This window comes from Lathyrus oleraceus, chromosome 6, assembly GCF_024323335.1.
Source record: "Lathyrus oleraceus cultivar Zhongwan6 chromosome 6, CAAS_Psat_ZW6_1.0, whole genome shotgun sequence".
NCBI classification, from domain to species: Eukaryota; Viridiplantae; Streptophyta; class Magnoliopsida; order Fabales; family Fabaceae; genus Lathyrus; species Lathyrus oleraceus.
The window spans coordinates 324,200,129-324,262,783 of record NC_066584.1 but is presented as its reverse complement, the minus strand read 5'-3'; the positions used below and the strand labels follow the sequence as shown (position 1 = coordinate 324,262,783).

At 32.7% G+C, this 62,655-nt stretch overlaps 3 protein-coding genes across 3 annotated transcripts; all 3 read right to left on the bottom strand.

Moving 5' to 3' along the window:
- Nucleotides 1-2,713: 2,713 nt before the first annotated feature.
- LOC127091277 (heavy metal-associated isoprenylated plant protein 34) lies at nt 2,714-5,254 on the bottom strand. Its single transcript, XM_051029870.1, has 3 exons — nt 4,983-5,254; nt 4,771-4,846; nt 2,714-4,539 (listed from the first exon to the last, which is right to left on the bottom strand). Exons 1-3 carry the CDS (start codon nt 5,013-5,015, stop codon nt 2,948-2,950), a joined length of 1,701 nt encoding a protein of 566 aa, XP_050885827.1. The 5' UTR covers nt 5,016-5,254; the 3' UTR covers nt 2,714-2,947.
- A 1,352-nt stretch (nt 5,255-6,606) lies between these two features.
- Nucleotides 6,607-7,590, bottom strand: LOC127095459 (uncharacterized mitochondrial protein AtMg00810-like). Its single transcript, XM_051034144.1, has one exon. The coding sequence runs from the start codon at nt 7,588-7,590 to the stop codon at nt 6,607-6,609; it is 984 nt and encodes a 327-aa protein (XP_050890101.1).
- A 9,525-nt stretch (nt 7,591-17,115) lies between these two features.
- Nucleotides 17,116-44,482, bottom strand: LOC127095457 (uncharacterized). Its single transcript, XM_051034143.1, has 3 exons — nt 44,342-44,482; nt 44,002-44,253; nt 17,116-17,463 (listed from the first exon to the last, which is right to left on the bottom strand). The coding sequence occupies exons 1-3, from the start codon at nt 44,480-44,482 to the stop codon at nt 17,116-17,118; spliced, it is 741 nt and encodes a 246-aa protein (XP_050890100.1).
- Nucleotides 44,483-62,655: the final 18,173 nt, after the last annotated feature.

Below are 62,655 nucleotides of genomic sequence, written 5' to 3'. Positions count from 1 at the left end.
CAAAATATATCATATTAATCTAATTATGATATATTCTGAAAAGTTAAAAATCAATATGAACATGAAGAATCAAAATGTTTTGTATATGAAATTAAAAAAAATATTAAAGCCATTTTTAAAGTAGTTTACGAGACAATCAATAAATTGCAGCTCTAATCCTTTTATTTTGATTGAAATCATTATTACTCTCTTTTAACTTTAAATTTTAAATACATATCTTTATTTATTTGTAATTTTGTATAAATATACCATAAAAATACATGATATAAAAAAGAATTCAATGTTCCAACCCAATTCTAAAACATTTGAAGGTTAGCCACAAATTTGTGCATTTTGTTGGTGAGGATAATACATTTCACCAGCTGATGAGGAGGTTGCTATCGTGAATTTTGATAGACAATTGAGGCTAAATGAAGTGATGAGGTTTAGGAAAGTTGTGGAGCTTTTTGCGGATTTTGATTAGAATAATCAATTTCAGCCATGAAAATTTTGAGAAGAAGAACTTGATGTGGAGAGGATGAATATGAAGCTACTGAGAATTATTAATTTTGTTGAAGTTTCTCTCAAGATTTGCGAAAAAGAACTGAGAAAGCATCTCCGAAGCTGTTGAAAATGATAAAGCTTTATTTTAGAGTGAAATTCAAAAGATAAAATACTTAGGCAATTGATACCATACTAAAATTGAATGTGTATAATTTTATTTTATTTCTTACCATGATCTGATTTATTAAAAAAAACTATAATTTTTATGTTTATTAAGAATAAATGCATTTAGTTTTTTTAGTTCATTTAAAAATAGTAAGATTATTTCACTATTTTTTATTATAAATTATTTTGATTTTTCACACGTATTAAAAAAAAAGTAATAATTGTGGTATAAAAAAAAAATTATAAAAGATTTTACAAAATTGTTCATTCATTAATGGTATTGAAAAGAGAAATTGACATAATTGAAAGAAGATAGAATAATAAATATTTAAGAATATAATAGAAAATATAACATTAATGATTAATTTGTATTATAAAACGACTTATACTTTGATACAAATTATTTTTCCAAAACAATTTATAATAAAAAAATCGGAGGATATCTTTAATTAAATTATTATATTAAATGTATGGATAATTTTGTGTTAAGTGTGTCTAAATTGATTGATATATAAAGTTAAAAAATTTAAAAGACTTTTGTTTATAAATAAGATCGAGAAAGTATAAGACACATTTTATTTATTATTCGTTCAATTAATTATAAATATTTTCTCTAGTAAGTAACTCATAATTACATCTAATAAACACATGCTAACTCCTAACTACTAACAATTTTTTTTAACAAACTATTTATTATATATCTTTATCAGAGATTAATTTTTAACGTGTTTAATATTATTTTTTATGAAATTAATTATTATACACTGTCAGTATAAAAAGATTTACATTATCGATTCATCACCATCATCCGTTTGCATTATTTTATAGATTTTTAATATAAAAGTCAAATTTATTTTAATATTCAACGTTTAAAATTTACTGATTGTGTAAAATCCTTTTACACTATCAGTGTATTTTAATTAAATCCATTTTTTATCCTACTAATTTTGAAATTCATCTTGATTTTTTAATTTTTAAAAAAATTATAGTAAATCATTAACTATTAAAATATGGGTAATGCTAACTTGTATTCTTGGGACACAAGTTAAGAGATAAATAAAGTAAAAAAAATTTGGAAGTTGTGCGGACAATTTAATATAAATTTATAATTAATGATTCTATTTTTTTTTTTTAATAAAAAAATTCTATTTGTGGTTTTTTTAACTTGTACAGTATTACCCTTGAAATATTACTCACCTTTATCAATTAAAATAAAACGGATTTTTGAATTGTTTTGATGTTAATTAGATAAAAATAACTAACATGTTAGATTTTAAAAATTTAAAGACCAATATAAATTATTTTTAAATTAAAAAATTAGAATGAATCCAAAATTATCATTCGAAATTAAAAAATATATTAAATTATTTTTTAAAGTAGTTTAGGGGCGATAATAAATTGTAGGTCTCACCCTCTTATTTTGATTGAAATCATTATTATTCTCTTTTAACTTTAAATTTAAAATATATTATTTTTATTCATTTGTAATTTTTGTATAAATGTACCATAAAAATACATGATATAAAAAGAAAAAAAGTCTCTCTCTTATGCATGAATTGGAGGGGAGAGATAAAGCTCAAGGGATGGTAGGGATGATAGGTAGATTGCTCAAGTTTTATTTCTTCCATAAGTCGTTTCCCCTCACTTCTTTTGAGGCGTTTGGACACTCTAGCATAGTTCAAAGGTGCATTTTAATGCAAGGGTCAAACCATGTGGTAAGTGCTGCTACCAATTTGTTGTTCATAGGAATATCTACCATATGATGTTTCTTACCTTCCCACAAGAACTCAAATTGACAACCTGAGACTTTAAGTACATGTCTACCATCTTTGTATTTCATCACTTGAGCTAGACTAGATAAAAGAGAAGACAGAAGGAAGAGAGCATGTTATATAGAACATAGAGTATCACACCCCTACTCCATTTTCCTCAATAATGTTAATTTTTTAATATTTTCTGTTTATTGTTTTTGTTATGAAATGTCTCTGGAAGAGAAGTGAAATAAAGAAATAATAACTTGGTCAAGCCATAGTTAGTAGGTATTAAGATAAGGTTTGAGGATTGATTGGTCACCAAATGCCATGTGAGACTGTCATTCATTGACTTACATTACAATGGCACCATGTTCTGCTCATAACACAGGACACAGCAGAAATAAAACAAACCGCATATGATAAATCCCTTAAACCTTGCACATTTTCCTAACACTGCAACAAAAATTTAATGGACCCGAAAAGACAAAATAATAGAACCTGAAAACCAAACTAGTCACTAGTAAATAATGGAGTAACTAATTATTTTACATGATGCTGCAACTCTCAGTGTTCTCATCACTGAAAACATGAGTTATAGGATCTGCCATAGGGTGTGATGGCATTGGTGGTGGTGGCATGTAGTTCATTGATGGATGTGGCCTTCCTCCTCCATACATCATGTGCGGTGGATACATGCTGTTCATATTCGCTTGCTGCTGTTGTTGCTGCATCATCATAGCCGCCATGTATTGCTGTTGCTGCTGTTGTTGCTGCTGTTGCTGCTGCTGGTGATAAGGATTCGGTTGCATCTGCATCTGCTGCATTCCTGGATAATAACCACCGTTCATCGCGGCCGCCGCCCCAGCCGGTAGCCCTTGCACCGCCGGCCTCATGTGGTCCATTGGACCCATTTGGCCCATCGGAGCCATCCGCGCACCCATCTGATTCATTCCACCCATTGGACCCATTTGGCCCACATTCCCATTATTGTTACCATGACCATTATTATTAACCTTGGCAGGATTACCTTTCCCATTTCCATTTCCAGATTTACCATTTTTACCATGAGGAGTACTGATATCAAAATCTTGGAAATCAAAATCAAGTTTATCCAATTTTGATCCACCTTTCTTGCCTTCTTTCCCTTTGTTTCCACCTCCTCCTCCATTGTTTTTGTTCTTGTTTGTTGCTTCACTTGCACTTCCCTTCTTGCTTTTTTTTCCAAGGCCTAGAAACTTTACTAGAAAACCACCACCACTATTTTTGGTTTTACCATTCTTCTTCTTCTTGCTACTATTTTTATCATCTTCCCAATCACTTTCCCCTTTTTGCTTTCCGCCTCCTTTGTTCTTTTTACCACCATCTTCACCACCGCCACCACCTTTTTTCCCATTTTTCACCTCGCCGTAATTTCCACCTTTACCCTTCATCTGCATAGGTAGATCTAAAACATCACCTTTTTTGGCAGATGCATAATTACCAACTCCACCTCCACCCCCACCACCAAAACCATTACCTTTATGGTTGTTCATACCACCAGGCCCATTCATCATACCACCAGGCCCTAGCTGTGGCCCACGGCCATTACCCATCATAGCCATCATCTTGTTATTTTGCATAGGATGCCCAAATCCATTGCCATTAGCTTGACCATGACCATGACCATGTCCATGGCCAAAATCATCATCTTCATCATCATCATCAAAATCATCTTCATCATCATAGTCATCAAAATCACCATCACTCTCATCAAACTCATCCTCAGACAAGTCAAAATTGACATGTTTCTGAGATTTGTTCGCCCCTTTCAGATCTTTTCCCCCTTTAGGATTCTGAAACTGCGCAACTTGAACACCACCACCACCACCACCACCACCACCTTTCTGACCCTTTTGATTCTGAGGCTTACTATTCTTACCTCCTTTGTTGTTTTCCATTTGCACGTTCTTAAACTGAGGTTGCTGTTGTTGCTGTTGCTGAAAGTTTTGATTTTGATTAAACACCATGCTTCTCTGGCCACCCCATAGTTCAGCATATTTCCCTGAACTTTTCAGCTTCTTTATGAGCTTTGCCGGATCTACATGACCTGACACCAAAACTTTCCCTTGTTCTGCATCTATATTCACAGAATACACCCCTGCAAGAAACCACAACAAAAAAACAACACAAAATGTGTTAATAACACAAAAACATAACAAAGTCGAAAACTTTGAATGTATAAAACAAGTCAACATGTAATTAAAAAAGAGTCAAGAAACATAGGAAAATGTTAAACCGACATAGTAAAGTTTATGTTTTTGTTTTAAACAAAACCAACATAATAAAGTTAAGATGTGAGACAAGAACAAGAGACATGTTTCAAATGTACCTTCAATTTTCTGAAGAAGTTTCTTTACTTTCTGCTCACAACCTTCACAGTGGATATTAACCTTGAGAAGACAATTCTACAAAAAGAAACAAAAAAAGCAAAAAACCAGTTAGCACATAAGAACACAACTCTAGTCAGATTTAAGGTTAAGTTACCTTCATATAACACAAGACTAAAAGAAAGAGCAAGTAAGAAGAAGAAGAAGTGTGTACCTGAATTTTCATCATGTCTTGTTTGTTACTCATGTTTGCAGATTTGAAACAAGTACGAGAGAGATATTATGAGTATGAAGAAGTGTTGAGAAGAGAGTGGAGAGATATTTTTTTTTCTAAAGGTTGAAAAGGGTATTGTTGGAATGCATTGGAGAGTGGTATATTTGTTAGTTTGCTGAAAAAATATCCGTACTACTATTTAGACACATTGGGAGTACTAAGAAAACAGCTAGAAACTGGGTTAAGCTTCTCTTTTATGAGTTGGCTTTATCACTAGTGGTTTGTTTATATATAAAAAATACTAGGGGTTTCTTTTTAATTATATCAATAATTATTATTTAAGTGTTTAAAATAAGTATTTGAATTGACGCCTTTCCAAATAGTATCGGTGACAGGTGATACTGCCATTGTTGCTCCCTTAATAATTCAAAGCAAGTATTTTTATATGTTTTTTATTGATTTTTAAATAAATAATGACAGTACTGTTTGTTTGACTTACTTTTGATATTATTTCATTCTATAGCTGCTCAAGTTTTTGGAGATAGGGGTAAATTAACCTTAGTTTAATTATTATTATAAAATAAAGGTTTGTTTATTGTTGGAGGAGTTTTTTATTATTAAGCGTCGAATATTGTGAGATTTTTTTTATTTAGAATAATACATTTGTTTTGTCCGTCCTTGTATAAGTTTTTTCTAATATCTCTCGAGCCTGCTTCGACAAATCACAATCACCAACATTTTTAAAGTTGTCACCATCAACATATTGATGAATTAAGAATAACGTTTTCTAATCCTTCTTCTTCTCTTTTTTATGTGTTGCTTGTTACGCTTCAGTAGCATTCTGAACAACAGAAGTAACATCATTCTTGATCACCTCAAGAATATCTTGGTAGCCAAACAACACATCCATTTACTTGCACCACTTGTCATAGTTCTTCGCATCAAGAATGGGTAAATTTGCAGGAATTCTTTCATTGAAAACTGAATTCATGTTACACAAGGTGTTTGTGGATCTGAACCAGACTCTTGATGTCAAATGTTAAAAACAAGCAACCACAAAGTTGGTCAAACTTAGAATGGGTAAATTTGATGTGTGGAGAGTGAAATAGGAGTATATATATATATATATATATATATATATATATATATATATATATATATATATATATATATTATATATATATATATATATATATATATATTATATATATATTATATATATATATATATATATATATATATACTCCCTTCGTCCCATATTATAAGCAAATTTTACCTTTCTAGATTCATTAAATAATTAAGGTATCTGGTCTATTATATAGACCAGATACATTAATTATTTAATGAATCTAAAAAGATAAAATTGCTTATAATATGGGACGGAGAGTATATATATATATATATATATATATATATATATATATATATATATATATATATATATATATATATATATATATATATATATATATATATATATATATATTGTAAGATAATGGAAATCGTGTCCTTCTCGTTGATCTAAATATAATATATATACATCAATGTGTAACATTTGGTCAACTATCTAATTATGATACAACATAATTATAGAAAACTAATTATAACAAAATTTTATATTCTATTACACCCCCGCAATTGAAGCGGGAAGTTCACGGACGCTTAGACTGGTCCAAAAATCATCAAAGAGAATGCGAGAAAGTCCTTTAGTGAAGATGTCTCCGATCTGATGTCTTGAGGGAACATGAAGGACGTAAGTCTGACCACGAGCTACATTTTTCCGAACAAAGTGAATGTGCATCTCAATATGCTTAGTGCGCTGATGCTGCACAGGATTACCAGATAGATAGATGGCACTTACATTGTCACAATACACCAAAGTGACCTGAGTAATAGGAAAATGGAGTTCTAGGAGAAGATTGTGAATCCAACACGATTCGGAGACAACATTGGCAACCCCTTTATATTCGACTTCAGCACTGGAACGGGATAGAGTTGACTGCCTTTTGAAAGACCAGGAAATAAGGTTGTCACCTAGAAAAAAACAATAACCAGATGTAGAACGTCTTGTGTAAGGACATCCACCCCAATCAGCGTCAGTGTAGGAGATAAGCTTTGTAATGAGAGATGGGGATAAATGTAGTCCAAAATGTAAGGTGCCCTGAACATAGTGCAAAATGCGCTTAAGAGCAAGCATGTGTTTTGCACGAGGGGCATGCATGTGAAGACAAACTTGTTGAACATCATATGATATATCAGGTCGAGTGAACGTGGGATACTGTAGGGCCCCTGCAAGACTCCGATGCAAGGAGGGATCCTCATAAGAAGTGTCGGAGGAGGTGCTGAGTTTCTGCTTGGTGTCAATAAGAGTGGCTGATGGTTTACAAGACGTCATGCCAACACGTTCAATGATCTCTGAAGCATAAGTGCTTTGACTGAAAAATATGCCATCAGGATGACGAGATACTGCAATACCCAGAAAGTAACTCATAGGGCCCAAATCCTTCATTGCAAACCCAGATGCTAAGAGTGACATAATTGATTGGCGGAGGACCTGGGTGGAGGTGATAAGGATGATGTCGTCTACATACAGCAAAATGTAGGTCATGTCTAAACCTTGTCGATATATGAATAAGGAGTGGTTTGATATGCTATGGCGAAAGCCAATGGTGGCAACATAGTCAGCAAAACATTGGTACCATGCCCTAGGCGCTTGCTTGATACCATACAATGACTTCTTTAACCGACATACATAATCTGGATGACGGAGGTCGCGGAAAGCCAATGGCTGATGCATGTAAACAATCTCGTGAAGATCACCATGTAAAAAGGTATTCTGGACATCCAGTTGATGAATGGGCCAGGATTTGGAGAGAGCAATGGTAAACACTGTTCGAATGGTAGCGGGTTTCACCAAAGGCTCTGAGATGTGTGTAGGTGGGATCACAATGATACATGAGTTATGTTGGTGACTGGTTATGAAGCGTTTTACAGGGAATAATATTTAACAGGTAAGTTTCCATGTGAAGAGCATGATGCCAAAACGAGGGCGGAACAGAAGAATGAGCTAGCATAATGTGTATCATATTATTAATGGTTCTTATTTTGCGTTTCGCTTTCCTATTTTATGAGGATGTGTGGGGACAAGAGAAATGAAAAACTAGATAATGATCAGTGCAATAGTTTTGAAAAAGCTCATTATTATATTCACCGCCATTGTCACATTGAAATGTTTTGACTTTTTGCAAAAATTGAGTTTGAATGAGTTAAGTAAGTGAATTGAACGTTTCAAACACATGAGATTTTATGCTAATATGAAAAGTCCACAAGAAGTTTGTAAAATCATCTAAAATTAAGATATAATATTTATGACCAGCATAACTTAAAATTGGAGACGTCCATAAATCACTATGTAAAATGTCAAATGGCATCAAAGTCGTAGTTTGAGAATAAAAAAATGGCAATTTAACCTGTTTGCCTAAAACACAATAGTCACAAACGACAAAAGAATTAAAAGGTCCACAACATATGAACTTATTTTTGCAAAGGGAATTCAAAATAGACACGCCAGGATGACCAAGACGACTATGCCAAACACTGGATGTGAGACCGACAAAACTGGGAGGAGTGGTAACTGGATAAAGATCTCCACGTCTGTCACATCTGAGAAGGGTGATCCCCGTCTGAAATCAGAGACAGTAAAACCAAAATGTTTAAAGGAAACATAAACATTATTGTCAGTGGTGAGTCGTCTCACATAAATTAAATTTTTAATAATTTTCGGGGCATGCAGGACATGGTTAAGGTGAAGTGGTTGGTGAGATGTGGTTATTTGTGTGTGTCCAGTGCCGTGAATTGGAATTCCATGGCCACTGCCAATAATGACTTTCTGATTTGAATTACTTACTGGAAAATAAGACGAGATATTACCTTGTGATGCAGCTGTGTGAGATGTTGCACCCATGTCCATTTACCATCGATTGTCATGAGTGTGGAGTGACATGGTGTCCATTGCGGTCTTAATTTCTATCGGTATCTGAGATGAGGTAGAGGTTGCATACACCTAAGGACGTTGTCCTAGAATGCATGGCTTCTTAGGAGGACCGGCAAGGCGTGTTCACTGAGAGGTGGGATATGGACACAGTGGCATAGTTCATGGTGGTGGAGTCTAACCCTATGGTTGCCAGGTTAGGTACTGTTGTTGCTGTTGCCAAGGAGGAGCGGACCAAGGTGAGGGATCGTTGAGAGCTCCATATTGAGGTGCAATGTGGTTACCATGTCCCCCTCCGCGACCCTGGTTGCCACATGAGCGAGAACGGTTGCCACGCTGAGAGGTGTCTTCAGTAGATTTCGGCTAAGTGGTGTGAATAGCAGCATGAGAGCCTGTGTTTGCCATCTTAGTCATACCGGCTTCTTCCAAAGTGAGTATGGAACGAGCATGATAGAATTCCGGAAGAGGGTTGCTATGGCGAATCAAAGTAGCAACATTGCGGTAAACTTCTGGGAGACCAGAGATCAGCTGAAGGACCAGGCGATGATTGTTGACAGGGGAGTCGACATTTCTCAACTGATCATAAAGCATCTTAAGACGCTGACAGTAAGCAGAGATATTGGAAAAGTCCTCCATACGAGTGTTAGAAAACTCTTGCTCAAGAGTGACAGCTCGAGCATTTTGGTTGTCCTGAAAAAATATCTTCCAAGCGATTCCATGCTTCCATTGCAGTGGAGTTGGGTTCCAGAATAGTGGTCAGCAAATAGGTAGAAATAGTGGAATAAATCCGCTGAAGAATGGTGTCATCAAGAGTGGACCATTGTTCATGGTTGGCGTCGGTAACGACTGGTGGCTCTTTTTCGATAAATGGAATGATGTGATATAGGACTCGATGTGAGCGAGCATGGATGCGGAAAAGCTCAGCCCAGGTACTATATTGATCTTTTTCCATCTCAAGAATAATAGGAATGTGGTTCCTAATATTGGAGACGGCAAGAGAGGGATGAAACTCCGATTTGGAACCTCGAAACATGATGTTCTTAGGCTGGTCGAAATCACCAGTATCAGCCGATTTGTGGGTATCGGCGTCACTGTGTTCTGAATGGTCTGATTCAGACATGGCTGCAGGTGCGACGACGGCGGCACGAATAGAGGCAGAAGGTGAGAGAATAGGGTGGTTCTCGTGTTCGGCGGCGGCGGTACAGGGGACGGTAGTCCTGTTGCGGCGACAGACTTCAAGGAGGGAGAAGAAGCATGCGGCGACTGACTGTAATAAGGGAGAAGAAGAAACACGTTTCTGCATTTGCTTTTTCTTTTTTAGAGAGAGAGATCGGTTAGGATTGATATCATGTAAGATAATGGAAATCATGTCCTTCTCATTGATCTGAATAGAATATATAGACATCAATGTCTAACATTTGGTCAACTATCTAATTATGATACAACATAATTATAGGAAACTAATTATGACTAATTATAACAAAATATTATATTCTATTATATATATATATATATATATATATATATTATATATATATATATATATATATATATATATATATATATAGAGAGAGAGAGAGAGAGAGAGAGAGAGAGAGAGAGAGAGAGAATGAGAATGAGATATTGCATTAACTACGGTGAAAGTGCATCATACACATTTATATACATGTTACACAATAATGGGAATGTAAAATGACCAGGTACAATAGTACAAAAGACAAAAACTCTGTGTTATAATCGGTTACGCCAAAACAGATAACCGATTACACCATTTTTGGTAACTGGTTACCCCTACGAAAATTTTACTTCTCTACTACTGGAATGCATGTTAGCTTCAGATGTAATTGGTTACACACCCGATGGTAACCGGTTACAGCATATGAAATACATCAAACAACTTCAACATTAGTCACAAGTTTTTAAATTTAATTTAATATTTTAATTTAAAAATGTTACATAGTACTATTGTGTTAGTTAACTTGGTTTTTTCCGCTAAATTAAAAAAACGTTAACTTTACTTACGTGGCATGACAGTCAAACATTTGTTAATAAGTTGAGTCAGTATATGTATTAAAAAATGAGTATTTTGTTTAAAGCTGAGAGGTTTTGTTTCCAAAGGTTAAAAAATTCCGCAAATTGTTAATAATGTGTAAAAAATATAACACCACATTATTACCACAATAATCAACAAGCCTTCCCAAAATAGAGTAGTTTGTGATTCACATTATACAAACTAGGAATTAAGAAGTTTGTCCCTTATGTGTATAAAGGATGGCTTTGAACTCCTCATAACAAACAAGAAAACAATCTAGAAGCTTCACAATCCATTTGCGTGAAAGCAAATCATCGTGATGAATAGAAGGTAGATTAAGGAAACAATCAGTAACATGCTCTTGAAAAGAATCGAGTCCAACCTCTAAGATTGACCATTCCATTTGCGATGAAAGCTTTGAATTGAACCACCAAATAGGTTAACGATGAAGGAGACGATGAAAGTAAGTACAAAAATCAAAGGTTCACCTGACTCATACATTTTTTTCAAACTATCGGACAATACAAGATAATATTAAACCACTAGCAAAGAAATCCATACAGTGTAACGGGATCACAAGAAATAAAATCCATGACAGATTAAAAACAAATGTATTATAAATCAAGTCATTGAAGTAACAAAACTCATCACGCGAAGGGTTCAAATGACAACAAAAATCAACAATTTGACATCCAAATTCCATTTTTCATCCATAAAATGAGTCGTTAGAGTGAAAAAACTACGAGAAGAAGTTGAGCATGTCCAACAACGAAAGCTCTGACACACACTACCTTTATTCTCAACCATCTATTTTTTCAATTTCTCTTTTTCAAGCAAGTAAACTTTCATCACGTCATTAGAAAGTAAAAGTCTCCTACAACTCATACATTCACACATTTCTTTTTCATTTTTATCAATTTTAACAAAACTGTTTCAAACATTAAACCTAAGCTTCTTTTTTGGAGGTTCAAAATCATCATCATAAGTTTGGAATACCTTAAACATGGTACAAGCTTGATGTAATCGAATGCAATCCTGATGTAGTCGAATACCTTAAACCCGATACAATATAGACAATGTTTGAAGAACCAAAATTAGAAACATAAGAGTCTAAGAGGAAGAAATTGTGAGGAGATCAATAAGGCAAAAAAGCATGTTTGTTAGACTATACACTACTACATAAAATACATATAATGACGGTTGCGAAACACATATAATGACAGTTTCATGTCCGTTGTTAGGTAGCGTATGATTGTACGTATGTTGGTTTCCATAACGGACGGGTGACCGTAATGGTATGTTAGGTAGCGCACTAATTATAACAATGGTTAAAGAAAACAACAGTTGTGAAATATTTTAAAGGTCTTAGGTTCGAATCCTTACAAAGTCATTCTTGCGTTAACATTTCACCACGGCTATTTGTTCCAACCGTGGTAGTATGTATAAGAGTTTATTATAAAATATGGTATTGCTTATTTTTCCCAGTCCCTCATTAACCGTATACAACCATTCAAATCAATTTTTTAGATACTAATCAGAAAAATTAAATTATTCTTGAAAAATAACTCAGACAATCTATTGTTTTTAGAATTGCATGCATCTTCTATTTCATGATTTCCTCATTAACCCATATAATTTGATTCAATCCAAAATTATTCAAAGTAATGATAATGAATGGATGTCTTCTAAGTCTTTCACTCAAAATTTAATTTTCTCTTTTTTTTTCTAGTTTATTTTATAAACATCAAATTTTGTATGAAAGACTCAGACTGACATCCATTTATCATAATTGTTTTGAAGAACTTGTGGCATTGAATCCAATTCTATGGGCTAAAGAGGAAATCATGAATGCATGTAATTCAAAAAATATTGGGTCATGTAAGTTGTTTTTCAAGAATAATTTAGTTGTTCTGATTATTATCTCAAAAATCTATTTAAATGAATGCAAGTTCAATTATGGGTTAGTGAAACAAACAATCACATATGATATAACAAACTCACTAACAAAATTTATCAACAAAAATATCAATTAATTAACATAGATTGTGAGAACTTCATGACTAATTATTCTTGAAAAATTAAGACAAAATTGTAAAATGAAAGGAGGATGAAACTGAGGAGAAAGCTGCAAACTTGTATTAAATTTGAATGAATGTCATTGTAGGTCTATCACACAAGTTTACATCTTTCACTTCAGCTTCATCCTCTCTTGTATTTTTTCTTCATAGCAACACAAATCAATTGTAATCCTACAAAAACCATGAAAAAAAAAGCATGTTAACATAAACTACACTACGCCAAATAAGGGAAAAGAGGGCGCTTTTTTTGGCCTATAACAGCGCTTTAAAGCGCCCTCTAATCTGGCGCTGGCATAGGTAAAGACAGCGCTTTTTTTCCTGGTGAAAGCGCTCTCTAAAGTGGCTCTTTAAGCCCTTTAAGGACCACTTTAGAGGGCGCTTTTTAAAGAAAGCGCCCTCTAAAGTGGAAACTTTTAAGGGTTTAGAGGGCGCTTTTACTGGAAAGCGCCCTCTAAAGTGGAAACTTTTAAGGGTTTAGAGGGCGCTTTTACTGGAAAGCGCCCTCTAAAATGGAAATTTAAAGGGTTTAGAGGGCGCTTATTTTGGAAAGCGCCCTCTAAATTGGGTGGTTATTTAAATTTTTTTTTTAAAAAGCGCTATATTTTTTTATTTATTTTAGACAACCTGTATATTGAAGCAGTACACCTAAAACTGTATAATTTAAAGCCCTTTTTCACACATTGCATTTAACAAGCCTTATATACAACAATCCATACATATACAACAATCCACTGATATATAATCGTTTAACTTCTAAAGATTCTAAATATACAACCAATTCATAACTTAAAAAGAAATAAAACTAAGTAGCAAAAGCATCTCTGAGATGCATGTTTTTTTTGCTAGCCGCAGTCTTCTTAGCAACAACCTCTTTTTGTTCAATATCAATAGCATGAACCTAAAATATCATAAAATTAGTTAGGTGAAGTATAAGATCAAGAATTAACATTTTCTATGCATAAATATCATATAATTGTGTTTATACCTTTTTTTTTATGCAACTGACTCGATTTGCTGTAATAAAAGTCATTTTACCTGTAATAAAGAAAACAATTAAAATCATTTGACATGTACCTTTTTCACTAAGTTCTCTTTCTTTTCTTGGTTGGAATATGTTCTACATGTCTCTTAACAACACGGACGGTTGGATTGATCCAAATACCCTCATTATGATCATTTCTAATATATGAATCATTTGATATAATATTCTCATCTTGATCATTTCTGGTAAACGATTCAATCTCAACATCAATATCACCTTGATCTCCAGTGTTTTCATCAATTACTTTGTTGGAAAAAAGAACTATAGACCATTTCGTACTTTTCGGATCATTGACATAGAACACTTGTCTAGCTTGAGAGGCTAGAATAAAAGACTCATCTTTGTATCCCACCCTATTAAGATCCACTTGCAAAAATCCTGACTTATCCATTCGAATGCCGTTATTATTTTCAACCCACTTGCAACCAAATATAGGAATCTGAAACTTCTTATAATCAAACACCCAAATGCGCTCGATAACACCAAAATACGACAGATTTGCAAATTTGGGGTTTAAGTCCTTCACACTTGATATGTGCATTGCTTCAGCTACCACAGTGACACCACTATTCTGCATAGTACTTTTATCATCTTGTTCTTTGGTATAAAATGTGTATCCATTAATCGCGTATCGCTATAAGAAAAAACATGGAAACTTGGACCATATGCTAAGCATCTCAACCTTTCTGTTATTGAAGCGGGATCTGAATAATACTTTTAATAAATATGATCCTTAAACCAAGGTATAAAACATCGATTGTGCTCTCGTACTATCCAATTTTCATTTCTATTGGGATTTAAACCTCGGAGAACATCCTTGTGAATTTCAACATACGGCTCAACCTCATTCTCATTGTGCAGAACATACAAATGCACTTGATCCCGTTCGACCCTTGATACTGCCACGATTTTATTTCCAATTAGATTTTTTCCTTCTTTCTTTTCGACAAGCTGAGACTTGGGGAGTCCGATTGACTGAACATTAGACAAATATTCAGTACAAAACTCAATCGCTTCTTCAACAATGTATCTTTCAACCATACAACCTTCTGGTCGACAACATCTTTTTGGTCTCATATGTTCGATTGGGAAGAACATTATCCTCAGGAAGCATATCTTTCAAAAGGGCTAATAACTCTGTGAAACTTTTATCCGACCATCCATTGCCCGCCTTTAAGTTGTACAACTTTAATACCGCAGACAATCTTGTGAATTTAGTGCAACCATCATACAAAGGTTTCTCTGCATCACTTACCAACCTCTCAAACATTTCAGGACAATCCTTAAGATCTCCTTCAAGTGCTTCTGCAATCTCTTCAACTCGATCACAATCGTATGTATCTGCGCCACTATAGTTTGAGGCATAGGTCGTACTATCCCCCGGTTCAACATTCTCGTTACTTTTCTCACCATGCAAATTCCAACATGTATAACTTCGATCAATTCCATGCCTCATTAGATGCTATGTCAACTGAACTGCGTCAACCCGTTTCCCATAACAACAACCCAAGCAAGGACATATCATTCTACTGGGGTCTTCGGCGTGCGCAACGGCAAACTTAACGAATTCTGATACCCCATTCTCGTACTCTCTCGACAATCCATTGGAAGACATCCATGTATTATCCATTACTAATTAGAATAAACAAAAAACAATTTCAGAAGAGAAACCAAAACAATTTTGGTTTATTGAGTTAGTTTCTCAACATTTTCAGATATCTCTGACTTCAATAGCATGAGAATGTATGAACCATGCATTAAGCATTAGTGGTATGCACTAATTTGTAGCATAGTTATATATCATCATATAGTTTTTACAAAAGATAAACATTGACTAGAAAATATATATGTAGAATTGTATAATGGTCTAACTGAAAGCTAACAGAAGAATAGTCGACTCTAATTTACTCTATCAAATAACATCCATACCTAAACTTCTTAAGTTACTAGCTACGCTATGTATGCTAGAATAAATACACTCATAAGCTGCATAGTGTACCTTTGATTGGTAGAAGGTGTTTTAGATATTGCTGCCTCCTTTTTCTACATCGAGAAACAAATGGAACAGTTGGTGAAATTTAACCCATAATGCCTAGTCTCCATTGCTAGCATTGCAACACAATAATTATTGTTGAGAATACTCAATAAATGTATGAACCAAGAAAAATGAAACCAAAAAATGAACAATAGCGAACGTCAGAAGAGAAACCAAGTAATATGAAGATTAGAAAAATACCTATGGTGTCAAAATCGAACAGCTAACAACGAATTAATAGAAGGAGGAAACGTCGTAGATCTAACAGAGGTGGAAGGAGAACGCCTTAGAAGTAGCAAAAATCGTAGCAGTGAGAACCCTAACGTGAAAAAGAACAAAAATAACAGAGAGTGAAATAACAAAACGCGCATTATGTTATAATTTTAATGTTTACAAAAGGGGACCTTAGAGGGCGCTTGTGGAAAAAAAGCGCCCTCTAAAGGGGGCCTAAGAGGGCGCTTATGAAAGCGCTCTCTAAGGCTTTCCAAAAGCGCTTTATAAATTGGAAATGCACATGGACTTATAGAGCGTTTTTTTAAAAGCGCCCTCTAAGGGTAACCTTAGAGGGCGCTTTCTAAAAAGCGCCCTCTAAGGGTAACCTTAGAGGGCGCTTTCTAAAAAGCGCCCTGTATTGTTGTCCCTCTATCTCCTCCTTATTTTTTCGCTTCACCTTAGAGGGTGCTTTATTACAAAAGCGCCCTCTAAAGTGCGCTGTCTATTCCAGTTGTTCGCTCCTTATTTTTTCGCTTCACTTTAGAGTGCGCTTTTGTAATAAAGCACCCTCTAAGGTGCGCTGTCTATTCCAGTTTTTGGCGTAGTGCTAGCAGTACATTATAATCCAATAAAAGCTTATCAACATACATAACAACAACAACATACACGAATAAGAGAGAATATGGAAAAAATATTTGTCAATGACAACCAAAACCAAATCATGTGAAACATAACAAAGTCTTTAATCTTCATGCATAGTTGAATTCATGCAGTTCTCATGGTCTTCATTCTCAAGGTCCTCGTAGTTCTCAAGGTCTTCATCTGATTCGAAATCAGTTACATCCAGATTCCTTAGGTACTTCACAATAGTCTCTACCTTCCTTATCTTTTCAGGGTTAAGATTCTTGAAAAGAATCTTTTTATAGCATGTTCCACTAGGCGGTTCAACAACAATAATATGATTCCTAACAGCTTCAGCTTCCTTGACTTTGTTCAACCATAACTCCACCATATCAATAACCTCCTTTAAAGCCTCAATCGCGTGAATAAGTTTGTTTCCACTATTCATGTTGAGATAAGGATATGAAATCTAAGAGAAGGATCTGAAATCCGAAAAAGAAAAAGAACCATGTTTCAAAATATCATTCAACAACAAAAAACCCATAAAATCTTGTACAAGAAGAAACTCGTATGAAAATCACGTGAAACATAACAATAACATACACGAAAATGAGAGAATAAAGACGAAGAAGAATATCTTAATGTACGAAGAACAATATTGAGGCTATATTATAGAATATGAAAGCTAATGGCGAAGAAGAAGAGAGAAAATATGTGCTAGGATTTTGTTGTGAGAAACACAGTGATACTGTCAAGAAGCGAGAGTTAATTCACTTATATATGTGTAAGCAATTTCATCACGGTCATATTCAAAAACCAAGAAGAAATATAATGAATTTCACAATTTTTGACATTAACAACTGTGATGATAGGTATTTTAATTTATATATATATATATATATATATATATATATATATATATATATATATATATATAATATATATATATATATATATATATATATATATATATATATATATATATATATATATATATATATATATATATATATATATATATATATATTAAGGACATCACTCATTATAACGAAAAAGTAGAAAATTGTTGGAGCTGAGATTCAAACCTTGTCACTCCATGAATGTATAATTACGGTTAATTAGTTTGACCGTAGTAAAATATTTTTTCATAAATATTAAAAAATAAATCTTGTCCAAAAATGAGGTATTACTACGGTTAACAGCCAAACCTTTGTAATTTAGTTTTTACGAAAGGTCTATTTTATAGTAGTGACAAGATTGTGAAATATTCATTGATAATATGATAACTAATAATGATGACCTTGTCAAATTTGCACATATTGCTTAATCTGAGCCTGTGAATACAAAGGAAGCAATAAGTAATCCAAAATAGATATATGCAATGAAAGAATAGTTGAAGTCAATTAAGAAGAACAAGGCATGAGAGCTAGTTGATATGTCTCAAAGAAAGAAGACAATTGATTTGAAATGGGTATTCAAGCACAAGGCTAGATTAGTGACAAAGAGTTTTCTGCAAAGAGAAGGCATAAACCTTGAGGAAGTGTTTGCACTTGTGAAAATAATTCAGACCATTAGACTAGTTGTTACAATTGCAAATAACAACAACTTGGTCCATCTATCAAATGTGTGTCGAATCGTCATTTTTGAATGGTGTGTTAGAAGAAGAAGAAGAAATGTATGTAGCACAAGCTCCTAGTTTTGTTGTTAGAAATCAAAAATTAAAAGTCTACAAACTAAGGAAAGCATTGTATGGGCTCAAGCAGACAACCCAGGGCTTGGAAAAGGAGTATTGATGACTTTCTGAAAGAGTTAGGATTCAACAAGTTTGTATCTGAATATAAAGTGTCGGTCAAGAAAGATACAAGCAAATGAGTGATCATCCTATGTCTTTATGTTAATGACCTGCTTATCACATGAAGTAATGAAGACTACAGTGGAGAATTTGTGAGTTACTTAATAAAGGAGTTTGAAATGTCAGATCTTGGTCATATTACATACTTCATTGGCATTGAATTTCAAAAGTCAAACAAAGGATTACTTATGCATCAAAAGAGGTATGCACTTGAAATTCTGAAGAAATTTAAGATGGAACAATGTAATCTTAACATAACACCTGTAGAACTAAGGTTGCAATTATCAAAAGAAGAGGGTGAGAAGTGAGTTGATCTAACATAATATAGAAATCTCATTTGATCATTAAGGTGTTTGTGCAATACAAGATCAAATCTAGCATATAGTATGTGAGTAACAAGTAGGTTTATTGAGAAACCAAAAGTGTCACACTTAGATGTAGCTAAAAGGATCATAAAGTACTAAAAAGATCATAAAGTACATCAAAGGATCAATGGACTGTGGCATCTTATTTCCAAATATTAACAAGGGAAGAAGCTGCAAATTACTTGGATACACTAACTCTAATTGTTATGGTGACAAAGATGATAGGAAATTAATTACATGGTACATCTTTCTGTATTAAGAAGCATCAATCTCTTGGTGCTCAAGGAAGGAAACAGTTGTGGCACTATCATCACGTGAAGCTAAGTACATTGCAGCATCTTTGTGTGCTTGTCAAGCTGTGTGGTTGATGAACCTTGAGAAGTGTGATATGGTGACATTGAAGATTGACAATGTGTCAATTATAAATCTTGTTAAAAATCACATTGCTCATGGGAGAAGTAAGCACATAGAGATGATGTTTCATTACCTGAGGGTTCAGGTAGTGAAGGAAGAATGAAATTGGTACATTATAAGAGTGAAAATCAAGTGGTTGACCTGTTAACTAAAGGCATAATAAACATTTAAGAGATTGAAGAAAAGTGAGGTTTGAGACATTAGAAAACTTGAATTAAGGTGGTGTGTTGTAAAATTTGTAATTCAAATTTTATCATAATCGAATACAATTTGTGATAGTCGAATACAATCTCGTAGTAGTCGAATACATGATGTTTGTACGATTTCAAGTGTAATGTTTTAGTTTTTCAATTAAGTTGATTAGTTGAGCTTGTATGAAATATTGTATAAATACTCTTTGAATTGTTTAATCAATATGGTGACTCTTTTAATCATATTCTCTCTCTTCATTACTTTTATAGTACTGTATTTTTTGTTTTAACATACCTATCTTCAACAATCTTAAAGTTGAAATTTTTTAATTAGATTTTTTTTTTAACTTTTAAAATGTTAAATATACTATTTTTAAAATGAAATATTTTATATTGTTTTAATATGTGTTCTAATGACATACGTTAGTGTTAACATTTGCTTAAAGAAATAATTTGTTATGCTTGTGTTGCTGAGTGGTAATGCTTGGAAGCATAGCACAACCCTGATTCGTCGTTATTAGTCTTTTGTGGGCTCAGTTTTAATGTGAGTCAAGTGACTACTTGAGAAGTACAATTCTTGCAAGTGATAACTTGAGCTGTTTTATGTTTAATATTCCTCGCAAGACCACTCAACAACACAACAATAAAATAAATTATCACGTTAACAATCCAATTCTTCATGAGTTTTGTTTTATTTTGTCATTCAATTTTCACGTGAATCCTCGGATGGGAGCCTGTGACTTATTGCCATGCTTCAAAACCGCCTTGTTTTGTTTTTCTAAAAAAACAGTTTTATATATTTCTCTATTTCGCAAGCAGCAATTTGATTCTATTCGACGGGGGTGAAAGATAATAAGTTATGATAAATTTATTTTAAAATTTATTTTATCATTGTTTTTGTATAAAAATATTTTAAATTTGAGCTCAATTAGAAATTAGTATTGATTCGAAATTAGTAGGATATGATAAAAAAAAGTTATTTATTTAAAAAATAATAATTTAAAAATAAAATTAAAAGTTAATATAATATTGTCCTTGTGAAATATAATAAGAGGAAGAGCCTCCTTGAACTTACTCTTGCAAGAGGTGATGTATGTTAAGCTTTTCCGAAATTAGTGATTGAATTTTCAATTTTTTAGGTTGAAGTATTTATTGGTAGCTTATTCGGTTGGACAATAGAAGAAAAATTATTTTTCTTAACTTTCCAACGGGTATGTGGATGTAGTAGAACGCAAGTTCTTCCTTAAATCTTGGAGGGACGATTTCCTCATAAACTACCATAACCTAATTCAGTTTTTCCGGAACATCTCATATGCCACGTGGGATAAAATAGATGGTCATGAGTAAAGGTTCGGGGTGGACGACCTAGACCCATTGTGGTGACCCGGGAGCGTGCTTGCTCTGTAATCCAGTTTTTGATCAACTTTGTCATGGGTTGTATCTTTATAGGCCTAATAAAGTCATCCTAGTCCACATGCCCTCAAACACGAGGCCTCTGAAGGGCGAAGTGATTGACTTTAAACAAACATAGACCTTAGTGAAGTCTATGGCAATGAATCTTCGAAAACATCTTTGGGTGAGTCTCTCAAGCGTGGTTTGGGGTGAGTCCCTCAAATGTAGTTTGGGGTGAGTCCCTTAATAGTTGCTTCCTTAAGTGTTGCTTGGGGCGAGTCCCTATAACGTTGCTTGGGCCACGTGTAACATTTAATGCTCAAACACACTAGCTTTTTTCTCAGGAAGGCGTAGTCATTGTGAATCATTAATTATATGTTTAAAGACATATCGAGCAATAAATGTTTTCACTATTCAACTATCGACGCACACATATGTTAGTGAATGATAACATACATGACCTAGGCAGTTTCCTTTATAACAACAAGGTTCCACCTTATTCTTTTTCATGTTATATCCAAACTCTTCTACTTATCCAATGTACAACCGGTCTTTTCCTAAAAAATGTATCCCAAGCTTGATTGGGCCTTCTATCCTTCCTCATCATAAGCTTGTGCATTAAGTTTTCCTATTTTCCCCCATCCTTTCAATTTTTTGGCAATGGAAATTATTGGAGATTTAGATGAAAGGGTAATATGGTAGAACCCTCTATAACCTATGAGCATATAGAGATGTGAGATTATTTTAAAAGGAACGTTAGGCGACCTGATAAAACGATTGACTAGAAACTTTTGAAATAGAGATGTTTGGTAGTTGTTAGAGTAGTTAGAATTCTAGTAGTTATAATGACTCTTTTTTCTTCTATGATTTCGCATGAACTCTAAGATCAATGATGGCGTCCGACTCCTCAAAATGCCTTGGATTTGAAGAATGTGATATTGCTTTCACCTCTAAGTAAAATGTGGATTTCTTTTGCAAAAGCATTAACTTGTACAAATGGGCGACAATGTGAATGTACTTTTGGAGCTTTGTTATAAAGAATTCTAACAAACATGATATTGTAAGATTAAGAAGTGTAAATGAGTAAAAATTATTAAAAATAAAGAAAATAAATTAAATTTAATAGGCAAGGTGAGGACGGGGCGGGCACTAGCCTCCCCCGCCCCCGTAAATAAAAACTGAGTTTTCCCCGCCCTTACATACGCACCCAATTAAATCGAGTTTTCTCTGTTAATTTCGAGGTGGGGTGATCGTGAACATTGTTGCATCCCATATATCTCCTAATGGGTGGGCATTCATTCGGGAATTTGAAATCATATGCGGTCACCTAGAGGTCGCACCTACCATATGTGTTCTTTTCCCTCTATGTCACTAAGATGGCACTTAAAGAATGGTGGTTGACCATGGGTGCCCTGCCGAGGAGGGTCCTTTTCACCCCTAACTCAAATAACTTCAAAAATTGGATGAACCTATTTGTGATGGTGAGGGGAGAGATAACACATCCATGGTGATATTTGGGAAATATTGTGATTTAACTATATATTAGACTAGTGACCCTGTGTAATAATTGGATTCAACCTTGATTATTTGGCCATTACAGATCGAGAGGTTATTGACATGTTTGAGGCATTCATCATCATGAGCTCTTAGAGTTGGTGGAACTTGACTATTGCGGTGATTGGGAGAATAAAGTTGATGAATACATGTGTAAGTTTAGTTCTTCTTATATGTTATATAATAAGATTTATTCTTGTATCTAATATCATTTTATTTTCTTTTTTACAGGGAGAATGACTCCGACGAATATTATCGAGTGGAAGCCTCGTCAGGTAAAGAATAAAGTCAGGTAAGGAAAAAAATGGTCCGACGACCCCAAAAGTCCTTCAGACGACCTCATAGTCAAGGGCGGGATGAGGCTCACAGAGGGGGGAAATATTCTCTCTTCCCACCCCATTAAGGTTTTCAAACCGGGAGAGTTTAGAATTGCTTCCTCATCCGCCCTGAGCCATTAAGTTAAAGGCGTTCAGCCTCTGGCTACTATCAACCTTGAAGATGATCTAATTGAGGGGTCTCCCATATGGGTAGAACTACCATATATTTACATACAGGGTATGGTAGTTCCTTCCTTATGGAGAGATGACTTTTACATAAGGAACTATGTTGGCTAACATTTCAATTTTGTTTCCAAGTTTCCCAATGATAAGAAAATAATGAGTCTGATGGGAGCCCAACCTATGTGTGACATGGTGGAGACCAACTTGCTTAGGGTTATAATATAGGAGCATCAAATGCATGATTCCTACTACCAGGTAGATGTATTTCTAGCAAAATTGAATACCAAGTTGAATACGATGAAGTAGGAGTTCTATGAAGTTCATGACTAGCGAGTGAGATGAGGCAGTTAAATCATGTAACAAACTAAAACATTTGTAAGAGGTACCATACAATTTGAAAGCTAAGACTATTATTACTACAGATCTCGACATTTATGAGTTTTTTTTGTATTTCTCATTGTAATATTGTAAAAGAAATGTGGGTTGTAAAAGAAATGCGGGACGCCCTTGAAGTTACTCATGAAGGTACAACTTAGGTAAAAGAGCTAAAATAAACACATTTATCCATGAGTAATAGTTGTTTATTATGAAACCTAGAGAAAATATCTAGGGCATAGAAAAATAGTTTATTCATATTGTTAATCACTTAAGAACTCTAGGTAAAACTTTTCTAGTTGAATATTTAATTAACAAAATCCTTAGATGCATAAGTCATAGTTGGAAACCTAAGGTCACTATGATTTGCGAATTTGAAGACTTCTATCATATGGATTTGGCTACCTTGTTTGGTAATTTGTAGGAACATGAGATTTATGTCAAAAGACTGGTTAAAAATGAAGAAGGTAACAACAAAAAGAAAAGTCTTGCACTTAAAGTTGAAGAAGCCAAAAACTCTGAAACTGATAAAGACATGAACCTATTAGTCTAAAAGTTTAAGAAGTTCATAAGGCACGATTATCAACCTCGAATATTTCAACACAAAATGAAGAAAAATCTTCGTTCGTGTCAACATACTTCCAATTTAAACAGAAATGTCACATAAATAAATATTACTCTCAAAACCATAAAGGAGCTAAAAAATACAAAATACCTAAAAAATAAACAAAGAAAGCATACATAGTATGTGATAAAAATGATATGTGTGGTTTTATGTGTTGTGCAAATAACATTGTGGTTTGAATGCTGACAAATGTGATTACTATCAAGTGTGTTGATGACATTTGTCAAATGGATTTTATCATAATAAATCTTCAAACGATTCCTAATGGTGCCTTTAAATCAAAGAAGAAATTTCAAGTTTCAATCAAAGATATCAAATTCTAGTCAAAGTGCTAGACAATGGAGAATCAAGCCAAGGAACTTGAAGACTCTAGGTCATGATCTTGAAGCTTGAAGTCTTAAAGGTGTGAACATTTGAAAGCTCGTCTAATCTTGCGCTCAGGATTATTCCTAGTATTGATAAGTTCATTGTAAAAGGAACATGATTAGGTCTTAATATACAAAGCAATCACACACACACACACACACGCAAAATGTTTTAAAACTTCTTATGTTTTGATAAATCTTCTTAAAATCATATGGGCAACCACTTAATTGATTATAAGCTTGTTGAATCAATTTGGAAAGTAAAAATACAATACCTAATAAATTAAAAGGTCTTTTATCAATTAAATTAGTGCAATACTCCTAATTCATTAAAAGGGCTAATAATAGGTTATGCGACACATAATTTCAAAATTGACTCATTTAGCTTTGTTAATCAATTAATAAATGAATTTAATCTAATAACTAATTAATTTGTCTAATGGATTGTTTCCTTTTTGAGTCAAATGTTTCCCTGTATAAAGGAGGAGTCTACTCATTTCAAAACAAACCAACTTTCTAAAGAGAAATCTTCTTATATTATTCTTTATCTCTTAATTTTTTTCCACTAAAGTTAACTTAGTGTCAAGAGAGTGAAAAGTTCCTTCCTAGAGTTATTGTACTGGTGTTGTGTTAAAATTTTATTCTAGAGCATAGTAATCACTTTGCAATAGTGTTTAAAGGTTGTAAGCTTAACCTATTAAAAACTTGATTTAGGTTTTGAGCTTAGCATGTATAAAATATTAGGTGAAGGTTATTGAATTAAACCTATGAAAATATCTAGTTTAGGTTTTTACTTGAACCTGTATAAAACTATATTTATTTGTGGAAAGTTGTTGGGTTGACCATGTGCAAAAGCTCAAGTTTTCGTGAAAGGTTTTTGGGATGATATTGTGAAAAGCACATGGTTGTTTTTAGTGAAAATATCAAGAGGAAACTCTTGACAATGAGTGTAAGTCAATTGGTCAGGTCAAACCAATATAATTCTCATGTATGATCTCTTTATCCCTTCTCTCTTTATTTTCTATTATTTATATTATTTTGTTGAATATCTTTCTGTCTCTTCTCTTTCCCATCTATACGTTGCTTTATCTTTGTTTTCTTATGTCTTCTTAAATAAATAATTTTATATCTAAGTTTTTATAAAACTTTTTTCTTTGAAAAATGAATATCACAATTCACCCTCATTTTATGTTTAAAGTTATTTTGTCAACAAGTGGCATCAAAGTCTAACTTATGTTATAAGATTAATTGTCTCAAGAGGTAGTATGATGACTTTAAATACTTCTTTTAACAAGAGGCTTTTCATGAACAAACCTCTATTGTTTGATGGTGAAAGGTTTACCATATGAAACACAAGAATGAAAATGTTTTTAGATTTTGTTAATTTTGATTTATGGAATTATATTTTAGACGGTCCTTTGTTTCTACTCATTCTATTAATAATGAAGTAGTAAACAAACCAGAAATATATGGACCATAGAAGAAGAGGAAAAAAACCCAACAATGGTTTAAAGATAAATACTCGAAGATAAATGAGTTAATCACTAGAGAGAACAATTTTTTTTTAATTATAGTACTGCTAAAGAAGTGTAGGGACACCCTTGAGAAAATCTATGAAGTTCCAACTTAGATGAAAAGATTATGGATGAACACACCTAACCAAGATGTTGAGACACCAAGTAAAAATGAATAAAGTCTTCAAAGATGGTTCCCAGGTATTAAAACTATTGGCGTTGAATTTGAAAATCTCATGGTTAACGAGTTTCTGAGATTCATGAATTGGTATTGGAAACCTAATCGAGCACTAGAATCTATCGGAACAATTATTATTGATAATTTACAGGGTCGTTCATATCAACCACAAATAATCAATAAGCTCAAATATTTAATCAAATTACTTCAATATTAGGATAAAATAAAATAAGAAAATTCAGATGAAGAATTATCTGAGGCATCCCTTTAAATTTCATATGAAGAATTATATGTAGCATCATTTGAGGTATCATCAGAAGAATCATAGGAAGACACATTTGAAGATTCCTTTGAAGTATTAGATAAGGAATACTATGAAGACTCTTATGGATAATTCTTTAAAGTATCAAATGAATAATTTTTGGAAGTATAATCAGATAGAAGATTATCTTAAGAATATTTTGAATTATCAGGTGGAGAATTTAGTGGAATATCATACGAAGAGTCAACCAAAGAATCTGTTAAGGAATATTATGAATCATTTGAAACATCATCAAGAGAATCATATGGAGAATCATCATTTAGGGAATAAGATTAAAAAACATGAGCATCATTCTTTGGAGAATTAGATGAAGCATCATTCATAAGATCACATGAAACATCATCAAAAGCATCATCAAGAGAATCAGACGAATAGTTAAACATTTATTTTAGAACTACCTATAAAAAAATGATTAGGCGACCACTCTTTTTAATAATCAAATATATGTGTTTAAGTGTAATATTGTGTAAAGAAAATGAGAAGTTATAAAAAGGAATTCAGTCTTCTAAGAATCACGTGAAATCTCTAGAAGATGAAAATGAAATATTCATATATGATTCTAATCAACTTAAAAGGTGTGCTATGAAATTTAATAAATGTGAAACATGTGACTCTCTAAGAAATAAAATTGAATATTTTTATGAAATCTTGAGTAAGTTAACTATGGCCAGAGAAAACCTTGATATGATTTTATCTGATCAAAGACTCTCTTATAATAAAGTAGGTTTTATCAACCGAATAATAATGTTAAATAATTTCTAAGTATATATCATGCTAAAAAGAAAAAGACATGTACTATTTTTCTAAGTGCAAGTATTTTCATAGATCTAGTCATCTTGAACCTTATTATTAATGAATGATTTAAAATGGTCTAAAAGATTCAATTCATAAAACTCGAGTCACCTTAAATCAGCTAACACTTAAGGATCTAACAGGATAAGGGTAGCTAAGGTAAAAGCCAAATCTAATTTTGCAGGAATTCTTTACAGCATCACTAAATCACTGTGAAATTAAAATATTTTGTATAAATCATATGTCCAAATCCTTAAAGAAAAATGATCTTATGATTAAAAAAACGGGGGTTGCTTTTTTGGGTAAAATGTTTTTTTGAAGGAAACTCACTAAAGAAGAAATGTACTCTTAGATCGTCTCTCATATCAAACGACTCATAGAGATGTCAAAGAAAGAGAATTAAGTTTGATTCCTGGTTGAATTAAGGGGTAAGAAAGTCCTATTTTGTTTCATTCTTTGTCTTGCAAAAGAGAATAAACTTGTAAAACTCTCATTATTCTTATAACAAGTTCTAAAATATTGCACCATTCATTTTAATTTATTTTTTACTAGTTATTTGTTGTAAAATGAAGTTTTATGCAAGAAAAAAACTAAAAGTGGGAGGTTCAAAAAGCAATCTAAGCCTAATAGTTCTCTCCAAGCCCAAAATCATAAATGAGTTGGAAAATTGCACTTATTAATCAATTAAACATAATAGTTAATCGATTAAGTTGGTGTATTTTTTAAATATGGTGTCATCTAATCTTAATAGCCAAATCTAATCGATTAGAAAATTAAATTAGCAATAAATCCAAAGTGAAACATGGTGTTAATCAGCCTTAATATAGAACCTCTCAACATTAATTATTTAATATATTAAGACCGGACTTTAATCGATTCAGAGGAAAATAACAACATATCTTTAATCGGAAAATTAATTTCCAATCAGCTATAATAAAAATCATATATGCAATGAAAATATTATCCATCCTTCTTATATATTTATTGACTATATAAAGGTATTATCCATCCTTTTTTTCTTTTCATACCAAAATATTTGTCTTCTTTTTGCTTGCCTTCTTGTTCTACTTTTTTTTCTTGCAAACTCCATCATTATTAATGGAATCAAAGAGAATCCTAGATTATGGAACTATATCATTAGATGTTAATGATCTTAGAGATTTCTTATATCATAGTAAGAAGCTTTTTCATGAAAAATATTATCTCATGCTGCATTATTAAGAAACACTACTACGGAAAACACCTATCATAACAGTTTAAAAAGGGATACCACCATGCTGGACCAACTGTTATGAGGTAAGGTGTAATTGTGTGTATGATTCTTTCTACCACAGTTGTGCGACCGTGATTATAAGTCAAGTATCATTTTACCTACCATAACGGTTACTTTAAACAACCGTTGTTGTATGTCTCAACTTATCACAAAGGTTATTTTAAACAACCGTTGTTATATGTATTTTAATAAAATAAAAAAATGCAGTAGAACAACAACAACAATAACTACAACAAGAACAACAAGAACAAAAACAATAACAATAACAACAACAAAAACAACAACAAGAATAACAACAACAACAACAACAACAACAATAAGAGAAACAACAAGAACAACAAGAATAACAACAAGAACAATAAAAACAACAACAAAAAGAACAACAACAAGAACAACAACAACTAACATTGCTAACTTGAATCCATGTTTTCTTTGTCTCATTCAAGTTGGAGAAGAGGTGATGGAGTTATGAAATTTGTTAATGAAAGAAATGGTCTTCTCGAGTTTTGTTTATGGAAGAAATGATGTTTTCGAGCTTGGTTTAGTGGAGAAATAGAATGTCGTAAATGGAATAAGACGTTTTAGGTTTCATGCGGATTACTAATGGTAGTGTCTTGAGCGTTGATACTCACTAAATGGACGGCGAAAATTTGTTTAAAAATGGTGAATAAACTCAATAAATACGCTTATATTTCTCCATGACCCTGACTGACTTTTCACCACGGTTTGAAGTTCCAACTGTGGTGAAAAGTGGCTTAAAAATAAATAAAAATAAAATTGTAGCTTCCAACCTATCACAACAGGTACTTTAAACCGCTGTTGTTGTAGGTCTCAACCTATCACAACTGTTACTTCAAACAACCATTTTGTATGTATTTTAATAAATAAATAAAAACAAAAATATAGGTGGTAGGATTTGAACTCATGACCAGACACCACTTTTCACCACGGTTGAAAGTTCCAACCGTGGTGAAAAATATCTTAAAAATAAATAAAAATAAAATTGTAGGTGTTAAGATTCGAGCACATGATCAGACGCCACTTTTCACCACCGTTGGTACCTTTGACCGTTGTGAAATGTCTTTTAGTAAATACCGATAAAAATGAAAAAAAATAAAAATTATTGCCACGGTTAACAGGAAAACCGTTGCAAAATGGGTGTTACGAAATGTCTATTTTGCAGTAGTGAAAGTCTACCTTAATGAAACTATTATAGAAAGTTCGATCCCTTCAATTTTCTCATTCAAGCAAAAGTAAAATATTTTGTCTGTAGAAAATCAGAGAAGATGTATCACAGATTAATCAAGATGTTCTATGCAAATCTCAAGTTTGAAAAAAGGGATAATTAATCTAAAGTCAAAAGGACTTAAATATGTCTCTCTCCTGAGGAGTTTGGGAATATTTGTAATTTCCTTACTATTTGGATGTGCTACTCAATTGATGCTCCAATCACTATTGGACTTTTTCTGTCTTCTAATAGTCGCTAAATTTTTCCTCACATATGCATAGTTTGGTAAAAAAAATCCCATCGATGTTAAGCATATGAAAGCTCATTTTTTGTTCATTCTCCACCTGGTATCACATTTTCTATTTTCAAGAAAAGTCGACTATGATGTATTTTTAAGGAAAGATGTTGTGATCACTTGGTTGCTAACCAAAAGTATTAAGACCAACTAAGTAGATAGAGTGGTGCAACATATGATAGAATTCATAAGAAGGACTATTGCGGGGTTACCTTATGGATTCTTGATAATGAAAATCATGCATCATGCCGGAGTCAGATTATAAGGAAAATGATCAGATTCGATCCTATATATGATTGCAAAAAAATCTCTAAAGCAGATACATTTGATAGACAACGATGAAATCTTGGAATGTAATATTGAAAACATGGAAGTTTTCAATCTTTATATTCCCCGCATTCCTTCAAACGAAGCCATGTTACCCGCCATTCATGTAAGCACCAAGAAAAACTGCAGGCTCATTCAAAAAAATATCAAAACTCTTTAACAAATATTTGAGCATGTTGCATTCCTAACTAACCAAGCATATATTCTTGGAGAAGATGTTCCTTATGGACATCCTCTCTTTCACAACCTTGAAGCTTCAACATCCCTTGCTAGATTCACCACATCTTCAACACTTCATATAAGACTTGTCTACTTTTATCTGATGACACTTGATATGATTTCTTTTTGACACACGCCATCACCAAAGATTGTTTGATCACAGATATTCAAATGTTGTTTGACATTAGGTGTTGTTAGCATCAAAATCACCTAGAATCATATGCTACCTAGATCATCTGCAAATGACTTTACTTGCAAGCACATAACTCCACAACGATTATATTGCCTAATCAATTTAAAGGTCTATTTAATCGATTAAGTCAAAGTTTAATGCCTCCTTGCAGATTAAAGGGATAATAATAAATTAAGTCACGTATAATTTCAAAATTTTATGATTTAGCTTGGTTAAATGATTAATACATAGATTTAATTGATTAACTCATTAAAATGACTCATGTATTATTTCACTTTTTAGCCAAAGTTTGGCCTATATAAAAGAGACTTCTCCGCATTTTATAACACAATAGTTTTCTGAATAGAAACCATATTCTATTATTATTTCTCAATTTCTCTCTTAAATTTTTATTTTTCACTAAAGTTATGCTAGTGCCAAGAGAGTGAAAAGTTCCTTCTAAATTTTTTTATAGCGGTGTTGTGCTGAAATTTTTATTCTAGAGCATAATCTCTTGTAATCACTTTGTAATAATGTTTGAAGGTTGTATGCTTAACTTGTTAAAAGGTTGTAACCAAACGTTATGCATTCTTTTTACTTAAATATGCTTAACTTGTAATCAGTTTGTAATAGTGTTTGAAGGTAGCATGCTTAACTTGTTAAAAAGTTGTAACCAAAATTTATACATTCTTTTTACTTAAATATGCTTAACTTCTAATCACTTTGTAATCGTGTTTGAAAAGGATGTAACCAAACTCTTATACTTTATTTTTATTTTATATTTTATTTAAATATTAAGTCATTTATTCCTTAGATTCGACCACCAATTGAGGAGAGAAATTCTCCAGTTTTGTCTATAAAAACATTCATTCATTCAGTTTTACCCTAACCTAATTCATATTCTGCCGCTCCAAACTCGTAAACATCATTTTATGTGATGGATTGCAAGACAGAAAAATCTTGTAAGATTTCTTAATTAGTTATAAAATTGTTCAAGGTTGTGTGTTGTTGTTATAGTTGTTACATCCATGCATTGAAGAAACTAATTTTACCAACCTTGAACAAAATATTTTTCTACTCTTGCAATATATCTCATAGAATGACGTTGTTGTTGATGTTGTTGTTGTTGTTGATTTCATCTCTTGCAATCCATTGTTATATTTGAAAATAATTTCTCAATATTGTCATCAATTTTTTTTTAATGAGTTATTGATTTCCTTGACCGACAACATTGAGAAACCTTTTCATAATCATACATAAAAAATATTTCAACACAAAAAGAAAATTGTGGATGATAAGAAGTTGTAAGTGATATTATTTAAAATTCATCATTTTCTTTTTTAGCCTGCAATATAAGTCATTTATTTCATCGGGTGGGCTGACAACCGAGGGAAAAAATCATTTTTGTAAAAGAAATAACTTATTACGTCGATGTTCATAAAAAATTAAGGGGGAAATAACCAATTTTGTCTATAGAAGAATCTTTGTCGTCTATTTATAAAGTAACAACACTCAAGACATTCTCAACATATAAATTCACAAGAAACATCAGTAATCCGCGTGAAACTCTGACAAACCAATCAAAACGCGAACGTCATAACTATATATTTTGGATGCTACATTGTGAAATACAAACATTGATAATGAAAATATTTGGATTGAAAGCAATGAAACATAAAGAAACGTGAAAACAATCTTTGGGATGAATTGCAATAATAGAAACAAAAATATTGGTTCAAGATTGATGTTACTTTGTAATTGATAAATTATTTTCTTTATCTTACCTTTGCCAATTTTATACTAGATATTAGAATTTGATTTAACTCATCCTTACAAAATCGACTTGTAAGTTGAGGGGTGTCAATCTATATAAATTCTTTCAATATTCTATCTTCAACCAACGTGAGACTTATGATCTTCCTAATACATCCTCTCACGACCATCACTCTTTTGTGGGATTGGTGCATGAATAAAAACGGTGGCCGACCCACGATCCGATCGATAGACTCTGATACGATATTATAGTTTGACCTAATTCATCCTTACAAAATCAACTGGTAAGTTGAAGGATATTACTCTATATAAACTCTTTCAATGTTATCTATCCAAGTAATATGTAAACCATTAAGAATATATTGCTAAGTAGGTGTGAAAAAAAAACATTGTATTTAATCTTTATCAAAGTTTAAAATTATAATGATGAATAAGATTTAAAATTTATCAATACATTTATATTTTGTATATTGAAAGGAAAATAAGTTAAAGAAAATAATTGTATTTCATTTGTGGTTTGGTGATGCATAAGACCTTTACGTGGGCATCTCATTCCTAAGGTATATTGGATATTTATATAGTTTAATTAAAATACACTGACAGTGTAAAGAGATTTTACACCATCAGTTAATCATAGATGTCGGATATTAAAAGAAGTTTGACTTTTATTTCAAAAATCTATAAAACAATACAAACGGATGATGGTGATGAATCAACGGTGTAAAACATTTTACACTGACAGTGTATAGGAATTAATCTCATACTTATATTTGGTGATGAGAAATCTCTAAGATCATTTTTAATTGGTGATAGAGAGAAGAAGAAATTGAAGTAAAAGATCAAATTTTAGAATTTGTTTTTAATGAATATAACATTACTACTAGTAACTTGCAATGATTATTAAATTAAACTTTTCTCATTTCAACGGATATAAATTCCTTGGGCTTACAAGTGTTTATCGATTAATGTCCTGTTATGGAACTGTAGAAACAGAACATGTCTTGAACTTTCACAAAGGAAGCAAGACAGCATGAAACAGAAGCAAGTCAGTCAAGACTAAATAGTTACTCTGAAACTTAGTTTTACGTGTAAAGAAACACACAGGGACCTCTCAATAACCCATCCCAATGCTTCTACTCACAAAATAATACATCCAATCACTACACTCTAAAACATTACTACTGTACACATTATCTTTCTTAGAGTAAACATTTTAAAGTTCCATATATTAACATATTTAATATTTTTTAATAAATTAATAATCATTAAAAATTCAATATTAAAACTTTATTGATGATATTCAACTTAACAATTAAAGTTTGCGGATACATGATTTAGTATTCAATTTAATTCCGTAAAAGATAGCTATGATCTTCAAAAGAAGAACCCCACCACTACAATGTGAAAACACATATCATAAAAATCCAAAGTTTATCAAAAATGCTTTAAATTTTATACAATACATGGTTGGTATTATATAATTTCTTTCACTTTATCAGCTCTCCTTTCTTTTTCTAACACACCTTTACTTGACTATTCAACTAGTGTATAAGCTAATCAATCTTTATTTCTTTAAGGCAAAATCCAATATAGAAATATTATATTAATTGTAGTTTGTCTTTTTTACATCCTTTTCATTGTTTGAACATGAACAAATTGTATGAACTAATTTGGTGGGTAGAATTTGTCACTTCATCAAATCCTTTAATTAGGGCGGCTGCCACTAATATGGACACATACACATCCTTTTAACTTGTTTATTTTGCTCATGTTTTAGATGGCCAATGATTGAACTTAATATATATTTTCATTAGTGGTGCTTCCAAGATTATGATAGTGAATATTTTTTTTATGATATAAAAAGGGCTAAAATATTTCTTTATAATATATTCATTATGTTCAAAAAAAAAATTATGATATAAAAAGTGCTAAAATATTTCTTTATAATATATTTATTATGTTCAAAATAATTTTTTATGATATAAAAAATGCTAAAATATTTCTTTATAATATATTCATTATGTTCAAAATTATTGATGTTTAAGATTTTGCACAAAGATTAAAGAATGTAATAGTTTTGTCATAAAATATTATGCTCTTAATTAATTTTATAAAAATATTGAAAGTAGTGTACATATTAATAAATTAAATGATACTATTAAAAAATTGTAATCATAGCTACATAAAAAAGTGAAAATGACAATTACTTTATTCTCGAGTAAATCATGCCTTTTGATCAAGTGTCTTAGCTCTTTTACTCCATCCGTTTTAAAATGAGTGTCGTTTTAGCAACGCCTGTGAATTTCTTGACTGACCTAGATGAAGGGAGATCGACTCTTAGGCCAGTCGATGTTCTAGTGTATGAGTGAGTAGGAGAGAAACATGCATGTGTCGATTTGACCGGAGCTTTCCCATTGGTGGGGCTGAGTCTATAGGTTTTACTATGGGAGAAGCAACTCCCAAAGCTGCTTCAAGTAAATTAATCAAGCATGAAAATGCGTGTTTCGATAATCAGCACGCTTTCATACCATTTGTCTTTGACACCTTTGATTTTCTAACACCAGAAGCAGTTGATCTTTTACAGAGAATGTTATGGCTCATGCATAACAATGTTGTGTCACCTAGGACAATGAATGTAGTGTTTAATAAGATTGATTTTTTCATTCAAAAAGGGGTAGAAGTGCAGCTTGTTGCTGTTTACCTGCTATTTTTGTATAATCTTGATGATTACACCTTAATTACAAATATAAATTTGATAAATGTTGAACATTGTTATCTTTAGCAGTGTGTTATGATATATATAACATCTTTAACATGGTGAGAGTAAAAGGTTTTCAATTGTCGCCATCAAATTTTTATTGATGATTGTGATTTATTTGGTTTTTGTTTGTGTGTGTGGATTTAATAAAAAACAAAACACAAAGGTTTTTTTTTCATAGTTTCACCTCTAATATTGGTGTTGAGTTTCAAACTATTTCTTATGCTTTTGATATTGTTTGAAATTATAGTTTCAGAAATGTGATTTGTGACTCTGACTCTCAAACGACTTTGATGTTTTATTCAAAAGGGTGTGTCTTCCACACATCCCCATGCGTCTATGATGTATTATATTCAATATCTTATTCATAAAGAGTGACCATTTTTTCTTATTCACATCTTACATGAAAGGAATGCTAGTGTTTGATAGTGTTTTTTATTTGTCTTTCTCCTTTAGTTAATATATATTTAGCAAATTTTATGAGAAATCAATTTGCAAAAACTTAATTTTCTCTTTTTTTTTTCATTGATAAAAAAACAAAAGATAAATGAGATCATAAAAGAGATCGGGATACATTAAACACAAAAAAGATAGAACTAACTTAAGAGGTAGATGGGAGAGAGCACAATGTAGTTACACTCAGGGTCGGCCTAATCAATATGGGGATCCTATTCTAATTTAAAAAAATAGGTCTAATAGAATATGAATTTATACTGAATTTTTTAAAAAACTTATATAAAATAATAGATTTTGAAAATAAATTATGATTTTATACCTAATTTTAAAAATCAGGTGTAAATATATTTTGAAAATAAATTATAATTTTACACATGTTTTATTAAAACTAAGTGTAAAATATATTGCTTTAGTAATTAAAAAAATAAGTGCCCCCATAATATGGAGCCTAGTGATGTGTTGCATTGGGAAAGGGTCGTGCCTAGTTACACTCATAGAAGATGAGTAAATTTTGCTAACTAATCATTATGACAATTGGATTTTCAAAATATATGATGTGGGACAAAATTTAGAGCATGGTCAATTATGCTTATTAATATTCTTTTGAAGTAGTGAAATATATAAATGAAATTCTAATCTTTTTCTTCCGAGTCAACAACTTTAAAGTGAATCTTAAATAACTATGTTGAATTAGAAGAGTGATACCATAATATATGTCTCAATGAATAAAACATAATCTTAATAGAAGAAACATGTAAGTCAATTACCATTCTCATCTTAAATAAGACCACCAACTTCAATCCTCGAAGAGAGTTGCAACTCCCATCAATATTCAATTTCACTAGACATTATTGGATAAGTTGTTAAGGGAGAATATGAGTGACAAATGGTCTAGAAGGGAAAAAGACTAATTCCTAAACCCATTCTCAAAAACAAATTTTTCCGAAGATTATATTTTTACAAACAAATGGACAGATGACAAATAGAAGTAAAACATAGCAGAGGTTTTATAAAAAAAATACGACTGAATGAATGTCACAGTTAACTTAGATTATCATAATCACCACAAATGAGAAAGATGAAATTATTTAAACAAATAATTCAACAATTATCATAATTTAATTTTCACACAAAACTCATATTGAATTTGGTTAATCGAATGATCAATCTAACAACGAGAGTTTATACATTCACAATCGCGTGAAATAATATTCAAATGACTTATCACTACTAGACCTTAGCTTTACACGACAAATCTCTATGAACAAATTTAAGCCTAACAACACACGATTTCTAAGAAAGCAGTAAAATACTAAAACATAAAATTATAAAAAAAAATTGAAAGAGAAGATTACCCCAAGGTTTATGTTGGTTCAACACGTTCGTCCTTGACGCCTAATCCAGTCTCCAATGGCAAGCCAATGAAAATTTGTAGTCTTCCACTATTTTGACAATTTTACGTGTATTTTATACAATCAATAAGGAAGATGCTGAAATTAAAAATAAAATTAACAAATTCAATATGAACATTTCCTTCTTTAGTTGTACACAACCCGCACAACTGAAATCCCAAGACCTTCACTCAATATTATATGTCTTCTTACTCATATCCAAGATCCACTCAAAATATCTATTTCGTGTCGATCTTTACTTGATCCTATTGATCCCTTATCTGAGCTCCCTATTCAATCTAATAGGACATAAACTCTCAACATTGTTCCGCAACCACCTTCTCTTCGTATTACCATGATTTCAATCTATGCCATGTTTTGAATCAAGTTTTTTCGTGATTTGAGTCAACAATATCATGATTTGAATCAAGATTTTCTATGATTCGATTCAATAATGTCATGACTTGAATCATGGTTTTTGTGATTTGAGCCAAACTGGTAGAGGAAAATTTAGAATTTCTATAATCATTTATTGATTCGAATCATACATAACCTTGATTATAATCACACTTCTAAAAATTTGTTTTTTAAATAAATTGAGGTGTATGATTGAATCTAAAGTTAATATGATAGGAACCAATCATTCATGCGTTTATTGAGTCCAATGATTGACTAATTTGACTTGAACCACTTTGCGCCGACTTTTACCTAATAGTTTAGTTTAATGCATGCAAAATACAATTTAATGAATAGCGTTCATTTCAAAGATATGCGCAAAAATCTAACTTAGGTGTGACTCAATTCTAAAACGGTAAATGATAAATGATGATAAACGAGAACAAACAACAAAACCAAAACCTTATGGATACAACAACTTAAAAGTTTGTCATCACACCCTATTTATGACATTTCATTTGTTCCTTTAATAAACAAATAATTATCAGAGTTTGAATTCTGAAGGTTTGAAAATCGTTGATTTAAGATAATTATTTTTGAAATTAGAGTTTGAAAATATTTTATAAAAGATGTTTGAATAAACAAGCAACAAAAATTCAAGGTAAAGAAATTAAGTGGCAAATAAAAAAGATAAAGAAAGAGAGAATGGAAATTATAAATGTTTGGTCTAATGAAGTGACCTGCTCCTCTCCCCTTGGATTTTTCTTGAGAGTATCAACTAACTTTTAAGAGATTTTAGAAGGTTAAGACCATAAACCCCCTTATACAAGGAAATGCAGTTTTATACTAACTTCTAACCAAACAAAAAGTGAGGCTTAAAGCGGTTAGTCTCCAAACCAAACAACAAATTGATAGTCTCTAAGTGAAAAGAATATTTTGCACACGTAGATCTCGAACCAAGATGGAGTTTTGAGTTGACTATCCTATGAATCAAGCGAGGTTTTATATAGGCTTATCTCGAACTTATTGAGCTTTTAATCAGGATGAACTAAAAAACCGAGTGAGATTTTACACCAGGATGATCTCGAACCAATAATTTTTTTACTAAGATGATCTTAAGAACTGTTGTGAGTATTTTTTACTGGTTGTTCTTCACGAACCCAAAATAGAGATTTTCTTTAATGTGGTAGCTCAGGAATCAAACAAAGACTTATATTAATCCCCAAAAAATTAACAAAAAACTTTTACAATGGCTTAACTCCCAACAAAAATAATCACTTTCTAAGGAAGAGTGGTTTATTCAATCTACTATTGGTAAAAAATTTACAATTAAACCCTCACCCAGAATAAAATTCTTCACTAAACACAATAACGCTCTCAAAGCATTATGACAAAAATATGTGAGAAAAGTAAAATTGATTTAGAGAGATTATGAGAGAAATAAAAAAGTGATATTTTTTTCATTTTCTGGATGTTTTGAAATGATAGAGAAACTCATTATTTATAGGTCAAGTAATGTTGTAAATTTGGAAATAATCCATGAGCCAAATTGATGACTTAATCGATTAGGCAATGCACATAATCAATTATTGATGTCCAAATTAGATGATTTAGATGAAGAGTTGTTACCAATCATTAAGGGACTATCCTAATCAATTATTGGATCTATTATGCATCATTAAATTTATTAGAATATAAATCTAATCGATTAGTCAACTTAAAAAGTATTAATCAAAGTTTTCCAATAATTTAACCTCTAAAAAGTGAACTACCTTAAATATCAAGTAATCATGATAAAACCTCCCTCTTTCGAGAGAACGAAAATGTATCGTCTAATGTCCTTCTCTATGTGCTTGCATGTATGAAGTTGAAGATTTTGATGTTGACAACTATTTTGAGGTTTTGTTGACAATAATACTAAGGATTGTTGAAGTCCCTGACAATATCCTTCCAACATGGACTCAAACAATGAAGAGGCAGAAAAAAACTTGTATCACATGGCAAACAAAAACAAAAATGATGTAATTAACCTTGAAACTCAATTTACTTATAATGAACTCTTCTCCATATATAAAGAATTATGCATAAATTCAGTAGATTAAAAATTGTATTTCTATCTCTAAGAAAATTATAGCGTCTCTTGAAAATGAAAATGAAAATATAATCAAGAAAATATATTGTATTAGAAAAAAATTCTTAAGTATAAAATAACTCTCCAGTCCTTCTAATATTTTACTAGGTGAATTTATCATATGAATTTATTAAGTGTGTTTAATGCAAAGTTTTAGAATACAAAATTGAAGTTGCAAAACATTATTGGTAAAAATTTCAAAGAGAGCGATAATTTGAATATGATCTTAGGTAATCAAAGAGAGACTTATAATAAATTTGACAAGGAGTATCAACTATAAACTAATATGAGTCGTTTAAAAGATAACTTAAATAATAAATGCCTAATTGTTATTATCATGGTAAAATGGTAATATTTCTTCTCATGCTTCATAAGAAAACTCAGGAATGAACTCACTAAAAAAATTTATTTCACTAAATCTAGAAGATAAAAAATGATTTGGGTATCAAAGGTTAAAATTAGATACGTGGCGTCGGTGTGCTTTACAAGTCTTAAACTCAAAACAAGATCATAACAATGGTTGCTCAAAGCATGTGACAAGATAAAATGACAAGTTATCATCTTTTACTCCAAAGAAGGGAGAATGTGTCTCTTATAATGACATCTTCAAAAGTATTTTGAAGAAAAAAAAGTCTCTAGAAAGAAACGTTAAGATCTATTGTTTCATTAAATCAAAGAATTGTTAAAAAGGAGGAAAATACTTTAATTTAATCAAACCTCGACTTAAACGATGTTTTGTTTTATATTAGATTATCAATATCTACTAATTCAATCTTGTCAAGGAAGGTAAGCATTTGGTTAAGGAAGAATCAATGTATAATACCTTTGTGTCTCTATCTCATCACCTTAATAGATCTTTATTTATCCTCTTTAAATAAATTTATTTTTCTTCACTAATATTACTAATCACTTTTCAATCTTGTTAAATTAGTATTACGCGGAAGTAAAAAATGAGGGAAAAAATAAATTGGGCCAAAAAGGACTCGAAACAAGCCCAAATACATTAAAAAAAAAATCAAATTCTCACCTCATAATTGATTATTCCCTAGGCATAATCGATTACAACAGTTCAAATAAAAAAGGAATACTTGATTATTGATTACGCCCTTTCACCATAATCGGTTTTTATTAGAAAAACGTCATAATCAATTTGAAATGCTCAAATAAATGGATTGTGCAATGGATTTATTTGCTTCATAATTGATTATGCCTTATTCGTAATCGATTATGATCAAATTATGAAGGTACAAATTTCTCATCATCATCATCTCAAAAGTGTTATGCATAAAAATCATCATCATCTCAAAAGTTTTAATGGTTCCCGAGAGCATTCACATATCTCCATCAACTTCAACTAGCTTCGACTTTCCCTACTTCTCAGATGCGTCTCAAAAGAAAATTATTGACCCATTTTTGCCTAACCAAACCATCCTTAAATCTAAAAAATTTCATAGGAATTATGTTACATATAAATGTTTTGAGTTCATGCAATTTTTTGTTGCAATCAGTCTACAAGATTTCATTTGTTGTCAATTTGAACCAATCTATCCTGATCAGATGAACGTCTTCTTCACTAATATGAGTTACAAATATGGATTCAACACTTCATAGGTATGCATAACTCCAATCTCCCTTCTCATAATTGATTTTGGTGGTTTTCTTGGCATGCCAAGTAAAGGCACCATTATATCATCTGATGATCCTGGCAGTGAGTTGGATGAAGAGTTTGATCATGAACTTCCCATTCATATGTGTTCGGTTGATCTTGATGTTGGCCATATAACTCCTCTCAATATTAGAATCATGTATTTGACCTGCCGCCCTCTTCTCCATGTTGTCACAAGTATACTCTTTCTAAGGAAATCTAATATCACTCAACTATTCAAGTCAAACATTGTTTTTTTATGGCTATTTATGAAAAAATGTTCAAATAAAATGTATTTATTGTTTGAAACAACATATGAGGGGTTATCAGAGGGGTAGAACTTGGTTGCCTTATAATGATCACTACGCCAAATAAGGGAAAAGAGGGCGCTTATTTTGGCCTATAACAGCGCTTTTAAGCGTCCTCTAAAGTGGCGCTGGCATAGGTAAAGACAGTGCTTTGTTTTCCTGGAGAAAACGCTCTCTAAAGTGGCCCTTTAAGGGCTACATTATAGTGCGCTTTCAGAAAAAAGCGCCCTCTGGAGTGGTCCATAAAGGGCCACCTTAGAGGGCGCTTTCTGGAAAAAGCGCCCTCTAAAGTTGTCAATGTAAAGTGTTTAGAGGGCGCTTCCTACAAAAAGCGCCCTCTAAAGTGTTAGTTATTTTAAAAAAATTTGTTTGAAAAACAGTGGATATTTAATTGGGAACCTGTTCGCATGCTGCAAAAGTGTAAAATTCATATTGATTTCATCCTTTAATCCAATGTTATACACCATTAATCCATTGATATATACAACATTAATCCTCCATATATACAACATTAATATATTGATATTCATGCATGTACAACAACATTCCATACATATATGTACAACAACTACAACCTATATGATTCTTTGATCAATAATGAATTGACACAATTCATCCTTCATTTCATCCAAATGAGCTCTTGAGTAAGATTTGTATTCGTCAAAGTACTACAATTAAGAGAATAAAACATATTCATGATTTAGTAACAAATTAGATGAAATATCCGATAATATTAAAATAAACCCTAAGTTATTATTCCATACCATTTTTGGGATGTCTATACGATTCAACGCAATGATATCTCTCATAAATCTCAATACAAAAAATCCGCAATCGACCGAATTGTTTTGCTGAGGACACTACACAGAAAAAAAAACTATATATATATATATATATATATTATATATATATATATATATATATAATATTATATATATATATATATATATATATATAGTTAATTTCTTACAAACACTATTATAAGCAAAAAACAAACACTATTATAAGCAAAAATAAGAAACTTAATATATACCTGAACTCTGACCCAGGTAATGTCCTTCCTATTACGATAATTCTTTTTCGATCTAAATTTTAGTATTGCCCTAACAAAATAAAAACGTATATTGAGATCAATCTGACAGACATAATTAAATATACAAATACACACGAATATTTAGGGGAATTTCACTTACGCGTCAACCGTCTTCTTCATACTCGGATATTTACTCCAATCACCCGATAACGAATCGAGATAATACACCATTAGTCTCGAAAGATCCATAGCAACCAACACCCAGTGACCACTGTAAAATAAAACAAAAATTTAGATGCATAAAAATTTTCTACGTAAAAGATATACATAGATTAGAATGAAATTATTAGAAAGAAAATCTAACCCGTTGCCAGAATTAAACGGTAAAAAATACAAACTGGGTGTAGTATTATCGCCGGCCGCCATGAATCTATCGACTAGTTCATTCTTTACGGATGTTGGATTTTTCGTTATAAATATTGTGTTGATACGGGAAGCAGCAATAAAATTGAATCGATTATACAATTCAGTTCCCCGCATCAATGTGTCATACATATACCTTAAATAGAAACATAATAAACATTAGACTACTCATTGAAATGTGTAAATAAATTGTTCAACTAAGTAAATAATAGATTGATTGGAGTACCATATGTATGTATGAATGACAACGATGCCCAATTCTTCGTGTTCAAAAAGTTGTTGCATGTCCTCCTTTGCAATTATTTCGGAATGAGCAATTCCGAAAACACCTTCATCAATATCTACACTACGGATGGCGCCGTGCATAATATCTGACTCTTCCACCATTTTCTCAAGACGCATCATAATTTGAGATTTTGTCCCGGACGTCGTTGGAATATCCTTACCAGCTTTTTTCAACTTTCGACCGGGAACCTAAAAATTCATATAAATTAAATCATGACTTTTTGTGATGCAACAGAATCGTTGCGTATATAATTCAATGGGTATATATATTTGTATCTCTTTTTGAGATGCAACCGACTCGATGCGTCTTGAAATCCCTTTACCAGCTTTATGTGTGGGTCTTGTAGGAGTCTAACATTACCATGTAATAAGGATTGATTAAATATCATAATTGTAGCTGAATTGAATTGTGAATACTAAATATTCATAATCATTTAGAACATATATACCTCGGCATCTGGGAAAATTAGATCTGACGGCCATCCAACAAAGGATCCGACTGCATCTCGCATCAACGTTGTCTCTGAAACAACGTCAGGTAATGGTAGAAGCGCGTCCGTATCTAATACAAGGTCAACCGAAACTTTCATATATCCCACCGGGAGGGGATTATGGTGAAGTAATTCACCCGAAGTGTTGTGCACTTTTCCCTTGCCAACTATGCGATAAGTTGGTGACGATAGATACAGCTGACAAGGTGTAATGCCCTAAACCAATAATAAATGTTATTGTTAACGTGTATATGTGTCAAGTAAAAAAGTGCTATTTTAATTTCATAATAACATATATAATTACCTCGGGAAATTTCGGTTGACAATTGATACTAGCTCGGTCACTAGTATCTTTTGCCTCGGAACCACACCTTTCCTCTCTATACCTTGCATTCTCCTTTTGCAGTTCGAGTACTTGTGCCCTTAACTCCGCCAAGGTCTCCATCACCTCTTTGTTGGTAGGATTTTTTGTTTTTGGTTTTTTATAAAATGACGACGGAGTCACACCAAAACCCTTACCCCTCACACGACCGGAATACCCAGGAACATTTAGTACTCGACTAAGTACGCTCCTGCAATCCTGGACCTCGGTTGAAGGTAAGGTTTGGGATAAAGTCTCCTGAAATATTATTAGAGGAGATTAAAAATGAATTATATGTCTAACAAAATTTTCGATATAATTAAAGAAATAATGTTACATATACTTACACATTCGTCATAAACATTTTGAACCGCTTCAACGACAGCCCCATCCTTCCCAACCCGAGCAGCCTTCCACAATACGTGCTCCGGAAGAGATGTTGCGTCACTTTTCTCCTCGGCTAGCTACACATTGAATCAGATTATAAGATCATCAATTATAACATATTGTGACAATGTATAAGCTCATAGCATTTGAATATACTCACAATTCTTTGTTGTAATCGTGCATATCCCGTACGCCCTTTTTTATACGGATACGCAGGTTTTGATGCCCTTTTCCGATTTTTGTCGCTTACTTCCTGGATAAATTTTTTTAAGGCATATCAGAACCAAGTAACTTAACAATTGTATAATACCATAATTAATAGACATTACATGGAATTTTTCGTTTCTTCGTTTGACGACAAAGTTATCCCATTCTTCGGCTGAAATAATCTCCGCATACTTCATTGGCCGTCCTGCTTCAACAAATTTTCCTTCCTCATCCTTGAGAAATTTGTTGGACAAAAAGGATCGAAATCCTCGGAGTCTTTTTCCGGCCAATTGAATACAATATTTTTGCCGGCTTTCATCGATGTGAAAGGATCTCTAAAAAACATACACATGGAGTGTGTTATTATAAGTAATATTATAACAATATATGGTCAACAAATAGTCAACAAAAAAAACATATAACAATATATGGTAAGTACCTGTATCTCGGACCATATTTTTTCTTTGCCAACCTTCAATTCCGGACTTCTCCAATTATCACATGTAATCGGAATATGTTGTCGAACAAGGAAACCAATGTAACTTGCCAACATTGAACCGTTAGGCTCAATTAGTTGGTCTTCAGCACTCCAATGTACTTCGAATTTTTCACCCTTGTCTCTTGCACGAATGATTGACTTCATAACAGTCAATCCTCGTTTGATTTCTTTTTCAACATTGTTACGTGATCCACTCGCGTCATGGGTATCGTCTTGGTTACTAGCCATTTTATCTGTAATATAGAAATGATTCAATAAGACCCAAGTAAGACAATGACCATATTTGTGAAGCTACACAAAAAACACATTCATATACCTTCCATTTCTCTCATGTTACAACAATCTAAACTCTCTCTTTTTTTCATCATTATTGAATACAAACTCACACACACCTGCTGCATACAAAAGATCAATGCAAACTTATGGTGTTTGGAACATGAACAAACTTGCATCCATAATCATCAAACTTCCAAGCACAAGCTCAAACACACTCCAAATGACATCAGTTTTCAATCAGAAATAAAAAACCTTACAACAAGGTGCTCATGAACACCATATAGTGCTCGTTTGCCCTAAACAACATTAATCAACATAATGCACAAAATGTAAAACTCAGTTTAGAAAATGCCCTGATCAAACACCTGAAAATACAAACTATTGAGAGAAATACCTTCAAGGTGACGGTAACGATGGAGAAGAAAGTGAACAGCGACGGTGGACGCAGATAACTCAGTGAACGTGAACGCAGCAGCAGAAAAAGGCGACGGCGACGACGACGGTGAGGGAGGGAGAACGAACGGAGGACGAGAGTAATCGCAGTAGAGAGAAAACCCAGTTACGTAAACGAAATAGCATATAGAGAGGGAAAATAAAGAGACATGCAGTATATGTTATAATTTTAATGTTTACTAAAGGGGACCTTAGAGGGCGCTTGTGTAAAAAAAGCGCCCTCTAAAGGGGGCCTAAGAGGGCGCTTCTAAAAGCGCTCTCTAAGGCTTTCCAAAAGCGCCTTATAAACTGGAAATGTACATGGACTTAGAGAGCGCTTTTTTAAAAGCGCCCTCTAAGGGTACCCTTAGAGGGCGCTTTCATAAACGCGCCCTCTATTGGTGTCCCTCCATTTCCTCCTTATTTTTTCGCTTCACTTTAGAGGACGCTTTGTTACAAAAGCGCCCTCTAAAGTGCGCTGTCTATTCCAGTTGTACGCTCCTTATTTTTTCTCTTCACTTTAGAGTGCACTTTTTTAAGAAAGCGCCCTCTAAGGTGCGCTGTCTATTCCAGTTTTTGGCGTAGTGGATCTAGTTACAAAACATTATGCTACATGAATGGATCAAACTTGAAGAAGAAGAATGTGATCCAAGTAAGTCAAGGATTAGTAAGCCCAATATAAGTTAAAAAGAAATGGTAAAGAAGAATAAAGTATGGGTATACATTCTAAAGAGTTTTACCAATCAAGCTCAAGCCTCTCAAGCTCCTCTAATTCCTTGAAACAAGAAGAAATAAATCCAGAGGAATTTGATTTTGAGATGCATGTACCTCATCTATATGAAGCTCTTCTCCAGACCACCCTTGCATAAACTCAAGAGAACAATAGGTTACTCCAAGATTACTCAAGGATTCTCTTATATCTATCTACCATGGTTGATAATATTGACAATCATCTAGCTTCTTGGGGAGTGATGTTCCACCTTTATTTCATGATGGTGATGGCTATATGAGGGATGACGATGATGATGTTGATGGTGGTGTAAAACAACCGTGTTTTGTAGTTTCATGTATTTTTTCTTGTTATGTTTCTTCGTTATGTTTCTATGTTCTTTTGTCTGTTTTCTTAGTTTATAAATATGCTTTCTTCATTTATATCAGTACTCTTCTTTTAGTTAATTATTTATCTGTTATCTTTATACGATATCCTGTGTGCATTTCCTATCAGCTTTCTTGTTTTCCTCACTTTTTGATAATGGAAAAGGAGGAGGAGTGTACTCTCAGGGGGTATGGTTGTTATATGTATTAAAGAAGTTAAAACTCCAATTCTCTTCATCTTAACCTTTCTTTAAATCCTCATCCTCGAGAGGCGTTTTATTATCATAAAAAGGGAGAGAATATGGTTTTAAATGTATACATGTTTTGATGACAACCCAATACAAAAAACATAATGAACATCAATGAATAACAAAGATGTATTAAAAAGTTTGAAAGTAATATTTCTGAAGATGACCTAAAAAAGAAACAAGAATTTCGAACATCATCAATAAATGGACATGGTTGTTCAAAGTGTGACTCTTATCTAAAGCTCACGTTTTAATATCTTATTTAGAGAAATATATAAAATAAGTGTGCTACTCTCAAAATACTAAAATTATACACATTTGTAAAAAAAAATCCAAGACTTCATCTCTTTTCATCATCCTACGAAAAACTATTTGGAAATAACCAACACGCTTTTTAAACTAAGCATGGTCATTATGGTGTGTTTGTAACTTATAATGAAGCAAAATTTGACTATAATCAATTTTAATGGTATTGTAATCGATTATGAGACATGTTTCTCTTAGTAATTGATTATAAATACCTAATAATTAGTTATGATTCAAATATAGATAAAATCTCCTTTGTTGCTTGTGAATAATTGATTACTGACATATCATAATCAATTATGGACTGAATTGAGTTTTTCCCAAGTTTTCTTATTTTCATAAATTTATCACTATAAAAGAAGGTCACGTGCTCATTTTAAAATGCACAAATTTTCTGGAAAAACTCCTTCTCTTCTACTCTCACATTGCTTCTAAAATATTCATTTGTAGTTCAGATAGTTTTTGTGATGAGAGAGTAACTACTTAAAATCAACTTGTGTAATCTATTTTTGTAATTTGTGATTTGTAATTGTAAAAATAAGAAAGGGTTGTTCTCTTGAACTGATGTAATATTAAAGTTGTAGGTTAAACCCGAGATAAAAACTTGTTGTACAAGGTTAAGGGTTGAACTAGTGGTAAAAGCTCAATTGATATTATAAATCTCAAGGTGCTATCCTTGAGGAAGAAACGTAGGTCTCGTGGTTTTGGACCGAAAAAGGATAAAAATCATATGTTCTTGTCCTATTCAATATCTCTTTATTTTTATTTTATTCATATATTTATTAATTTCTTCTTCTCCTACTCTTTTTTCTTAAAATCTACTTAAAGTAATTTTATTTAATCAACTATTTGAAAACTTTTTTATATTACAATTCACCTGACATTAATGTTGTCTTTGAATTCACTTAGCCAACATGATGAATCTAAATTCCAATGGGCATGTCCATAAATGTAACTAATCCTAAATACACAAAAATATATATAACTTTTCCTATAGATTTAAGTGTATTCTCCTCACCATGATTGTTTGCTTGGAGGAAATGGATATCTTAGGGATATTTGCCAATATTCCTCAACCGATTTAAGTTTTTGATAGTATATATGGATTACTTAAATAAGTGGAAAAAGGTTGGTCCCTTAGAAAATATAACTGGAAACAACATTCTCTTTTTTTCCAAAAAGAATGTCCTTACTAGGTTCAGAATTCTAGAGGTTTTAGTGCAAATAAAGGAAAAAACCTCACATATAAGAGGTTATCAAGCCTACTAGATGACCTTTATGTTGTACAACATTTCACTTTAGTAAAACATACCCAAACCAATATTTGGAAAAAGCCCATAAATATTGTCCTACTAAGACGTATTAGGAGAAGATTGGACGATGCAAAAAGTAATTAGGCCAAAGATCTTTCTCGCGTCCTATATGGATATTAGACCACTCCTCATTTTCCCATCGGGAGACTCCTTTTTGGCTTACCTATGGATGTGAGGTCGTGATTTCTGTCAAGATCCGAGAATTAGGTTGAAAGAACTAGACATTCTGGAACAATGTAGAGACTAAGAGGTCAGTAACGATGTCATAATAAAAAAAATGATGCATTCAGAGTACACAAATGAAGTAATTCCTGAAAAGCTTAATCCTGCAGACCTAGTTCTAAGGAGATCCAATGTTGGTAAGAAAAATGCACCGATAGGAAAGTTCGACCCTTACTGGAAATGACTACATCGAGTTATCACTAACATTAAATGGGAAACATATATGTTAGAAACATTGTTCGGGAAAGCCATTCCCATAACTTTGAATGCAACTAAATTGAAATATTTTTATAGTTAATTTGTAATAAGCCCAGAAACTATTATGTTATTCTAAAAGAGGATTTGGTAAACTATTTTGTCTCTCCCCGTCTCTCTCTTATAAAAAAAGAACACATAATAAAGAAACCCACTAGGGTAATTAATAGAGACGTAATCTATCAACAACAAGAAAAAGAAAGGCAAAATCCATTAAACTTTAAAGATGGTTTGGGACTTCGCTCGAATGACCATGTACCATCGAGATGAATAGTTTACTAAGGTGGTTCACCCTTTCTAAAAAATTTAAACGAGGAAATAGGTCGAGTGAAAATTCCCTTGGTCGGGTACATCTTCAAGAGAAGATACACAAAGTACAAAAATTCATAAATCAAGGCAAAGTATATAGGAAACATTAAATTGTATAAAACAATACTATCAGGAACATACTCCATGACCTAACAATTAAAATTAAATTGTTCTTATAGATCAATATAATACTCCTTGCCTCAAACTAACAAAACAAGATACTATAACACAAAACAAAACAAGTATTGAAGCTTATGGATCAATCTTCCAACACCAATTAGCCATCTATAACTAACTTTTGTGGATCCACCAATTTTGTTACAAGAAAGACACCGTTATTTATATCTCATACTTACTCCAGGGCATTCTAAGAGGCATGTGGAGTGATGATGAAAAGCGATGATGAAAGTGTATCAACAACCTATTCCTTTTCCTTCAGCGGCCGTGTCTTTTCTTCACAAAATGAATCCTTATCTTTCATCAAGAGCACCTTCTTCTTGCGAAGGGGTCTCAAGTATTTTTCGCCTTTCTTCATTTTATACATCATGATCTTCCCCTCCTTAGCTTCCTTTGCATGTTCTTCATTCTTATTTTTTATTTCATCAGCGTCCTTCATTAGATTCCCTTTATATTTTTTTCTTCAGTTTCCCCTCAACGTCAATAAGAGAATTTGATACAGCCTTCCTTTCATCCTTCTATTCCTTTATATGAACTCCCAATTTTTTTTGGGATTTGTTAAAATTTTCTAACAAGGATACACTCATTTCCCACCTGACTTTCAAATGTGCTTCAAAGTGGAAATCTTAGTCCTCAACTTCTCTTCTATTGTGGCAAACTTCCAATTAATAGCAAACATGAAGTTGTTTAGGGTGAGGTTCCTCACAACATAAATTATACACTCAATAATAGATTTTAGATGACCCAACAACCTCGTATCAATGATTTTAGTCATATTGGCACCAAGTTCCATAGCTATTAAGAAGAAGTAGGAGAGTTATAATATGCCTGACACTAATCTATTTGCTCTGGCCCACGGGAAACATTTTTTTATTTCAGAAAGATGATATTTACTTTTCCCAACCTTGAAATGACTATGGTATTTATGGATTGCAAAATAATGGGATGGCGTAGTACAAATAACACCATTAGAATGACTGGTCGTGGAAAGAACTCTTATCATCATTAGGGTTCATGCATAATGGATGAACACAAAGAAATAATGATGAAGAGTTTCTCATTTTCATTCATGAAGTTAGCATTAAAATTTATACATGAGAATGATGATGCAATATATCTAAGTGTGAAGCTCATACATGTGATAGTAGCTTGTATCTCAAGATAACAAACTAACTAACCAACTAACATCTCAACTAACTTCCTATTTCTTCTCTAACTATATTATTATTGTTTGATATGAACAACCTTTACGAAAATAGGGACGACCTAAGCAAGAGGATCTGCAACCATAACAATGTAAAGAAGATTAGTTAAGGGATCAACAACTATGGCGGGCAAACCAACATCCTCTACAACACCCACTACGCCAAAAACTGGAATAGACAGCGCCCCTTAGAGGGCGCTTTATTACAAAAGCGCACTCTAAAGTGAAGAGAAAAAATAAGGAGCATACTATTGGAATAGACAGCGCACTTTAGAGGGCGCTTTTGTAACAAAGCGCACTCTAAAGTGAAGCGAAAAAATAATGAGGAAATGGAGGGACACCAATAGAGGACGCTTTATTGAAAGCGCCCTCTAAGGGTAACCTTAGAGGGCGCTTTTTAAAAAGCGCTCTCTATGTCCATGTACATTTCCAGTTTATAAGGCGCTTTTGGAAAGCCTTAGAGAGCGCTTTTAGAAGCGCCCTCTTAGGCCCCCTTTAGAGGGCGCTTTTGTAACAAAGCGCCCTCTAAAGTGAAGCCAAAAAAAAATAATGAGGAAATGGAGAGACAACAATAAAGGGCGCTTTAGTGAAAGCGCCCTCTAAGGTTACCCTTAGAGGGAGCTTTTAAAAAAGCGCTCTCTAAGTCCATGTACATTTCCAGTTTAGAAGGCGCTTTTGGAAAGCCTTAGAGAGCACTTTCAGAAGCGCCCTCTAAGGTCCCCTTTAGTAAACATTAAAATTATAACATATACTGCATGTCTCTTTATTTTCCCTCTCTATAAGCTATTTCGTTTACGTAACTGGGTTTTCTCTCTACTGCGATTACTCTCTACTGCGATTACTCTCGTCCTCCGTTCGTTCTCCCTCCCTCACCGTCATCGTCGCCGTCGCCTTTTTCTGCTGCTGCGTTCATGTTCACTGAGTTATCTGCGTCCACCGTCACTGTTCACTTTCTTCTCCATCGTTACCGTCACCTTGAAGGTATTTCTCTTCTCCATCGTTACCGTTCACTTTCTTCATGTGTTTGATTAGGGCATTTTCTAAACTTAGTTTTACATTTTGTGCATTATGTTGATTAATGTTGTTTAGGGCAAACTGAGTTTTTTATTTCTGATTGAAAACTGATATCATTTGAAGTGTGTTTGAGCTTGTGCTTGGAAGTTTGATGATTATGGATGCAAGTTTGTTCATGTTCCAAACACCATAAGTTTGCATTGGTCTTTTGCATGCAGTAGGTGTGTGTGAGTTTGTATTCAATAATGATAAAAGAAAAAGAGTTTAGATTGTTGTAACATGAGAGAAATGGAAGGTATATGAATGTGTTCACGTATTGAATCATTGTCTTACTTGGGTCTTATTGAATCATTTCTATATTATAGATAAAATGGCTAACCAAGACGATACCCATGACGCGAATGGATCACGTAACAATGTTGAAAAAGAAATCAAACGAGGATTGACTGTTATGAAGTCAATCATTCGTGCAAGAGACAAGGGTGTAAAATTTGAAGTACATTGGAGTGCTAAAGACCAACTAATTGAGCCTAACGGTTCAATGTTGGCAAGTTACATTGGTTTCCTTGTTCGATAACATATTCCGATTACATGTGATAATTGGAGAAGTCCGGACTTGAAGGTTGGCAAAGAAAAAATATGGTCGGAGATACAGGTACTTACCATATATTGTTATATGTTTTTTTTGTTGACTATTTGTTGACCATATATTGTTATAATATTACTTTATAATAACACACTCCATGTGTATGTTTTTTGTTGCATCAACTTTGCAGCCCTGTATTGTAGGCAGAATTTAGGACTTCTCAAAGTTGATTTCTTGTTGCTTTGTCGTTCATAAAATACACCACTAAATTCTCTGCGTTTAATTTTTAATTTTTTTTCATCAGGCTTGTGTCTCAATAGAGGATGGGTATCTACCTAAAGTTACTTTTGTAGTGGTCCAAAAGAGACATCACACCCGTCTCTTTCCTGTCAACCCCAAAGAGACCGATAGAAGGGGAAATATTATGCCAGGTTTTTTCAATATATTTCTCAACGCAGCTGGTATATATTATCATTTGAATTTATCACTTTTTGCTGATTTTGTTGTTCTAAATTGTCAAAGGAACCGTGGTAGACACCAGCATTTGTCACCCTAGGGAATTTGATTTTTACCTTAACAGCCATGCAGGAATTCAGGTAATATTAGCTATGTCATTTAACTTTATGCCATTTTTTACTATTTGTTGCTCAATCGCCTTTTGACAGTTCTGTGTTATTTGCATTTGGACGTGTTCTTTTTGGACTAGTCGACCAACGCATTATCATGTGCTGTATGATGAAAATAAATTCACTGCAGACCAGCTACAGAGTTTGACCAATAACTTGTGCTACACGTAATGATATGATTTGCTTTTTTAATCTTAATTAATGTTTTCTAAACTTGTACTGTTTTCATTTAATTTTAGAAGCCTTCTGATACTATTTTTTTCCATTCAGTTATGCGAGGTGTACTCGATCCGTCTCAATAGGTTTGTTACTCGATTCCCTTTGCTTGTTTTTGTTTTAGGCTATACAAAACTTTAGTTTAACAAAAATGTTATCTTGTATGCAGTTCCTCCTGCCTATTATGCACACTTGCTAGCTTTCCGCGCTAGATACTACATAAGTGAAGTTGAAAATTCTAATTCTGGTTCTGCAAGTGGAAATAGGAGTGCCACCAACTTTGTGTCGACTCTGCCATCTATCTTGGAAAACGTCAAAGAAGTAATGTTTTACTGTTGATCTTGATTTGTCGTACAAGCTTCGAGGATAGATTTGGGAGTTAGGATATTCACCATGCCTTTTTTGGATATACTACTTATGCTGCCATCTGTTTTTTTGGTTGAGCCTTATTTTGTATGGATGTGCGATAGAACTACTAGACATCTTTTGGATATACAGAACATGTTTGCCACCATGGGTGGATGGGCGTTATTTTGTTTAGTATTGGTTAGAACTATTAGACAGCTTTTGGATACAGTGGTCACTGGGTGTTGGTTGCTATGGATCTTTCGAGACTAATAGTGTATTATCTCGATTCGTTATCGGGTGATTGGAGTAAATATCCGAGTATGAAGAAGACGGTTGACGCGTAAGTGAAATTCCCCTAAATATTCGTGTGTATTTGTATATTTAATTATGTCTGTCAGATTGATCTCAATATACGTTTTTATTTTGTTAGGGCAATAATAAAATTTAGATCGAAAAAGAATTATCGTAATAGGAAGGACATTACCTGGGTCAGAGTTCAGGTATATATTAAGTATCTTATTTTTGCTTATAATAGTGTTTGTTTTTTTGCTTATAATAGTGTTTGTAAGAAATTAACTATATATATATATTGTTTGTTTTTCTGTGTAGTGTCCTCAGCAAAATAATTCGGTCGATTGCGGATTTTTTGTATTGAGATTTATGAGAGATATCATTGCGTTGAATCGTATAGACATCCCAAAAATGGTATGGAATAATAACTTAGGGTTTATTTTAATATTATCGGATATTTCATCTAATTTGTTACTAAATCATGAATATGTTTTATTCTCTTAATTGTAGTACTTTGAGGAATACAAATCTTACTCAAGAGCTCATTTGGATGAAATGAAGGATGAATTGTGTCAATTCATTGTTGATCAAAGAATCATATAGCTAGGTTGTATATTGTTGTACATATATGTATGGAATGTTGTTGTTGTATGTTGTTGTTGTATATATGTTGTATATTGTTGTTGTACTTTTACTAAATCATGAATATGTTGTTGTATATTGTTGATCAAAGAATCATATATTAATGTTGTATATATGGAGGATTAATGTTGTATATAAATGGATTCATGTTGTATATATCAATGGATTAATGGTGTATAACATTGGATTAAAGGATGAAATCAATATGAATTTTACACTTTTGCAGCATGCGAACAGGTTACCAATTAAATATCCACTGTTTTTCAAACAATTTTTTTTAAAATAACTAACACTTTAGAGGGCGCTTTGTCTAGAAAGCGCCCTCTAAACACTTTACATTGACAACTTTAGAGGGCGCTTTCTCCTGAAAGCGCCCTCTAAACACTTTACATTGACAACTTTAGAGGGCGCTTTTTCCTGAAAGCGCCCTCTAAACACTTTATATTGACAACTTTAGAGGGCGCTTTTTTCAGAAAGCGCCCTCTAAGGTGTCCCTTTATGGACCACTCCAGAGGGCGCTTTTTTCTGAAAGCGCACTATAATGTGGCCACTTTAGACAGCGCTTTCTCCAGGAAAACAAAGCGCTGTCTTTACCTATGCCAGCGCCACTTCAGAGGGCGCTTAAAAGCGCTATTATAGGCCAAAATAAGCGCCCTCTTTTCCCTTATTTGGCGTAGTGACCGCACATGCAACCCTATCTTTATAATATAGTTAATAGAATTTCTATGGGGTCGTATTATCTGTGCATAAAATTGAAAAATTAGTAAAACAGGAAAGTCACCTCAAAATTAATCTTAAGTTACAGGACCAACCAAAAACTCTAGAGACATCTTGATAATCAAAAGTTAAAACAAAGTATTGGGTGTCAATATACCGGTCATTGATCTTGAATTTCCCAAAATTCTTTTCAACGTAGAAGGCTTTTATTAAAGTCACATGAAAACTCCTGGTTAAACAACTCTATATGGAGTTTTTAAAAACATCTTTCTCAAAAAAGTTATAGGCCATTAGGATTAGTCATTCGAGCACTAGTACACATGGTTTTATGGCCCCCCGAAATCACGTGCGAACTATCACATGCATGAATTTAAAATTCCTGAGGGATTTAGTGAATACCTCAACCATCTTAGAAGTCAGTTTCAAGATAATAACCCTTGGAGGCCCGTAACATTAAACAAATCCAAAATGAAAGATAAAATATTGAAAAATGGATAAACGGATATCTGTTAGTTTTGAGAAACAAGTTGAAAGACATAGCTGAAGGCCCAACAATTAGGGTAAAGCTAAGAAGGCACCCGATAATTGTCGTAAATCGTCAAAAATCATATTAAAAATATTGAAAATGTAGTTAAGAGGCGGTCAAACTTTGATGGTCTTAACGAACTATCATTTGTTAAATAACAAATCCAAAAGCAATAACAGAAATTAAATAAATAAAAAAGGGCTATTCATAGAAAATAGTTTATAATTAAATGAAGAATAATAATTGATAGGACAACCTATTTCGTGATATCACAAGTTCTAAGAGACATTCAATTATTTGATCCAATTAATGTTTGAGTGTGTAAGTATAGTCTATCAACCATTACGGTTAATCTTAGACAAATTTATATTAATAATTTTTACAGACCAATAATGATTCTTGGAACAATTGTTATCAAGAAAACTTAGTTGTCCCAAATTTATAACAACCATAATATATCCTGAAAAATCCCATTCGAATTAAAATTAGCAACCGCTAAAATTAAATCCAATAATCTCACTATAAATTGAATCATCAACCGATTACATCAATTAATATTAAACCCAACACAGATTTTAATTATTAACCAACAATAAAAATTGAATTTATAAGACATGGAGTTTGGAAGAAAAGAAATAGAATCACAAAATTACATTAACATTAAAAATCAAACCCCAATATCCCAACAAAAAATCTTAAATTATTTATCCCAACAAACCATCTCTAATTAATGAATCGATCTAAGGCTTTTAGCCTAGCATATAAAATATTTAGAACGGTAAGACATGGATTTTTCTAAGGTTCACTAGAATTACTATTTATAATATTAAATTATAAACCTGAACCTAATTAGGGTTCTTAACTCAAAATAAAAGTTAGGCTCATTAGGTGCTAAATGACCCATTATAAGATTAACCGTTAAATCTTGCCGTTAATAGAAAACATAAAATAGTAAAGAATTTAAGTATAAAAATAAAGGACAATCTAAGAGTAGTTTTTGAAGAAACACGAAGAGTTTTGATTGCAATGATGCCCCTAAATTCAACAAAGTGGCTTCACCGATCAAATGAGTGAAATGTAGAATACTGTTAAGAAGTGTGATTGGGCCTAACTCAACCCTACAAAACCGGTTGATAGAGTGAGGATTGCCCCCATTTATAAACTCATGTTCAGGCCATATATTGTCCGATGTGGGACTCTTAACACACCCCCTCACGCCCAGGACCGGACATCTGGAGCGTGGAAATAAATTGTGGGTGGCCCAATAGCAGAAACCATAATAGGTGGCCCACCGGATCTTAAACGAGGCTCTGATACCATGTTAAGAAGTGTGATTGGGCCTAACTCAACCCTACAAAACCGGTTGATAGAGTGAGGATTGCCCCCATTTATAAACTCATGTTCAGGCCATATATTGTCCGATGTGGGACTCTTAACAAATACCAAAAAAAGATAGAGATTAAGAGTGAAAGAAGAAGAGGAAGAAAAAAGAAAGAGTGAAGTGGCTCACCATAAATACACATTTTAACTTTATCAAGAATAAAAAAAAGGATAGAAATCAACCATTGGTAATCAAAGGTTCCACGAGAATATGGATGAATCTATTATCAGGCGCCACATTATCAAGAGTTCCATCGTCTAAATCTTCGTATCTATTTATCGTGAAATTTAGTGAACAAAAATAAGTTTCAATTTATTTAAGGGATTAAACTCGAAAAGATCTCGGAACATATTTGTGTGAATCATAAATTTTAAATAATTTTGACATTTTAAATAATTTTGACATCAATGTCGAAATGAAGTTTGAAAATAATAGCTGAAACTTAAACTGAAAATAGAAATGCAAAGAACTTAAAATAAAGTGATTGAAAGTAATTTGATTGTAGAAAATTCTTTGAACATAAAGACTTTAATTTGTAAAAAGTGGAACGCATACGTATTTTCTCAATCACACAGATACTTTGAGTTTTATAGAATTTGTGTACAATTATGGACCCTCGAAGCTCATAGTGAATGCTACTTATATACTAATCATAAGTTAAAAGTCTACAAAGACCGACTAAACAAAACATGACACGTTTTGTCTCCGTGCAGCCTTCGTCTTCGACGAACTTTCATGTGTCCTTCAATAATTGTTTGATCTTATCCTTTTACACCTCATTCGACTGCGTAGAATATATCTTGAAAACTATAAATTTCATTAAGTCTCAAAACTTTCTGATTTTTGTTTGACTGACAATTTTGACCATAGTAAAAACTCTTTGTCGACAAATCAAATTCGTCGAAATCTGTAAGTTTAAGGAGTGCCTTAGAGGGGGGGGGGGGGGTGAATGAGGCACTTAGACGATTTTCCGGATTTTTTACGGTTTATTGATTTTTACTTTCTTGAGATGCTTATGTGATGAAAAACGGTAAAGTGCGGAAAGTAAAGAACACCACGATGTATAGTGGTTCCCCTCACAGATCGAGAGTACTCCACTCCCCTTTCAACATGAAAGAGAATTCACTATAATGTTAGATTCCTAGACAAGACACCTTAAGGTCTTTCTATCTAATTCTAACACACCAAGAACAATCCTCTTGGATTTATAATGTTTAAAGTCCAATCGAGACTCAAATTCTCACAAAAGGACCTCTTGCATCCACACACCGGATAGCAAGGATAAAACCTTACAAACTTATTCTTAACAATCCTAAAAATAAGTTGTAATCAAGAGATACAATTCTGAATTTTTGTAGAAGATGAAATAGTTGAAAATTTGAAGTATATCAATTTATCAATTGATCTTCTCCTTTGTAACACTTAATTCTCACAATAATTATACAAGTGTTTTTTGTATGGAATGAAACTATGATGCTTAAAAAGAAGGTTTATGCAAGGTTTCACTCTTAAGAAAATTTGGAAGAACACTTACAAAATGTTTGAAAGAATATGAGTAATTGATTTGAAATTTTTGCAAGGAGGTGAATTTGAAATCTGAAAAAATGATTTATATATGTTGTCTAAACACCTCCTCAAATGGATGCAATTACCCAAAGGATGCCATGGTTCATGGTAAAGAAAATAGAAAAGTTTCCATGAAGAGATACACTGATTTTTGCCTCTGGTTCAGTGGTAATCGATTACCTTAATATGGTTAATCGGTTACTTGCCTCCAACGTGCAAAAATATTTGAATTTTTCACAGAGTAATCGATTACCTTAAAATGGATAATCGATTACTTCATCCCAGATTTGAAAAATAGCTTAAAAAATGAAGTGTTATGATTTCTTTGATGCATAAAATTACTTTCAATGATTATGGCATGAATGAGACATATTTTGAACACTTGTATAATCATTTAGAGGTCAAGTGTTATACCTATTCATTTGAAATACAAATCTTCATGAGTTTCATCGAGACTTGATCATTTAGTTGAAAACTTCCTTCATGAGCTTGAATCTTGATCAATCCTTTTTGTTAATCAATCTTAGACTTGTAGAGAAGTTTGTCGTCATCAAAACATTTGAGAAGTCATGTCTTCACAAAATCCTCATGACCATCATTAACCATTTTGACTTTTCACAAACTATTATTACATGATTCTTATCACATTCTTGTACTTAATACTCATGTCAAAAATCTGAGATAACAAAGCTATAATGGCAATCATGATTTCCATGTTTTAATTGTATTATGCCTATTCGTAGACCATTATTTCCTAGTGGTAGGACCTATGTAGCAAAAGAAAAGAGTGGAAAAAATCTCACATCTTTCATCATATTTTGAAAAAGGAAAGAACGAAAAAGACTGTAAAGTCTGTATGGACTTCAAAAATAACTTCTTTAGTGTTTACCTTGAAATCGGTAAACAATCGCTGATCTTCAAAATTTCTAAATCTGGTTACTTACAAGATCGATCAGATTGATCCTAGGACATGTGCTAACCGTTTTGAAAATGAATTTTGGTAGTACCGAATGCTCAATAATAAGCGCAAAATTAGAGTTTGAAAACTAATAAAAAGGGTGACATAAACGAGAGAAATTGTAAAGGACTTGTAAATGACAAAGTAAATGTCGGAAGTAAGGGAATCTTAAGACTGTAAAGTAAATGTTGAAAGAAAGGAAAGAACAAGAAAATATTAAAACGGTAAATGACAAAGTAAAAGGAAGGCGTTTGGAATGAAGAAGTAAGGAAGTATATTTTTGGAAGAAAAAGTAAAGATAAATTTATATTGCTTTGAAGTAACTAACAATGGTGTAACAGACGTACATTATGTGATTCACGATTCTTCTTCACATGAGTACTTGCTAAATTTACAGGGTTTTGTACATACTTTGACACACCCCTATTTTCTAACACTAATACCTTATATTTATACTAAATCGAGATAGTTGTTTCTAATGGTTCTTCAATCACATTGAGACACGTGGTGCCTTGCATGTGCGCAGTTATCCATTATGCTCCACGTGTGCTCTTAACGGTTTCTGATGAGGGCAAAGTTCCCTCCCTTATTTGAATTTTGAATCTTTGATCGGAAACCATTTTCAACCGTCTTTAAGAGACCCTTTTCTGAAATCTCAACTATATTTTGATCCTTATTAATCTTGCCCAGTCGAATCGCTTCCAGCTGGTCGAATACTACTTCCTGGTCGAAAAGAAGATGTACATATGATTTCCAATTTTGGTAATTCTTAATGGGCGTAAAAAATATGAGCTAACATGTATAAAACTCCAAATATAAGAGTGTGATGTTCGGAGCGTGTATCTGAAGTCCATCATATGACCCCACATAATAAGGATGAATTGACACCCACCCTATAAGCGCATAAAATAAAGGTCATTCGACCATCACGAGCTTTTAGATAATAAGACAACATGATTTGATGGCAACTTTCTTATGAGAGAAGTTCTCCTTAATGAAGGTTATAAGACCTCAAACCCTAAGGTCCTACTATAAAGATTGAAAGGAAAATCAGTCTCATGTCACACATTTTCAAACCTAAAACATTACACTTACTCTCGTTACTGACTTAAGCACCAGAATATTTGGAAGAACACTCTATCGTCGAACCAAATCAGAAGACCTTTCCAAAAATAAAATTTAAATCTTTAGTTGTCAACAACCATAAGAAAGATTCATTTGTAAATCTATTTATTTTACACATATTAAAAATATAATATAAACAATAGTAAGTTTTAGAAATTAACTTTATGTACATATCCTTATTATTAATATAAAGTGATAGATGATAATTTAATTTTTTATTTTATTTTACACTTATATATATTTACTGAATTTTACTCTACTTAACTAGTATTTTACTAATTATAATAAAAATAGTTTAAGGTCATTCACAAAGACCCTATTGAAAGGACCAAAAGTGAATCTCGATTCAAGGATTAGTAGAGCATGTAGACCTTCGTTCTAGCCAATAGAAGGTGGTTCCACCCTCTAGTACATCTACCACCGTCTGAGCCAATCTAAGGGATGTCTGCTCAGCACACCGCATCACACACGAGCAATTTCATACCACTTTTATTATATAAGAGTAAAGTATGCCATTTCAGGTATTCAAATCCATTATGACTCTCACATTACTTCTCATTCTCTCGCTGACTTGAAAGTTGGATCACTAACCTTGCAAGTCAGCCCTTCTCTACTGCACTAGAAATTTTCTCCATCAATCCAAGACCTCATCATTTCACCTAGTATTCTGATTGCGTAACAGAATAATGACACCATAAATGGGAAACGACTTCTGATTCCTACATATTTCCACACCCATACTTCTTATGATCCAAAGTTTCAAATCTCCTTTATTTAAGTTTTAGATAACCTACTCTTAAAGTTTCAATGATCTTCTTCCTTGAAGTTTCAACTTCTTCCTCCAAAATATCTATCATCAATTTATTAAGCATGAGAGCATCCATATTCACTTGATCCACTATTCAATAATAAGCTTCTAGAGCTCTGCCTCTCCCTCCTCCTCCTCCTCGAGAAAACTATGATCCAATTATGGGGGCTTCTCTTTTTAAACCTACATAACAAGATTCCATTCCTCTAAGAGTCAGACATGGAGCATTCCAAGCTCTCCCATTCTTCAGATCCCCACAATAACCTCGCCAAGGAAACCATTGCACCACCTCCTCCATGACATATTGAGCATGGACAACATATGCTCCCAGGACTTCAATTATTATAGGAAAATCTTAGAGTACGGGGAGCCACTTACTTGTTGAATATCCTCTATAATCTGGTGCATCAGTAATGTAACACCCCGATTTAGAATTATCAATTGTTCTATTTTTTATTTAATTTAAATGGTGTGAAATTAATTAAATAATTATTTTGTGTTAATTATGTGAATTATTTAGTTG

What these genes read in the sequence shown, in the direction of transcription:
- LOC127091277 (XM_051029870.1), bottom strand. Translation starts at nt 5,015, where the DNA reads ATGAGTAACAAACAAGACATGATGAAAATTCAG. An exon ending in AAGACATGATGAAAATTCAG is followed by an intron (nt 4,847 to 4,982) that starts GTACACACTTCT and finishes TTCTTTTTGTAG; the next exon opens with AATTGTCTTCTCAAGGTTAA. An exon ending in ACTTCTTCAGAAAATTGAAG is followed by an intron (nt 4,540 to 4,770) that starts GTACATTTGAAA and finishes GGTTTCTTGCAG; the next exon opens with GGGTGTATTCTGTGAATATA.
- LOC127095459 (XM_051034144.1), bottom strand. Translation starts at nt 7,590, where the DNA reads ATGACCTACATTTTGCTGTATGTAGACGACATCATCCTTATCACCTCC.
- LOC127095457 (XM_051034143.1), bottom strand. Translation starts at nt 44,482, where the DNA reads ATGGAGACCTTGGCGGAGTTAAGGGCACAAGTACTCGAACTGCAAAAG. An exon ending in GTCAACCGAAATTTCCCGAG is followed by an intron (nt 44,254 to 44,341) that starts GTAATTATATAT and finishes TTATTGGTTTAG; the next exon opens with GGCATTACACCTTGTCAGCT. An exon ending in CAGATCTAATTTTCCCAGAT is followed by an intron (nt 17,464 to 44,001) that starts GCCGAGGTATAT and finishes TCCTTCTCTTAG; the next exon opens with ATTTCATATCCTTATCTCAA.